Raw genomic sequence first — 72,089 nt, 5'->3', positions numbered from 1 at the left:
ATTTATACATTGCAAAATAACTACAGGAACTGCAAAATAACTACAAGAAAATATTTCAAATGCTTGCAATGAAAGAAATGATAATATAATATCTGAGGAGGTGGAAATCTTAATTAACCTCATTTGGTCATTATACACTAAATATATGTATTGAGTTAGAATACTACATCCCATGAATAAGTACAAATTATATATATATATATATAAAATGCATATAACACAATCTTTTTATCCATTCAAATTTCAGTAGACATTTAAGTTGCATCCACTTTTTTATTATTGTGAATATTGCTGCAATTGACATGGCTGTGAAAAATATCATTTTGAGATCCCAGCTTCAATCTTTTTTGGATAGATTCCTACAACTTGGATTTGTGAATACTATGCATTAGTAATTCTGTTTTTAAATAGATGGTAGGTTTTGGGATACAGATTTCTCACTGTAGGAATGGAAGTTTTAGACAAGCAGGGGGAAGAGGCTATAAAAATCCATTGGATAATGGATTAGAATTGGGGATACCACTATGAATCCAAGTTTATCTTAATATATACACAGATATATAAATATTTATACACATATGTATACACATGAGGTAGTATACACATATATATTTTCTTGTTTTGTCAGATGAGAAGTCTGGAAGCAAGGATACTTCAGTAGCAATGGGTATACCTAGTGCCCAGATTGTGTCTTTTTTTTTTTTTTTTTTTTTTTGACAGGCAGAGTGGACAGTGAGAGAGAGAGACAGAGAGAAAGGTCTTCCTTTGCCGTTGGTTCACCCTCCAATGGACGCCGCGGCCGGCGCGCTTTAGCCAGTGTACCATGCTGATCCGAAGCCAGGAGCCAGGTGCTTCCTCCTGGTCTCCCATGCGGGTGCAGGGCCCAAGCACTTGGGCCATCCTCCACTGCCTTCCTGGGCCACAGCAGAGAGCTGGACTGGAAGAGGGGCAACTGGGACAGAATCCGGAGCCCCGACCGGGACTAGAACCTGGTGTGCCTGCACCGCAGGCGGAGGATTAGCCTAGTGAGCTGTGGTGTCGGCCCAGAATGTGGTTTCTAATACTCCATTCTCCAGTGAAAAGAACCAGGGCTCTTTGGAGAAATGACTACACATTGGTGACTCTGAATCATCTTGTAGTTCCAGAAAGTAAATAAGTGCTTCAGAAAAATAAAAACATACATGTTGATAAATATGTCAGAGAGTCAGAGGAGCCAACTATAAGAACTCCAAGTGGCTTGAACAGTTTGAACAAAAGAATAAATAAAGTTATATTGGATTGGTGGTCAAGGATAGTATCATCAGTGAGAATTCAGGAGAAAGGTATTGTGGCATACTGGGTAAAGTTGCCATCTGTGACACTGGCATCTCATATGGGCCCTGGTTCATGTCCCAGCTGTTCCGCTTCCAATTCAGAAGAGAGCCCAAGTGCTTGAGTCCCTGCCACACATGTGGGAGACCTCAATGAGGCTCCTGGTTCCTGGCCTAGCCCTGGCCGTTGTGACCATCTAGGGAGTGAACCAATGGATGGAAGTGCTCTCTCTCTCTCTCTCTTTCTTTCTCTCTCTCTCTTTCTGTCTCTCCCTCCCTCTCTGTAACTTTGTCTTTCAAATAAATAAATAAATCTTAAAAAGAATGACTAGAAGTGGAGTCTAGACACCTCAAGCCAAGTGTCAATGATGTCACAGCAAAGCTAAGTGCTGGTGATGCATATCATCAAATGTTTACTATTTTATAAAAGAGACAAATCATATTGATATCATGCACCCTGGATATGATGTAATGAAATGTCACACTATCTCTGTGATAACTCATCCAAAACTCATGAAAAAAAAATCTTATCCTAACTGAGGAATATTCTGCAAAATACCTGACTGATACTCCTCAAAACTGCCAAGATAATAAAAAGCAAGTAAAAGCAATGAAAGTGACAAAGAATATAGTGACATGGCAACTAATAATTTAGTGTCTTGAATGGGATTCCACAACAGAAAAAGTCATTAGTTAAAAGCCATGGAGATCTTACTAAAGGGTGAACTTTAGTTAATAATATTGTATCTATATTGGTTCACTAATTGAAAAAACTGCATTAACTAATGTTAAATACTAACAATAGAGAAAATTTGGTTTGGGATGGGACAAATATTATGTGTGTTATTTTTTTGGAAGTTTAAAACTTCTCAGAAAAAGTATTTAAAGCAGTGAATTGGAGTTAGAGTTCATTTTAGGCACTGTGGCATAAAATAGTAGAATTCAAGAACCATAGAGTAATGGTGGGTCCTAGGGTACATGTGCAGGAATGGTGGGATGTGAAACTGAGGAAGAGCTACAACATGGAGTCCTTACTAAGGAGTCTTTAGTTTTAACTGCAGATAAGGAAAGCAAGACAGCACCTGTAATATAATAGTTCAGGGTTAACTTTTAGAATCAGACTATTTGACTTTAAACCTTTGCTCTAATTTGAATTATATGAATGTGGGCAAATTAATCTCTTTGTGCTCAAATTTCTTTCTTTCTTTCTTTCTTTCTTTTTTTTTTTTTTTTGACAGGCAGTGTGTATAGTGAGAGAGAGAGAGAGAGAGAGAGAGAGAGAAAGGTCTTCCTTTTTGCCGCTGGTTCACCCTCCAATGTTCACGCTGATCCGAAGCCAGGAGCCAGGTGTTTCTCCTGTTCTCCCATGCGGGTGCAGGGCCCAAGTACTTGGGCCATCCTCCACTGCACTCCCGGGCCACAGCAGAGAGCTGGCCTGGAAGAGGGGCAACCAGGACAGAATCCGGAGCCCCGACCGGGACTAGAACCTGGTGTGCCTGCGCCGCAGGCGGAGGATTAGCCTAGTGAGCCACAGCGCCGGCCCTCAAATTTCTTTGTTAAATGAGAATGATAGTGATACTTCACAGTCCTATGAGGAAAAATCACTTAGAAGAGTGGTTGATATATGAAGAGTTAAAAGATAGCTTTAAGTTATAAAGCAACTAGGAAAGGCTTCATATGCATATGAGTTTGTAGATGTGAAGGAAGAAAGCTGAGGAGTTGATAGCTAATAATCTCTTTTGAAAGTTAAAGATAACTTAGTTGTCTTCAGAGAAAGTGAAGAAACATTATGCTAAAGTGTTTTGAGAAAAGTGGTCAAGATTCAATTAATGAGGAAAAGGGAATTTGAAAAGGAGACATCATTATATACTGAGCACCTTGCAGAGTGTCCAGGTACCCAGTGAATCTTTTTTGAATGAATCCGTGAAAAGTAATAAACCACAATGTCAGTTTCTTCATTGACAGTGAGAAATGTAACTGCTAAGCTGGTCATAATTCAGGTGAGCGGGTAGAACATTTTCTCCTGGGGTCATAACAAATAGGAAACATGGACAGAAGTTTCCTCACTCATATTCTAACAGCCAAACTTAATCAAACTATGACACCTGATGCGTCTGTCTCTACTGTAGAAAGAGTATGGGCTGATCAGGACCAGGACACTCTTCCCAGGACAATGCTAGATTAACCCTGGTCAGCTTTGTTTCTCTGGTGTCATTTTATTAAATTTGCATGATCTATTTATCATTCATTCATTTACTTATTCATTTTTTCACCATTTCATTTTTTAAAAACATGTTTATTGGATGCCTCCTTTTTTAATGTAATTTTTATTTTTTTATTTGAAAGGCAGAAAGACATAGGCAGAGAGAGAGAGAGAGAGAGAGAGAGAGATCTCCCATATGCTGTTTCAATATCCAAATGCTCACAACTGTCGAGATGCCCAGGCCAAATCCCAGAGCTGAGAACTCCATCTGGATATCCCACGTGGATGGCAGTGACCAACCATTTCCTGTTTCTTCCTAGAGTGTGAGTTAGATGGAAACTGGAATGGAAGAGTGACTCAAACCCAGACACTCTGATATAGGATGCAGTCCTCCCAAGCACTCTTAACCAATATGCCAAATGCCTTCCCAGAATACCAGATATTAAAAAAAATGGAATTTAAGACACTGTGCTTAGCACTGTTGATACAGCAATGAACAAAACACAAAGAGTAGTATAAGAATTGTTTTTCTTTTCTCAATATTTATTCGTTTAGCTCTGCATATTTGTTGTCAAGAGCTAGTACTATCAATGAGGCCTCAAAAAATTCCATTCTGAGATTTGGCCTGGGTGAGAAATATTTAAGTGAATATCTATTCCAATCTAATAGGATTCTTTTTTGCTGAATTTAGCAGCTGTGGTAGTGTTTATGTAGTAAAGAATTCACTTTGTCCAAAGAGAAGTCTAGTTGTTGCCCTCAGCTACTGAGAGATGAACTCTAGGCCTTGGAATGTCCTGTCTGTGTGTCTTTGCCTGGGGGCTTTCACCATCAGACAATTTATCAATGGGATTTATGACATATGGGGTAAATGGAATAAGTTGGGACACACTGTATAAATTCTAACTTCTGAAGGAACTAATTAGTCAAACCTTTGGAAGGGCTGTGGACAAAATGTTAGTCTCATGGACAGTAGGGCCTCACTATCCAATGAAAATCTCAACACCAAAGACTCAGGTAAACTTCTCTGGTTGGCAATATTCTGTGTATGTTGTTATACATTGGTAAAGGAGGCAATAATACTGTCTATTACTCCACAGAGAGAAGATGACCAGAAGTTCATTTGACCCTTTCTGGACTCTGCTTTATGCATCTCTACCCTTGGTTGATTTTATTTTGTAACATTTCTCTGTTAATACACCATAGTAATGAGTACAACAGCTTTCAGTGCATTATTTTAGTGAGTTATCAAATATGAGAATGGTTTTGAGAACTCTGAATTAGCATTTGGTGTCACATGTAGAATAGTTTTACGTGGGAAGATTCCCCTCTAACTTTATAGTTGGCTGACTCTTATCAATGGCCTATAAGCTATTAAATGCCATACTTTCCCCCTACATATCACATACTTGGCACATGCATATTTGGATTCATTTCATAATATGAGATCAAATGTGAGTGTTAAGAATAAGAAGTTAAGAATGTGCCTAAATATTCTCAAGAAATATGCAGCTAAACTTAATCTAGTCCATTAACCCCTTGAAATTACACCTAAAACTGTGTGAATGAAAATTTGTCTTCTTAGTCATTCAATAACTTTCATCAGTCTCTCAAAGAGATTTGAGAATCAGGAAAAGTTAAGAAACACTGCTTTAATGGACTTTACACTCCTCTGAATTTGGTGTATCATTTATATTATTAAATATTACTAAATTTGTTTGCTATATACATTTCTGAGGCCTTGGGGTATTGAGTAGTTGGTAGTATAGATATAATATTTTTTAAGACAAGGGACTACATTTTTTCCTCTTTCCTGCTTTCATTCAATTTGTAAGTAACTGCCTGTAGAATATTTCCTTTTCATAAAAAGTATTTTATCCATCCCATGAGTTGTTATAAATTGCTTTCTAGTTTATTAAGGACTACAGTCTTTGTTTCCAAATTGAAAATCATAAAAAGATTATTCAGCATTAGCATTTGAAATTAATATTCTGAGGCATGGAAGTTTTCGTTTCTCACTACTGAAAAGAAAGCAACTGCTACTTCAGTTTCTGTGTAGAGGTATAGCATAATTTAGCTGCTCTAAGTTATAATGAAAGCAAAATGAGGACATTAATATGTGGTAGCAGTCACTCTGCTATGTGAAGGGCATCATTATGAAGTATTCAGGAAATTTAATTACTTAACACAATTTTAAATATAGTTGAAAAAGTTGTCCAAAATATTATATATTGCATCAAGACTTTGAAAAGATATTAGATGTTAATAATGGAAGGTTAATTCTAATCCAGCTGGCCTATGTAGTAATTACAGACTAAGACTTCAATCAAGCAACCTCTACTAGAGTGCATTAAAGAAAATTTCAGGAAAGACATTAATCTTTTAGCAAAGAATTTGATAGGACTGAAAAAAGGTACTGTTGTCTATTAGATTCCATTATCTTATGTTTGTTCTTACAGCAGACATCATGGTAGAAGAAAGAAGCAAAAAATTTTTTTTTTACTCTGAATTCTGCTACCACTGTTCTTTCTTTCTGGAGTTATACTTCAGGAGAAGTTGTTTCAAAGTATAACTTGACTTGTTTGCAGAGGCATTCATTATGTATAATTTTATTGAAGTTTGAGGGGATATAGGTCTTTTTTCTCCTAACACAATGTAACAAAAAGAAAAACTATCATCCTCCACACACAAGGATATGGATACAATATCCATACAATACAATGAATTCATCATCATTTTATGTTGGTAGTCACCATTAATATACATACATTAAGTATTGATGGTCAGGGGAACCTGAACATGGCTGTCCAACCACCAAAAGTACATGAGTATTAGCATAACAGAACGAAATGACTGAATTCTTAGGTCTCTCACAAAATTGAAACCTTAGGTTTCTCTTCTCGTATACTCATAAGCCACCAAAATGTGAAAGGAAAATGGTGTCAAGCTTTGGTGGTTATTACCTCTGATATTTTTACCATTAACATCAAAGCATATCTGTTAAACTCTTAGTCCCAAGCAGTTAGGGAAGGAATAAGGTCAACTGTATTATGATTCATTATTCTTGCGACATTAGGATTAAGCTACCAGTAGCAAAGAGATTGTAATCTTAGTTACTCATGTTCAAAGCAAAAAGGAAGTAAACAGAAGAATTCATGTCAGTAAGCCAAGGTTAAAACATAAAATTTGATGAAAAGGTTAAGAAAGCACGATTTTTCATTCTTACTGCTTAAGTGAGAGGGAGGCCTAAGGGGTAGGTTCTCAGCAAATGCAGACTTATGAGGACTAGGTATACATAACTGGTGACTTAGTATTTTCACAGATACTGATTTTCTTTAATGTATGCTGGACTAGTTTACCTGATTTTATGGAAAGATCTTATTTTACAGGGATTTTTTCATATCTAGATTAAACTATAATTCCCCTAGCTATGAATAATTGAAGTTATGTATACACTTTTTCCTCTGAATAACTATATCTTAACTTTCTGAACATATGAACCAATTTTCCTTCTTCCTTGTGATCACTTAAGATTTCATCAATTAAGTCTATGGATAAAGCATTTTGTACATTTTCATTAAATCAATCCCTTAGGAAAAATATTTTTTGTGGTGCATTTCAGTCAAGCTAAAAATACACAATAAATTATCTTTGTAAAAACTTCAATATATAGTCAATATTCAGAAAAGTATCTGCATACTAAGTCATAGCACTTCTGAAAAGAATAACTCAGAGGAGGTGGACACTAGTGGGATGCCTGCATCCCCTATCGAAGTGCTGGTTTGAGTCCCAGCTATTCTGCTTCCAACCCAGGTTCCTGTTAATGTATTCTGGGAGGGAATCCACTTATTGCTCAAGTGCTTGGGCTCCTGCCACCCACGTGGGAGACCCGAATGGAGTTCTGGTTTCCTGTTTTTAGCATGGCCCAGCCCTGTTGTGGGCATTTGGGGAGTAAATCACTGGATGAGATCTCTGTGTGTGTGTGTGTGTGTGTGTGTATACATCCCTCTTTCATTCTATCTATCCATATTTCAAATAAAATAAATATTTTTAAAAAATGTCTTTTACTGATACCTCTGAGACAAAATATTTTGGAAAATATTTTTCACTTGTGAAAAGTAATTCATTAATTCACATATGGTTGCCAGTAAACACGTTTCATTGTTTTAACTTGTTTTCATTATCATAAAAAATTAGCACTTTCAAGACTTATGTTAAAACAGCAATTACCAATGTGTGTTCTGAGGAACACTAATTTCATGGGCTATTAGTAGATATTACACCATGAACCGAGGAGGGTTTGTGATCAAGTATAAAGTTTATGAAATTGTGTGTTGAACAAAGTTAGAGATTATTTTATTGTGTGAATTCTCAAAGTTTTAATATGCAAATGTTCACTATGAATTTCTAAAATGGGAATATATGAGGCTAACTCTTTAGGATTATAGAAAACTGTAACAAAAAGATAAAACTATAAAATACAAAATTATTCAAAATAAACTTCATTCAATGCAAAGTCCTTTTCTAAGTGATGACACCAACCAGTTAGTTCTTCCCTAAAGAAGTGAGGTTTCTTGGGATGTAACTATGTCAATGCAGGCTTTACTTTAACATTTTTAAAAGGTTTATTTGTTTATTTGAAAGGCAGAGTTATGAACAGAGAGGGAGAGACAGAAAGGTCTTCCATGCACTGGTTCATCTACCAAATGGCTGCAATGGCCAGGGCTATGTCAAGTCAAAGCCAGGAGCTTCATCCAGTCTCTTGCGTGAATGCACAGGCCCAAATACTTGAGCCATTTTCTGCTACTTCCCAGGTGCATTAGCACAGAACTGCATTGGAAGTGGAGCAACCAAGACTCGAACTGGAGTGCTTATGGGATGCCAGTTGCATAGGTGGTGGCTTAACACACTGTGCCATAACACCAGCTCCCCCAGCACATTTTTTTATATTATTAACTGAAGAAAAATGAGTGTTGTTTACAGAATTTTAAGATTTGGAGACCAAAAATAAATCAGATGTCAAATAATGACTGTGAAGTATATCCTTAATGGTTTTCCATTGAATCTCTTGCAAAATTGTTTTTGTCTGATGAGAAAAGAGGGCAGGTGTATTGTCATGGTGAAGAGGGACTTTGGTACTGCTTTTCTGGGTGTTTTCCTGCTAATGCTTTTTGCTGTAGATTCTAACCATCATGCAAGATGCTGCCTCTCTGGTCCATTCTTGGGGGTCTGGAATTCATTTCTTGGAAAGACTCACAAGCTACAGAGAAGGCACTGAGGGGATGCACTCACATAGTCTTGCTTTGGGATGGAGATCATTAGTCGCGCAGTCATGCAGGGAAATGTGCTACAGTGCTTCCGAATTATCAAGTCAATCTATTAAGAATACTTTTTAAAGAGATTTATTTACTTATTTGAAAGGCAGAGTAACAGAGAGAGAAACAGACACAGAGAGAAAGGGGAGTGAGGGGGCCACATGCGCCCGCACGAGAGAGAAAGAGACAGACAGACAGAGAGAGAGAGAGAAAGAGATTGATTTTCACCTGCTGGTTTATACCCCAAATGACCACAAAGCCTGGCGTAGCCAGGCTGAAGCAGGAGCCTCAACTCCATCTAATTGACAGGGGCCCAAGCACTCAGGCCATCTTCAGCTGCTTTCCCAGGTTCCATTATTAGGAAGCTGGATTGAACCAGTGCCCATATGGAATGCTGGCATCACAGGCAGCGGCTTTGCCCTCTATGGCACAATATTGTGCACCGTTCCTCCCTGCCCCAAACACTTTTAAAGTATATATTTTTAAGGCACTGCTCTATATCTGAAATATACAAATCTGTACACTCATCCTTTTCAGGGAGCATGCAATGATGTTCTCATAAGGACAAAAGGAGTTTATATACTGGAGACGTATTAGTTCTTGGCCACAAATGAACTGATTATACAAGCGTACATTATATGGAAATAATCAGACATCCAAATAGATTTACTTAACCTGTAATTTTTTAAAAAATACCCTTAACATTCACAATTTACATCTATTATTTATTACATTAATAGCCCTTCACATTCTTTATCAAATATTCACATTTTTTATTTAATTATTGATAATACTGAAGAATTATAAGGATATAAAATATGTTCACTGACAGTATATAATTTAAATATTTCTGTTGTAGATAAAATGTCCCTGAGAAAAAAACAATTTTTCCCTTATGAGATGTTTCCATACTTTTGTTCATTTTTTGCCACATTATTTGATGGAAGGAGATAATTGGATTTCTGTAATTCATTATCCAGCATTTTGTACTTAATTTCAACAAAGAACTATTAAGTATTTAAAACATACCTAAATGGAGGCATATAAAAGTAACAGGAAACAAAAGATTTGCTTAGAGACTACAGTTTAATTAAAACAACTTACTTGGGAGGACAAGACATATATATGAGACTGAGAAAAAATGCATTTTGTGATACAATTAAGTGTAAAATTTTAGAGATAAATATAGCAGATCATGATAGTTAAAATAATTTTGTGACTTTAGAAAATCAGTGATTTTCTAAAAGGAGGTGATGATTTCTAAGCTAGGATTTTAGGGATGATCAGATTGTACATATCTAGTATAGATGCAATTTTTCTCCAATTTTTGCAAATAAATTATTTTCTTCCATTTTATTTGAATGGCAGAGAGGCAGGGAGAGTGACAGATACAGAGAGATCTTCTATCAGGTGATTCATTCCTTTAATGCCAAAAATAGCTAGGGTTGGGCTAGTCTAAAGCCAGGAGTATGTAATACAATCTGAGACTGCTGTGTGGGTAGCAAGGATTCAAGTATTTGAGCTATCATCTGCTGCCTCCTAGGTTGTATATTAACAGGAAACTAGATCTGAAGTGGAGTAGCTGGAACTTGAACCAGGTACTAAGATATGGGATGTGTGTGTTGTCAGTGATGACTTAAGATGCTGCACCAAATGCCTGCCTCAATGATTAGGATTCTAAATTTGAGAGTAGAGGAAGACCATGGTAGGTAGAAAAACTGATACAAAGGAAGATGTGAATAAATGTTTTATGTTTGAAGGATTATGGAGATCTTGACTTAACTGAAGTGAAATCTCATGCAAAAAAATAGATTTCACAAGCTTAGTACTAGCTGACAATGGTTAAAAATTTTAACAAACCTGATTTTACAAAAATGTAAACGTTTTCCTGAGAAAACGCAATCTTAATATAGATGAAACTCTCCTTTTAAATGTCATTGTAACTATTAGACATTTAGTCCCCCTCCCTTTTTTGTTTTCTGTGCCATGAAGAGATGAAACTTTACAAAATGCATTAGTATTCACAATGTGCCTTTCAATAGCAGGAATAAAACGGCTTTTCCATCAAGCAGATGTGGATTTGATTCCTAGTTAGACTATCTATTAGTTTTGGTTATTCAAGTAGAAGCAACATTTCCAGACTTCACATTCATTATTATAATAAATGAAACCAATAAACCTTAATCTATATAGTGATTGCATTAAATGCAGTGTTTTCAAGATACTTTTATACAGTAGTTAATCCTTTGACACTCAATTTATGTTAAGATAGCTTCTCTTCCTCTCATCAGTCATCATCTGAATGGCTACTACCTTTGTCATATCTCTTTAACTGAGATAACAATGCCCCTTCTCTCAGTTGTAAACATCAGCTCATCTCAACTATTTACCCCAGGATTTCTGAGTAGAAGCTCTTGAAAATGCAAAATCATATTTATAATGTAAGGTACTCCAAAGGTAGAGGTGAAACTTGCAATAGAAACCATATGGCCCAGAAAACCTACAACACCTACTATCTTACCCTTTTTAGAAAGTTTGCTAGCACCTGACCTACCATATAGGAAACAGCTTATGTGGGTTAAAATGTATGGTCATCAATTACAATTTAAAACTTTTTCTGACAAAGGCTTTGTCTTAGTATAGTGAGAAAGTACCACTTCAACAACTTCTCAGATTCTTTTAATGGAATGTCAGATATGGGAAACAATCATATTAAAATATTTCTATTGTGTTACTGCTTCAACTTAATTAATGCATTGTGTATAAGAATGTTAATGATTAGCTTAAGACAGATTTCAGAGTTCTCAATAAGTCTCATGAATTTTTTTTTTTTTTTTTGGACAGGCAGAGTGGACAGTGAGAGAGAGAGACAAAGAGAAAGGTCTTCATTTTTTTTCCGATGGTTCACCCCTCAATGGCCGCTGTGGCCGGCACGCTGCAGCCAGCGCACCATGCTGATCCAAAGCCAGGAGCCAGGTGCAGGGCCCAAGCACTTGGGCCATCCTCCACTGCACTCCCGGGCCACAGCAGAGAGCTAGACTGGAAGAGGGGCAACTGGGACAGAAGTAAATGAGAATGGTAAATTATTCCCTTTTATAGGCATAGAAATATTGCACCAGGAGGCAATGATTAAATATTAGGGAGAAAGAGAAGGAAGGCCTGTGTTTTATACAGTTGCATTTACCCTTTTGAGCTCCCCACAGCACAGGGTACACAACAGCTAACTACAGTTTATATATGTATATATAGGTTTTATAATTACTGAATAGAAATCTTCTGGGGCTGGCATTGTGTCACAGTGAGTTAAGCCATACCACCTGCAATGCCTACATCCCATATGTGGGCTGGTTCGAGTTCTGGCTGCTCCACATCAAATCTAGCTCACTGCTAATGTGCCCGGGAAAGCAACAGAAGATGGCCCAAGTACTTGGGGTATTGTCAACCACATGGGAGATCCAAATAGAGTTGAAGTCACTGGCTTCAGCCTTGCCCAGCCAGGCCATTGTGGCCATTTGGGAGTGAACCAGTGACTGGATATCTCTGTCTCTTCTCCTCTTTCTCTGTAACTCTGCCTTTCAAATAGGTAAGTGGTTTTTAAAAGAAATCTTCTAACAAAAATGTTACAGAGCAATTATTAAAAATCAAAGATAGGCCGGCGCCGCGGCTCACTAGGCTAATCCTCCGCCTAGCGGAGCCGGCACACCGGGTTCTAGTCCCGGTCAGGGCACCGGATTCTGTCCTGGTTGCCCCTCTTCCAGGCCAGCTCTCTGCTGTGGCCAGGGAGTACAGTGGAGGATGGCCCAGGAGCTTGGGCCCTGCACCCCATGGGAGACCAGGAAAAGCACCTGGCTCCTGGCTCCTGGCTCCTGCCTTCGGATCAGCGTGGTGTGCTGGCCGCGGCGGCCATTGGAGGGTGAACCAACGGCAAAAGGAAGACCTTTCTCTCTGTCTCTCTCTCTCTCACTGTCCACTCTGCCTGTCAAAAAAAAAAAATCAAAGATATTTATGGAGGTTAGAATAGTATTTTCTCTCAATACAGCTGAGAAACATCAACGGACTGTGCCTATCATCATAAAGAAATAACCTAAAATAAAAATAATCCCATCTGAACATTATACTTCTATTTTTTATGTCTTTTATAGGCTCATTTTCTAATTATCTAAACTATGTGTCTTGCTTTTGTATAATATTTGATTTTTATTAGCAGTAAGAAATGTTTTGTAATCTAGAATCACAAAACAGACTCAACCACAACAGGTATGTTCTCTGTGGATTTGTAAAGGAGGAAGTTTTCCTTTACAAAGAGGGATATTTAGGAAGCTATAAATCATTCCTATCACTCAAGAATAAAATTAGGAATTTAAAATTTAATTTTCAAAAAGCTCTATCACTTTATAAAATAAGAAAAATCAACTTAGTAGTAATATAAATTCTTACTTCAAAAGTGCTGGTGTTCACTTTTAGAAAGGACTTTTGGAAAGTTCGATATAGTAAGTCTTAATAGAAAATGTAATGCCATGGAAAAACAGATTACAATTCATGAAGTAAAGTTTTAAACATCAGTCTGGGAAAGCAGTAGGATGGCCAAAGTCCTTGTGACCCTGCACCCACCCGGGAGACCTGGAAGAAGCTACTGGCTCCTGGCTTCGGGTTGACACAGCTCCAGCTATTGCAACTATTTGGGGAGTGAACCCATGGATAAGACCTCGCTCTCTTTCTCTGCCTCTGCCTCTCTGTAACTCTGCCTTTCAAATAAATAAATAATTAAAAATATTTTAAACATCAGGTAAATTGAAGTCATTTCCATAAAATTGAAAACCAACACCTTTCTGATATCCCAATTCTGATTCATTGGTCTATATGTTTTTTTTTTTATTCCAATACTATGCTGTTTTGGATACAATAGCTCTGTAGCAAGTCTTGAAACCTGGTAGTGTGCTGCCTCCAGGTTTGTATGTTTTGTTCATGATTAGTTTTGTTGTTCTTCAATATCTTTCATTAACATTTTATAATTTTCATTGTACAGGTCTTTCATGTCCTTGATTAAATATATCCTAGGGTATTTTTGTAGCTATTTTGAATGGAATTACTCCTAAAATTTACTTTCTCATCAAGCTTATCTCTGGCATATAATAACTGGCTTTTGTGTGATCTTCTTTTCTATAATGTTAATACATTAATTTATCACTTTTGATAGCCTCTTGCTGGAGCCTTCACATTTAACAATATATAGAATCATGCCATCTGTAAACAAGAATAGTTTCATGTCCTCATTTCTTATTTGTATGCTTTACTTTTGTCTAATTGCTAGAACTTTCAGCACCATATTGAATTAATGTTGGCAAATCCACACATCTACAGCCACTTGAGTTTTGATAAATATGCCAAAAACCTGAACTGAAGAAAGGAAAGTCACTTCAATAAATGGTGCTGGGAAAACTGGGTATCTATATGCAGAGGATTTAAACTTGGCCCCTACTTCTCACCCTGTACAAAAATGAACTCAAAATGAATCAAACATCTAAATGTGAGCTCTCAAATTATGAAACTATCAGAAGGGGACATTTCAAAACATTGGTGTAGTTAACAATATTCTGGATAAGATCCCAAAAGTACAGATAATAAAAGCAAAAATAAACAATGAGATCGTATCAAACTAGAAGCTTTTGCACAGTGGAGGAAACAATCAAGATTGAAGAGTCAATCAACAGAATGGGATCAAATATTTTCAAACTATTAATCTGTCAAAGGATCAATATCCCGAATATATAAGGAATTCAAAAAACTCAACCACAAAACACTTCACTGAAGAAATTGGCAAAGGGTCTGAGTAGAGATCGTTCAAAGGAAGAAATACACATGGCCTGTAAATATATGGAAACATGCTGAATGTCTCTAGCTATTAGGGAAATACAAATCAAAACCACAATAAGATAGCACCTCTCTCCTATTAGGATGCCTTTTATCAAACAGGAGGTAACAAATGCTGGTGAGGATGTGGAGAAAGGGGAACTCTAATACAATGTTGGTGGGAATGCAAATGAGTGCAAGCATTAAGGAGAATAATATGAAAGTTCCTCAACAAACTAAAAATAGACCTACCATAAGATACAGATATCCTACTACTAGATACATATCCAAAGGAAATTAAATAAGCATTTGAAAGAGATACTTCCACTCCCATGCTTGTTGCAACACTATTTACAATAGCCAAGATAATAAATAAACCTAGATATTTGTGGATGGATGAATGGATGAAGGAAAGAGCATTCATATACAAAAAGTATATTATTTAGCCATAAAAAAGCATGAACTTCTGATATTCACAGCTAAAAGAATGGAACTGGAGATCATTATGTTAAATGAAATAAGTCAGACACAGAAAGGCAAATACTGGGTGTCCCCTCTCAAGTGTGGAATTTAAAAACTAGTATATCTGAATTGAGAAAACTGATTACTCAAAGCTGGGAAGGGTTGGACAATGGGTATTAACACACAGTCAGATAGCAGTCACTAGTTTTAATATTTCACAGCACAGTGGAGTGACTGTATCCACAATAATGTATTATATACTGTATACAGAGCTGGAAGGGAGTAGCTGGCAAACTCCAAACAGAAAGACAGGATAAGGAAATGAAGGACTAGTGGCTTTGCTTGATCAATTTTTGCCAAGTATATATTGTAATATTGCACTGTACCCCATAAAAATGTGTAAGAATTACATGCTAATCAAAAACTTAAGACAAAACTCGAAACTAAACAGTTTCTCAACAGCAACACTATCAACATTTAAAGGTGGATTTTTTTCTAATTGAGGGAGGAGGACTATCCTGTCCTTTGGTATATTTAGCAGCACCCTGGCCTCTACTCACCAGATGCCAGCTGCATCATTCTATCCCAGTTCCGACAAATAAAAATGCCTCCAAACTTTACCGGATGTTCCTTAGCAGGAAAGTCATTTCCATTAAGAACTACTGCTAAGCTAATTTTTACAAACTCTATAAACAATTTCATACTTTACATTCAATTGTATACTATCTATATTTGTTCAAACCTTCATTCTTTTACTTATTTCACTGTTCTTTTTCTCTATTTAGTAGTTGTACAGAACAAAGTCTGTTATCTACAAGATCAAATTTTGAGGAGGTATGATTTGGATTGACTAGACAGTACTAGTACACCTTAGTTCAAAAGAAGACAAAAAACGAAAGACATAAAAACAGTATGTAAGAATCTGGGGAGGGACCAGCATTGTGGCACAGTGAGTTAAGTCACCACTTGGGATGCCAGCATCCCATATCACAGTGCCAGTTCGACTCCTAGCTCTTCAGTTTCTGATCCAGCTTCCTGCTAGTGCAAATCCTGGGAGGCAACAGATTGTGGCTCAAGTACCTGGGTCCCTGCCACCACCGTGGGGGACTTGAATGGAGTTCCTGGCCCCTGGCTTCAGCCTGGCCCAGTCTTAGCTGTTGCAGTCATTTGGGGAGTGAACAATCAGATGAATCTCCCTCCCTCCCTCCCTCTCTCTCTCTCTCTCTCTCTCTCTGCCTTTCAAATAAATAAGAAATAAACTTTTATAAAAGAATTTAGAGAATATATGTATTGGTGGTAGCAGCAGAATTTCCACACCATCCTCATACTTTGTAGATACCTAAGTAGTAAACAATTCCTAAGGTAAACAGGAATTTGCATAATAATTTAGAACCATTTTAAATGCCTTATGGTCCACAAAATTAAACCATTTACATTCCATAAAGATGTTAAAAATTAAGACTTAATTAAATTTATTCTCAACCTTCAACCTTAGAACTCTCAATCTAACAATGTCAGATGTATGTTCAAAATGTTGCCTAACAGAATCTTTATTATTCCTTGTTTTAATGTCTTCAGAGGGATATAAAAAATGCCTTAAACTAGATAGCTTATAAATGATAGAAATTTGCTTTTCACATCTTTGGAAGCTAGAAAATTCAAAACCAAGTGAGTGGAAGATTTGATGTCTGAAGGCCTGCTTTCTGGCTTATAAATAGTACCTTCTAGCTGTGTCCACACATAGTAGAATGGGTATAATTGCTTACCTGAGAATTAATTGGATACTTGGGAACTCTAGTGACCTAATCATCCCCCAGAGGCCCGCACCTCCCAATACCGTCATGTTGGTGACTAGCCTTTTAACATATGAATTTTGGTGGAACACATTCACATCATAGCCTTCCCAGATCAACCATGTGCTGAGAAATAAGAAAGCAGTCATTTTGTCAGCTTATACATACATTTCAGTTATACAAATTTAAGAACATTATGTATAAGGTCAAATTTTCGGTGGGACAGTGAGGTGAGAGACATAACATTTTATGAGATTGCCATTTCAAATTTAGTGACAACCCAGTTGATGTAAAAAGAAACTCCATTTTTTTTGATAGGCAGAGTTAGAGAGAGAGAGACAAAGGTCTTCCTTTACGTTTGTTCACCCCCCAAAATGGCCGCTATGGCTGGCACACTGCGGCCAGCACGCTGCACCGATCCGAAGCCAGGAGCCAGGTGCTTCTCCTGGTTTCCCATGCGGGTGCAGGGCCCAAGCACTTGGGCCATCTGCCACTGCCTTCCCAGGCCACAGCAGAGAGCTGGACTGGAAGAGGAGCAACCGGGACAGAATCCGGTGCCCCGACCGGGACTAGAACCTGGTGTTCTGGCACCACAGGCGGAGGTTTAGAAAAGAGAAAATAGAGCCATATTTTTTCACATAAACCATATGAATATCATTTTGGGGTTGTTCAGAAATACTGATCTCATATTTAAGAAACATGTATTAAGTTTATCTATGAAATAAGGAAAATCGTACTGATTGGTGGTATAGTGCCATTAAGCTGTAATGTTATTTATATTAATTATCAGAATGTTAAAAGATTCATTAGGGAATACCTTTCTCAATAATCTCTTTCAATTAGATGTTAAAAATGAAAGAACCAGATTGACCAATACCACTTTGTTGTTTTTATTATCTAAATAGTTGCATATTATTGATCTTTCAACAGTTCAATCAATTCTTTGTTTTCTTTGCTGCCAGCTGAGCCTGTAATTGATCTGAATAACAGACAAAAAAAAAAACTTTCCTTCTTCTCTGTCTTGCAAGTTAAAATTCATTCTAGTGTGAAGCTAAGATGCCTTTTATTTTGATAAAAATATTGTATACTCTTAGAGGGAAAATATTAACTACTTACAACACTAGGAAGATCTGAATTTGATTAATTTATGGGATTTCATTGGCAGTTAAGGGAGAGTAGCCCTGAGGCAGTAAACAAATCTAGTAAATTGTAATTAAAATGGAGAAAACAACTAGAGATAGGAAGGGATCCAATGAACATTTCAAATGAGAAGTTCTGAAGGAGTTCAGAGCACTCTCAAATGGATGGGTAGAATACTGTAGATGAAGTTTATTTATAGTGTGATTTTCTGAAGTCAGCTCAATAACCTGACTAGAGGGCCTCATAGTTGTGCAACTGAGCAGGTGTTGAAATTTTTATTATATTTATACATATGAAACAAAGAGTGTTCTGTTGGGGCTCTTCAGTGTAGCACACACTCCCCTTTAAATAGTACAAATATTTATATGTGTGTGAACAGACAAGGATTTACTATTTATGTATTTATATATTAATTTGTCCACTGTTCATTTGTTGATCCATCTATCTATTCAACTAATTTATCCAACCCAATGAATATGCTTGTAGAAATTAAAGTCATTTGGCTCAGTGGAAGGAAGAGTTCACATGCCTGTGTGGGATATGCTGATAATAATGAATGTACCCACATAAAGGAATTTATTTCCTAAGGTCATGCTATGGATTGAATTTTGTTTCCTTAAAATTAGTATGTTGAAGTTCTAATCCTCAATGTGACTGTATTGGGAGATAAGGATTTTATGAGGCAATTAAGGTTAAATGAGGACATGAATATGGGGTCCTAATCTGATAGGATTAGTGGATTTATACAATCTCTTTCTTATTATCTCTCTCCAGTGCAAGCCAGGAAGAATGACCACATCAGATGCCAGTCATGCTGCTTTCAGGATCTCTGACTTCCAGCCTGAAGAACCGTGAGCAAATTAAGTTCTATTGTTTAAGCCACCTAGTCTGTCCAAAGTGACTAATACAGATCAGGACTCGAGTGATCATTCTTCTAGAGCTAGTTTCCTCAACCTGAGCTTTTCTCTGCTTGAAGTTGCAATGTATGGGGCCACATAACCCATTTCTCTTTACACTCCACTGGTTTCCCCTATGCAGTAGTGGAGATGAAGTTATCCAGTCTTTTCTTTTGCATAACATATTTTTTCAAGCATTCCCCTCTGCTTTACATTAAAAGACTGATGCTGAGGAAGGGTAACTAATCCGAATTTTGACTGCTCCCTGAATTAAATTATGCATGACAAGTTGCGCAACTCCCACTTTTTGTGTATTTATGAATGAGAGAAAATAAGATTTATAGTAGAGATTCTGACAGATATTTAACTATGTAACCATGAATTCTGATGCTCTAATTATAGGTAAGAATGTACTAAAGTAAACAACTCATTTATGAAGTGTCAAGCAACAAGCTGCCTGAATCAGATTTTGTTTATACCCTTTCCTGGCAATCAGTTCTACTGACAAGAAAGCTGAATGACATTAAGCTTCTTAGTCTGAGGTCAAACATGACAACAGGCTTTTCTTTAGGAAATGAGATATATGCTATCTCTCTTTTATCCCTTGTATCCGCTGTCCGAGAGATTAAAAGGACAGTGTGCAATAAGACTTGTCTGATTAGTCAGTTAACTCTTGGTTTTGATTTGATGAGAAAGAGAAATTAATGTATGCAGATGTCTATCTCTGTAGAATTGTTTATAGTGTACATTAAAACAGTAATAATGTAAAATAGGCATTTCTCTAGATGAATAAGCCCAGACTACAAAAACCTGGATTCAAATCCAAGCTCTCTCATTTAGGAGCAGTATGAAAATAGACAAGTGAAAAACTTCTTCGTACCTCAGCTTTTTTATTGTGAAATAAGGATATTATCTACCTCATAGAGATGTAAGAATTAAATATGAGAAAAACATGATAGACATACAGCAATGCCTCAATGTTGATCTTGTTTTCAGTCTATGCCTGATCATCTTATGTATTTATATCCTGATGTGAAGTCAGTCCTATGTCAACTGTGCTATGAGATATTTGAAGCCTATTCTTCAAGACCTACCATTCAGGGGCTGGTGTTGTGGTGTAGTGGGTAAAGCCCCTGCTTATAGTGTCAGCATCCCTTTTGGGTGCCAGCTCAAGTCTGCTATGGCCTGGGAAAGCAGTAGAAGATGGTTCAAGTCCTTGGGCCCCTGCACCCGCATGGGAAACCTAGAAGAAGCTCCTGGATCCTGGCTCAGATCAGCACAGGCCCAGCTGCTGTGGCCAATTGGGGAATGAACCAGCAGATGGAAGACCTCTCTCTCTCTCTCTCTCTCTCTCTCTCTCTCTCTCCCCCCTCTCTGCCTTTCTGTAACTTTGCCTTTCAAACAAATAAAAATAAATCTTTAAAAGGAAAAAAAGACCCACCATTCAAACTGAATGAGACAGTGCCTTGCTGAATGGGATAGTGCCTTGGGACGGAGCCCCAGATATTACCATGTCTGAGAAGCACTGGCAGGATGGTCATAGTGCTATAAGCACGGCCTATGCTCCATGAGAAATCTGAATGTCTTAGCCCCCACATAAGTCTTGGCAAAGAACAATGAGTGGGTAGATTGGTAAAGGAAATAGGTGCAAAGGTGACTTTTACACACACATACACACACACACATGTGAAAAGCAGTGAGACAGAGACAAACAGAGTTCCCATCTGCTGGTTCATTCCACAAATGATCATACAATGAGAGCATAAACTACTGGCTTATTACAACCTGAATAAAGTACCTCATAAGAATGTAATGGAATGGCTTCCTAGTGATAGTTATTATCTTTAAACCATTAAATAATAATTTCTGCTTGCCTTTAACTTCATACAATCTCTTGAAAGAATAGAAATTCCCCTTAAGTGACACAGTTAGAAGGAGGAAACTTTTAACTGGATGTTATCACTGTCAACCACTTTGGTATAAAACCACTCACTTCAACAGAGAGAAGTAATAGTATATTTGGTCTCATCCACTGTAATTAACTGTGGACCACACTCTTTTTCACTGCTCTTCCTGAAACTAGTAATGTTGTCTTGAATCTCTGTTTGGAACTTCAAAACAACTTGTGATTATTAATTTATGGCTCAGTGTGGTTAAACCCTGGCACACAGATATTTGATCTAACACCAGTATAAATATTGCTGCGAAAGCATTTTAGCTTTAGATAAGAGTAACATTTAAATTAGTAGATTTTGAATAAAGTAAATAATGTGCATGATGTGTTAGACCTCATCCAATAAGTTCTAGGCCTTAATAGAACAATCCAGAGGTCCTCCAAGGAAAAAAAGAATTTGGCCTCCAGACTGCCTTCGACTCCTGCAATGTCAACACGGCTCTGCATCACCAGTCTGTTCATCTACCCTGCATAATTTTGACCTTCTAGACCTGAACAAATGTAGAAAAATGACATAATTCCTTAAAATCAATCTTTCTGTCTCTATCTTGACATACACACACTCACATCCAGTGTTTCTTTGGAATACACTGACTAATATAAGGTTCAACAGTTAAATGGATAAACTTTACAATTTAAGGGTCAAGAAATCCATCCAGATAGTATAAGTTTGCTTCAAAAAGCTTTTGAGAAAATGGAATTAAAGATAATTTTCAGTGCAAATATTTTCTTCATTTTTTGAACTTAATTTATTTACTTATTTGAGAGAGAGAGAGAGAGAGAGAGAGAGACTAAGACAGAAATAAGATAAGAGACAGACAGGCAGAGCTTCCATCTGCTGGTTCACTCCTCAAATGCCCACAAAGACCACGATTTAGCCAGGCCACAGCTGGGAGAAACTGAATACAGGTCTTGTGAGTGGCAGGGATCCAACTATTTCACCATTGTTTACTACCTTATGGGGCTCACATTATCAGGAAGCTGAAATTGGAAGCAGAGTGCGGACTTGGACCCAGGCTCTCCGATATGAGATGTGGGCATCTTAGCAAACATCATATCCTCTAAGCCAAACAACTGCTTCCGTTAACAGAGTTTTCATAAGAGGCATTTCTCACAAATCCTTTGAAGATACCTTGTATGTGATTGTTTCTTCACTGATATGATTTGAATATGTTTTGTCCTCCAAAGGTGGTACCTAGTAGAAGGTCTTTAGGTCATTGGGAGTGCTGCCCTCAGATCGCATGAATGTTGGTCTTGCAGAGTACGGTTATTCCTATGAAGGTGGTTGTTATAAAAAAGCTAGACTACTCTATCCCCAGTGCCTGGCTTCCCTTCCTGCCATGTGATCTCTCACTCTTGCATGCACTTCTGCCATGCAAGATGCCATGACACCATCCGCTAGATATTGCAGGCAAGGGCTTCTTCACCATATGTCAAACCAATGAGGCTGCCCAACCTTGCACTTTTAGCTTCCAAAACTGTGAGATAATTAACTTATTTTCTTTGCAAGTACCCAGCTTGAGCTTTTTTAAATTTATTTTTTAACTTTTATTTAATGAATATAAATTTCCAAAGTACAGCTTATGGATTACAATGGCTTCCCCCACCCCCCATAACGTCCCTCCCACCTGCAACAATCCCCTTTCCCACTCCCTCTCCCCTTCCATTCATATCAAGATTCATTTTCGATTCTCTTTATATACAGAAGATCAGTTTAGCATACATTAAGTAAAGATTTCAACAGTTTGCTCCCACACAGAAACATAAAGTGAAAACTACTGTGTGAGTACTAGTTATAGCATTAAATCTCAATGTACAGCACACTAAGGACAGAGATCCTACATGAGGAGTAAGTGCACAGTGACTCCTGTTGTTGACTTAACAAATTGACACTCTTGTTTATGGCATCAGTAATCACCCTAGGCTCTTGTCATGAGCTGCCAAGGCTATGGAAGCCCCCTGAGTTCACTGACTCTGATCATATTTAGACAACGCCATGGTCAAAGTGGAAGTTCTCTCCTCCCTTCAGAGAAAGGTACCTCCTTCTTTGATGACCCGTTCTTTCCACTGGGATCTCACTCGTGGAGATCTTTCATTTAGGTTTTTTTTTTCCCCAGAGTGTCTTGGCTTTCCATGCCTGAAATACTCTCATGGGCTTTTCAGCCAGATCCACATGCCTTAAGGGCTGATTCTGAAGCCAGAGTGCTGTTTAGGACATCTGCCATTCTATGGGTCTGCTGTGTATCTCACTTCCCATGTTGGATCGTTCTCTCCCTTTTTGATTCTATCAGCTAGTATTTGCAGACACTAGTCTTGTTTATGTGATCCCTTTGGTTCTTAGTCCTATCATTATGATCAATTGTGAACAGAAATTGATCACTGGGACTAGTGAGATGGCATTGGTACATGCCACCTTGATGGGATTGAATTCGAATTCCCTGGTATGTTTCTAACTCCACCGTTTGGGGCAAGTCAGCTTGAGCATGTCCCGAATTGCACATCTCTTCCCTCTCTTATTCCCACTCTTATATTTAACAGCGATCACTTTTCAGTTAAGTTTCAGCACTTAAGAAGAATTGTGTATTGATTACAGTATTCAACCAAAAGTATTAAGTAGAACAAATAAAAAAAATACTAAGAGGGATAACATATTAAGTTGTTCATCAACATTCAGGGCAAGGAACAACTTAATATGTTATCCCTCTTAGTATTTTTTTTTGTTTGTTCTACTTAATTTAAATTTATTTTTTAAAAAAATTTATTTGAGAGGTAGAATTACAGACAGAGGGAGAGACAGAGTGAAAGGTCTTCCATACGTTGGTTTACTCCCCCAGTGGCCACAATTGCTGGAGTTATGCCAATCCAAAGCCAGGAACCAGAAGCTTCCCTTTGGTCTCCCATGTGGGTGCAGAGGCCCAAGTGCTTGGACCATCTTCTACTGCTTTCCCAGTCCATAGTAAAGAGCTGGATCAGAAAAGAAGCAACCGGGACACGAACTGGCACCCCGACGGCGGCACCCATATGGTGGAGGTTTAGCCTACTGTGCCACAGTGCCAGTCCTTACTTGGGCTTCTTTGTAAGAGAAAGAAAAAATAAACCAATGCATTCATTTTACCTTCTGTAGAAAGTGGAGGGACTTTACTGAAATGTTTTCCAGACTGATATGTGCCTTGGTTGTGAACACTTCACTCACTGACTCCAGAATTGGGGAATCTCCTAATTTTGTCCCAAAATTAGAATTAGAAATTGTCATATGACAGCTATTAATGTTAGTATCTCAACTTGTTCTATCAAATAACCTTCATCTGAAAAACAGTATTATTTCTAAAGTAACATAAAAGGTGTCACCATTTAGCTATAATAAGCTTGACAATATGTCAGCATTCTCATTCATTCTAACAATTTCATTACAGTAGACACAAAGAGGATACGAGATTATCTCTGCAAGCCAGAGAAGAAGAAAATTATGCTTCTGGTATCCAACCCAGTTGACCTGACTACTTCTCAGGAAAAATCTTATCTAATTCAGTGGTGCTCTATCATAATCTGAATTTGAAGCAGATCTTTATATCCCTAAAAATGCTGTATTTGATTCTATAGCTTTAGACAAAAATGTGGAATGAAAACGTACAAATGAATCTTAGCAATCTTTTTTAAATTAAGTATTAACCGGTGCTTCTTTATATGAAGATTTGAGTTTGTATTCAATCATTTTCTCCACTTTGGAACTTAACAAGCATTAGGACTGGGAAGTGATTCATTTCAATCCTTTTATAGTGATTTATTTGCATTATATACAATTTAGTGGCAAAAGCACAGAGCAGTCCAGGAAGAAATTATAAAAACTAAAAAAAAATAATACAAAAAAGAGGTATTTCCCATCAGACTTTGTTTTAAATTTGGCATATTAAAAATGTATAGGTTGGCCGGCGCCGCGGCTCACTAGGCTAATCCTCCGCCTTGTGGCGCCGGCACACCGGATTCTAGTCCCGGTCGGGGTGCCGGATTCTGTCCCAGTTGCCCCTCTTCCAGGCCAGCTCTCTGCTGTGGCCAGGGAGTGCAGTGGAGGATGGCCCAAATGCTTGGGCCCTGCACCCCATGGGAGACCAGGATAAGTACCTGGCTCCTGCCATCGGATCAGCGCGGTGCGCCGGCCGCAGCACGCTGGCCACGGCGGCCACTGGAGGGTGAACCAACGGCAAAGGAAGACCTTTCTCTCTCTATGTCTCTCTTTCTCACTGTCTACTCTGGCTGTCAAAAAATTTTAAAAAAATGTATAGGTCAAAAAGCTTGATATCATTAATACTATTTTCCAAGTTTGTTTTAGAAAAGAGAAGGAAGAACTAAAGCAAGTATATATAAATTTCAACTATTATAAAAACAATTTTATCAACCTGAAATTATGGTCTTGCCCTTTTGACTTTAAAGGTCCACTGTAGTTTTCTAGAAAGAATGTCCTGAAGACATTCCATCTTTGTAAGCCAAGATGAATGTGTTTCGATTAAAAGCAGCTTAAAGAAGAGAAGCTGTTAATGTGTTTTATACAGTCACTGATCGGTTACTGACATGTCATATTTCATTTTCTTTAGGACATTAAGAGATGTTGTATACCTAAAAACAATAGCTTGTGTTATAGTAGATCTATCATTACATGCACCATAAAAGCGAGAAGGACATAAATTCGTTTCTGCCAGTTAAAATCTAATTATTTGTAAAATTATTACTTGGCACTTTAACAAATTGACACAATGAAATTAATGATCCTCAACGTATTAAAGTTTTTGCTTCCTGGATTCCTAAACTTCAGTCAAGGCTTAGTGATATGGATGATATCATATGGAAGACACTAGCTTACATTTCTCTGTGAAATGTCAGTAGTGCCACTGCTATTATTCATAGCATAAACTCATACAACTCAACAAAAATTGAAGCACTACTGCTAGGCCAATGTTCATTTTTCATAACATTGCTAAACCTGATGATAATAGAGCTTCATGGACAATGACAATATAAACTCTAAATTAGGATGTTCTGTTGTTACAGAAAGTGATAAAGTATGGGAGTTCATTGCGGAATGTTATAAAAGTGATACTGGTGTTTTTTTTTTTTTTTAAAGATTTATTTTATTTATTTGAAAGACAGAGTTACAGATAGAGGCAGAGACAGAGAAAGAGGTCTTCCATCCGCTGGTTCACTCCCCAAATGGCCGCAACCGCGGGAGTTGTGCCGATCTGAAGCCAGGAGCCAGGAGCTTCCTCTGTGTCTCCCACATGGATGCAGGGGCCCAAGGACTTGGGCCATCTTCTACTGCTTTTCCAGGCCACAGCAAAGAGCTGGATAGGAAGAGGAGCAGCCAGGTCTCAAACCGGCGCCCATATGGGATGCTGGCACTTCAGGCCAGGGCTTTGACCTGTTGCACCACAGCCCCGGCCGGATAACAGTGTTGTGGTGCAACAGTTTAACCCTTCATTTGCAACACCAGCATCCCATATCAGAGCATGAACGTGGGCTGCTCCAGTTCTGATCCAGATCCCTACTAATGTGCCTGGAAAAACAGCAGAAGATGACCCATTCCTGCCACCCATGTGGGAGACTGGGATAGAGTTCCTGGATCATGGCTTCAGCCTTGCCCAGTCCTGGATCTTGTGGTCATTTGGGGAGTAATACAGGGGATCAAATATCTTTCTCTCTCTCTCCCCACCCCCCATCCCTGTCCTCTCCTTCGGTCACTCTGACTTTCAAATAAATTAAATAAATCAATAAAATGTAAAGTGACTGTACATATTTGGTTTAAATGCGTAAGATACAGGATCTTGGCATAAGGATTTAATGATTGGGAGTTTTGAAAACTCTTTCAAAGCTTAACAGCTATATAATCAATCAGTCAAAAGCCATCTGATCAGAACAAATGTCCTAGTTCGAAAGTGTGAATGAGATATATTTCAAGGTAATTCCCAAGTTTTAGACAGTCCCAAGTACATTAGTTGTGTTCATGAACAATAGATCATCACAAAACTTTATATTTCATTTGATATCTGAAATGGTATGGTATCTAGGTTGAATTGGAATTATCTATAATTATAGAGAAAAATGCAAAACATTTCCTTATTTTAGGAAGACAATGTGGAATATTAACAAAGTATAAGTGCTACAGCCAAACTGCCTGGGTTCACTTGCTAGTGCTGTGCAATCCTGGTCAACTTATTCACCATTCTTGTATAGCAATTTTTTTATAAGTAAAATGACAGTGAAAATATTTACTTAATAAAGTTATTGTATTGCATCCCCATGGGAAGTCCTGGCTACTTCACTTCTGATCCAGCTCCCTGCTAATGATCTGGGAAAGCAGTGGAAGACGATCCAAGTGTTTGGGCCCCTGTGCCCACGTGGGAGACCCAGGAGTTCCTGGCTCCTGGCTTCAGATTGGCCCAGCTCTGGCCATTGCAATCATTTGGAGAGTGAACCAGCAGATGGAAGACCTCTCTCTGTCTCTCCCCATTTCCCTCTCTCTGTAACTCTGCTTCTCAAATAAATAAATCTTTAAAAAAAAGTACATCTACAAATTTCCATCAGTCAGTTCTAGAAATATCAGCAATAAGGTATTGCTTCAGTTTGTTTTAAAGGTGGTATTTTCTTACTGATATTTCAATTCTCAAAAATTTTATTATCTCCCAAAGTTATTCAACCTCAGACTTGTGAAAAGCCCCGAGGTTTAAGCTGCTGGCATTTATTTGAAAGTAAAATTTTAATACAAAAGATAAGCAGTGGCATACCTCAAAAATTTTGACACTTCTTAAGAAATAGTGAACTCTGTTCCATTTGATTATAGTTGAACACACTGACTTTAAATTAATAATAATAAAAAGGGACTAAAACATAAGCTTCTCTAAGCTGTTAGAGCAATGATTCCATACATCTGGAGTTGTGATTTTTGTTTTGTTTTGTTCTTTATTATTAGCTCTTCATCTCCCTGCCAATCTTCCCAAACAAGGCTTAATGAGAAAAACAGGAGCACTGGGGAGAAGAGGACGGGAAAGAGGAAGGACAAGAGAAAGGGACTAGGGAATGGGGAATGAGGGAGGGCGTTATGGCAGGGGAACACGGAGAGAAAAGGAAAAAATAAGGTAAGTCATGAAAGGAAAAGACCATCCAAGACTTGCATTTCATGCCTCCAAGCAGCCTAAGGCACCTAAGGCAGCCAAACCACAGGACTTCTTGCTGTAGCAGCAGGAAGAGGTGCACCATCAAAGGCTACCCGCATGCCTCCCTCCCGTGGGTGCCATGTACCTACAAACCAGGACATGAAACAATAAATTATGTCACTATCTGCTGAACTGGGATTCAGCAGGGCAATGTTCATGAATCTTGGCACTCCCCAGGGCAACAGTCTCAGCTTTGGCTGCTCTCTGGCTGTGCTACCTCTGTGACACTATTCACAGCCTGGCAATGCACTCCTGACATCCATTACCCATTGACTACCTCTTTCCCTCAGTGAGAGAGATTCAGTCCTGATGCCTGATTGTTATCTCATGCTGGAGCTTGATTAAGACCTAGTTTAACATGAATGTTTTGTTTCTTTGAAATTTCCTCAGTTTACATGGGGGATCTGTACCTCAAAGTGAACAAGGCAATGCTATATGAGAAATTCAGTATTCCTAGGTCTGTTCTGCCCTCTTGGGTCAGATGTGACTGATAATTTGTCTCTCTCTTGTGTATGCCTGTGCAAACTTATTGCTTCAGGCTGAGTGTGAATTTTGGACACTACCCTCTTTGGTACTAATGGCAGGCCACTGTGTATTAGGCGTTCTTAGAATACACAAACCGTCAATCTATTAGAGTGGGGTGGGGCAATCACCAAAAATCTTGCAAATTCTATTGATAGCAAGTCCTTTGATCATACATTTTCTGTCTTTGAAACATTCTTTCTTGCAAAAATAGTATGACTCAATGGCTTTCAGGTTTTGGCATTTTGAGGAATTAGAAGCCACTAGAAGAGTCACTGCAAAGATGATTGAGATTCTATTGAAAGATAGTTTTTTCTTGAGAATTTTAAATTTTCCAAAGATACAAAAACATACCTCCAAACAAAAGCAAAGATGTTTAAAAATATTTACCTCAAGAATTCTGGAGATGATGTGCTGATGAATGTATTAGAGAGCTGTTTTTCTGAGTTAGGTCTGTCTTAAGTGTGAGAGATGTGGCTGACAAAAGTAGAAGATTCAGACATTTTGAATTTCAAAGTTTTAAGAATGCTGAAGATGCCCAAAAAGCCATAGAAGGGCTAAATGGAAAATTTTTTAATGAAAATCAACTTCATGTTGGTGGAAAAAGAGGCAGAGTCTGAATGAAAGCACATATTTGAGCAAATGAAACCGTAAACACACAAGGTATAAGCAAACTTATCTCTATGTAAAAAATCTTAAAGATGTTGATGGTAAATGACTGAGAAGTGAATTCTCACTCTGGCACAATCACTAGTGCCTTGGTCATGATGGAGCCTGGGTTTAGTGAAGGCTTTGGCTTCACAGGTTTTACATTTCCCAAGGAAGGTAGTGAAGTCATCAAAGCAATGAATGGAAGAAGTGTGATGACCAAATCATTGTATGTATTGATTTCACTAAGCAAGTAGTGTCAGGCTTGCCCCACCAAGAACTATGTGCAGAGGACAGCAGCTACAGAGCTAGAGGTATTCCTAGACTCAGTATCATTAAGGAAGCATCATCATCAAGTAACTGCTTGCCAGATCTTCCTCAATCTCAACGTGGCAGTATGCAGTTGCTAGTCAGAGCCAAGCCTCCTCTGTTTCTGAATATAGCTTTTACTATGCATCCAGCTTCAGTCCCCGAGCCATTATTTAGCAATTCAAACTATCACAGCTTCCACCGGTCCAGTCCGCCTGTTGAATTGTTAAACAACACAGACCACAGCTATTCACATTAACATGCTTGAAGATCATGTCCAAATTAATGATATAGAAAAGTTTCAGGTTCTGAAGGTTTCTGCAGCACTCAAAAATTTGAAGTATGACAATCAGCATTCTTTCAGAAGCCTACTGGTATCAGCTACTCCACAGAAGAACATCCAGGGTAAAAATATGGTCCCTATGGTTCAATACATTCACCCAACTTTGGCTGGAAAATCTCTAGCATATTGAAAATTGGTAACAGGCCGGCGCTGTGGCTCACTTGGCTAATCCTCCGCCTGCGGCGCCGGCACCCCGAGTTCTAGTCCCGGTTGGGGTGCTGGATTCTGTCCCGGTTGCTCCTCTTCCAGTCTAGCTCTCTGCTGTGGCCTGGGAAGGCAGTGGAGGATGGCCCAAGTGCTTGGGCCCTGCATCCGCATGGGAGACCAGGAGGAAGCATCTGGCTCCTGATCGCGCAGCGCACCGGCCGAAGCAACCATTTGGGGGGTGAACCAATGGAAAAGGAAAACCTTTCTCTCTGTCTCTCTCGCTCTTTCTAACTCTGCATGTCAAAAAAAAAATTTATAACAAAGATATTCTCTATATGCTCAAATATTCTGAGTCTTTCCATGTCAAAGCTAATGCAGCCATTCTTATTCTGCAAGCCAAACAAGCTCAAGACACCACTCTGAAAGCTGCTAACAGCATTCTTCCATTCTGTTTACAGAAATGAAAGTTTCAAAACAATGAGGATAAGAATTTTTTAAAAGAAAAGGAAATTTTTACTTTATAAGTATGTCAAGTTCCACTGCTGATATTTGATTATTGTTTAAAAATAATGAATATAACAATAGAAAATAATTTGACAAAAACCAAAAGCAAAATGTAGTATTTTTGAAGGATGGGAGTAATGCAAATTTATATACAGAAAATGATTTAAATCATTTTTATCTTTGATATTTTTCTTCACTGTAAATGGTATAAACTTTCACCAGTGTTTTACATTCCCAAACTGAAAATTTACCAAGGAAAAGTAATTTGGATTTTAAAATTCTTATTTAGAAAAAATTAACAGAAGGCAAACATATGAATAATCCCAATAGCTACAAATATAAAATTATTTTAAGAACAGTTTCACAAACTATTATAATGAAAAACACAAAGTGCCAAAGTGAAATTAAGAAAATATAGATATTTTGCATTAAACTAAAATGAAGCAGTTTTTCCTTTTATTTTAGGAAAGCGACAAGATAAATAATGAGATTAAAAACAGAGACTATATGTGCAAATTTTTTTAAAAGAGAAAAACTTCCACCTTTTCTGTTATTGTCTTCTTATACTAAACCCAAACTGCTGATCAAAGAAAAAAAACCAAGATAATGTCCTTGGTAAAGATGTATCTTTTTATTTTTAAAGTATTCAATGAATGATTTTCAGGGATGGAGAACAGTTTCAATTTTCATACTGACAGATGGTAGTGAAAATTCTCTGTTCCATATAAAAAGATATTTTAGAATTTTCATAAGGAATATATATGGAAAAACTTAAGAAATAACAAAATATTTAATAGCTTAGATGTGTAAGTAACTTGTAACTTTGACTCCCTGCTAAAGTGCCTGGGAAGGCAGTGGAAGATGGCCCAAGTACTTGGGCTCCAGCCACCCATATCAGAGACCTTGATGAAGTTCCCTGCTCCTGAATTCAGCCTGGACAGCCTGGGCCATTGCAACCATTTGGGGAGTAAACCAGTGGATGGAAGATCTCTCTATCCCTCACTCCGTTTCTCTTTGTAGCTCTGCCTTTGAAATAAAAAAAAGTAAAGCTTTATAGTTAAAATAAAATGAAATAGTTCTACCAAAAATTGTGTGACTACCAAGGCTATTAAAATAGTTTTCTAATTCATAGGAAACAAGATGGTGTAATAGAAAAGGAAGGTTCTTTTTATAATTAGTAATTAGTTTGATTTCTGTCTCTACCACTCAGCTCTCTAGCTCTCAGGCAATATAATTAAACTTCCTCTTTGATTCGTTGTTTTCCTATCTTTGAAATAATATTTAAGAGAATTGTGAGCATTGAACAATGTGTGATTAAATATAAAATTTTACTGTTATTGGCACTCAATAAATTCCAGCCTTCTCATACCTCATGTACTTCCCCACTACTAATAACCAGATTCTCCTTGTATAAATCATTTGTTTTTCCCTAGACTAATATTTATGTGAAGGTTTTACTTCCCATAAATTGGAGAGACAGGTACAAATCAGCAGGAGTATAGGCAACAAAACAGTAAATTCATTGTGAAGCCATATCTTTTAATTCCTTTAAAATAAGACAATACAGACATACCAGTAGCACCCCTGAAACCCTCGTATGTGTATATACTACTCTTCCTCAACTTACTACCAAACATATGGTGATGGAACAAACATTTTGTATACAATTCTGTGCTAGATAATATTCTCAAAAAACTTCCAAACTGGGACAAAACAGAAATACACATCGAATAATTAAAGAATAAGTTGTGATGCTTGTTAAGTTTCATTGGAAGACAGAGAATTAAGCTCAACATGTAATAGTTGGAAAATACTTCTGGAGGTTTTAGTACTTGGCTGGGATTGGAAAGAAAGGGCATAATTTAGGGAGACAGTGAGGAGGGGTAAAGCATTAAGGGTTGGAAAAAAAACCATGAGCAAAGGCAAACATCTAGAATGCATACATGGCATATAGAATATTGGCATAATGTGGCAGACTGCCTATAAAATGTCCCCCAACAATGCTTGCCACATGATATTCTCTAGTGGGCTGGACCTATTGACTTGCTTCTAACAAATACAATATGGGTGAAAAAATGATGGGATGTTATTTCAGAGATTAGGTTACATAAACATTACAGTTTCTGTTTTGCCCTCTCTCTGGCTCTTCTTGCTTTCTAATGAAGCAAGTTGCCATTTTATTTTATTTTATTTTTTATTTTATTTATTTGAAAGACAGAGTTACAGAGAGAGGCAGAGACAGAGAGAGGTCTGCCACCTGCTGGTTCACTCCCCAGATAGTGCAACCACTGGGGCTGCACGGATCCAAACTCAGGAGCCAGGAGCTTCTTCCAGGTCTTCCCACGTGGGTGCAGGGGCCCAAGTACTTGGACCATCCTCCACTGCTATCCCAAGCCATAGCAAAGAGCTGGATTGGAAGAGGAGCAGCTGGGACTAGAACCGGCACCCATATGGGATGCTGGCACTTCAGGTCAGGGCTTTAACTGGCTGCGCCACAGCACTGGCACTGCAAGTAGCCATTTTATAACCTGCCTTGTGGAAAGGCCCCTATGACAAGCAAGTGAGGGAAAATTCTGGCCAATGTATAGAAAAGAACTTATGTTCTATGTCTAAGAACCCAAGGGAGCAAATCCTTGTATCAACCAAATGAGTGGGCTTGGAAGTTGATCTTTCCTCAGCTAAGCCTTTAGATGATTCTGTAGCTCCAACCAACAATCTCATTTCAACCTTGTAAGATATCTTAAGTTAGCAACATATAGCTATATTTAATCCAGGGATTTTTGATTCACATAAACTGAGAGACAATAAATGTTTGTTATCTCAAGCCAACTAGATTTGAGGTAATTTGTTACACAGTAGTAATCTACTAACATGAGTATGGTATAGAAACATACCCATCTGAAACAAAGGGTATGTGTTTTTCAATGACTAGATATAAAGATAAGCTTTTCTTAGGAGACCATAATTAAGTTATACCCAACAAAAGTAAAGTTCAGTTGATTTTAAGACAAACACTGTTACTATAGTTAGTTTCTTCAAGGTAAGAGGTGACAAGATCAGAGCCAATGGGTTTGAACCACTTATATATAATCACAGGTGAGCAAAATCAGGACATCTTATGGACAATGGAAGGTTGTCAAGACCTTTAATTAATTTCTGAAAATTAATCAGAAGGAATTTACAGAATGTTAATTAAAACATAAGCTATTTTGGTAGATTAGTGATTTAAAAAGCAGAGGACAGGCGGAGCCAAGATGGCGGAATAGTGAGGATGCGCACCAATAGTCTGGGAAAATTTAGTTTAATAAAAGTGGAGTTACGGTAGCCTCAGAAAAAGGATCAGGAAAAAATTGCAGAGGAAACTCTTCTGGATCTAGTGGCTGTGACTCGGAGGACCTACTGGGAGAACAAGGTCGCCCACTGCGCAGAAGCCGAGCCGCGGGAGCCGCAGGGTCTGCGCGCCAGTGCAGGAAGGGGAGTGGATGTCACACAGACACCAGCGGGGAGAGTTGGGACGCCCAAGGCTCCGACTCCACACATCGGCGCTGGAAGGGGAGGTGAGCTCAGTAACCCAAGACATTGGCGGGGAAATGGCGGTCACAATCTAGAGGGGAGCAGGAAAGTTCAACAGACTGACTAGAGGAGAGAAGGAAAAAAGGTGGGGGGTTTCTCTCTCTGCCAACCTTGCAAAGGTTGCAAGGTTGCAAGGTTTGCAAGAGTTTGCAAGAGTTTGCAAGCTTTGCAAGAGACAAAGAGCAGGCCCCCACTCTGGATTTACATAACAACAGGGGAGAGCTAAGGAACTGAGTCACTACAATTCAGTAGCCTAGTCAACCCAGTGGGAGTCCAGAGGAGAAACGGAGCCTGCACAGACTCTTTGGGTAGAAGCCAGAGATCGGAAGCTAAATACCATCAATTCTGCACAGCCGTGTGGTGCGGTATTACTTACCTCCTGAATAAATAAATAAAATAAAATAAAATAAAAAAATAAATAAAAAGAGAGAGATTTACCACGCATAACCTGAGGGTGTCACCTTTGCACACCCGTAACCTGGAAGAACCAAGCAGAGCTCTCAGGCCACACCCATCTCAAGCCTCCAAGGCTCCTCCAACAGCAGGCAGTCCACTTAACACAGACATAGTATAAAATAAAAACAAAACAAAACAAAAAAAAATGCACAGTGACGAAAGAAGAATTAACTATGCCAAGCAACAACAAACACAGAAATCGAGGGAACAAGATCAACGATGACACTATGATGCCTCCAAATAAACAAAACATCCCAAGCCAAGATTATGAAGATGATGAGACAGAAGAAATGCAAGATACGGATTTCAAAAAATTTATGATAAGAACATTTAGCAGTTTTCAAAAGCAAATCCTTGAACTACAGAAATCCTTATTGGACAGGATTGAAAATCTCTCTCATGCAAATGAAATTTTAAGGAAGAATCAAAATGAAACACAGAAACTAGTAGAACAGGAAAGTGTGATAGTGAAGAGAAATCAAAATGAAATGAAGAGCTCAATAGATCAAATGACAAACACATTAGAAAGCCTTAAAAACAGAATGGGTGGAGCAGAAGAGAGAATATCGGACTTAGAAGACAGAGCACAGGAAAACATACAGTCAAACCAAAGAAAAGAAGAGGAAATTAGAAATCTAAAAAATATTGTTGGGAATCTACAGGATACTATTAAAAAACCAACATTCAAGTTCTAGGAGTTCCTGAAGGCATGGAGAGAGAGAAAGGATTAGAAGGCCTTTTTAGTGAGATACTAGCAGAGAACTTTCCAGGTTTGGAGAAGGACAGAGACATCCTAGTACAGGAAGCTCATAGAACCCCCAATAAACATGACCAAAAGAGATCCTCACCACGACACGTGGTAATTAAACTTACCACAGTGAAACATAAAGAAAAGATCCTAAGATGTGCAAGAGAGAAACGTCAGATTACTCTCAGAGGATCTCCAATTAGACTCACAGCAGACTTCTCATCAGAAACACTACAGGCTAGGAGGGAATGGCGAGACATAGTACAGGTGCTAAGAGAGAAAAATTGCCAGCCCAGAATATTATATCCTGCCAAGCTCTCATTTGTGAATGAAGGTGAAATAAAGACCTTTCATAGCAAACAGAAATTGAAAGACTTTGTGGCCCCTCGTCCGGCCCTGCAAAAGATACTTAAAGATGTGCTACACTCAGAAACACAGAAACACGGCCATCAATATGAAAGAAGGGAAAGGAAGAAAAACCACCAGTAAAAGAGCATGGGAAGCTCAAAGCATATACTAGAAAATATCTCCGGGAAAATGGCAGGGCAAAGTCACTACGTATCAATAGTCACATTAAACATTAATGGTCTTAACTCTTCAGTTAAAAGACACCGATTGGCTGATTGGCTCAAGGAACACAACCCAACTATTTGTTGCCTACAAGAAAAACATCGCTCTAACAAAGATGCATGCAGACTGAAAGTGAAAGGTTGGAAAAAGAAATTCCATGCCAACAGAAACCAAAAAAAAGCAGGTGTAGCCATATTAATATCAGACAAAATAAACTTTAATACAAAAGCTGTTAAGAGAGACAAAGAGGGACACTATATAATGATTAAGGGTTCAATTCAACAGGAAGATGTAACTATTATAAATGTATATGCACCTAATTATAGGGCACCGGTCTATTTAAAAGATATGTTAAGGGACTTAAAGGGAGATTTGGATTCCAATACAATAGTACTGGGGGACTTCAATACTCCGCTCTAAGAAATAGATCATCCGGACAGAAGATCAACAAAGAAACAGCAGATTTAATTGGCACTATTGCCCAAATGGATCTAACAGATATCTACAGAACTTTCAATCCTACATCTACAGACTTCACATTCTTCTCAGCAGTGTGTGGAACCTTCTCTAGGATTGATCACATACTAGGCCATAAAGCAAGTCTCAGCAAATTCAAAAGAATTAGAATCATACCATGCAGCTTCTCAGACCACAGCGGAATGAAGCTGGAAATTAGCAACTCAGGAAACCCTAGGAAGTATGCAAACACATGGAGACTGAACAACATGCTCCTGAATGAACACTGGGTCATTCAAGAAATCAAAAGACAAATAAAAAACTTTCTGGAAATAAATGAGGATAACAACACAACATATCAAAACTTATGGGATACAGCAAAAGCAGTATTGAGAGGCAAGTTTATAGCAATAGTTGCCTATATCAAGACATTGGAAAGGTACCAAATAAATGAGCTTTCAGCGCATCTCAAGGACCTAGAAAAACTGCAGCAAACCAAACCCAAATCTAGTAGGAGAAGAGAAATAATTAAAATCAGAGAAGAAATCAACAGGATTGAATCCAAAAGAAAAAATTACAAAAAATCAGCCAAGTGAGAAGCTGGTTTTTTGAAAAAATAAACAAAATTGACACCCCATTGGCCCAACTAACTAAAAAAAGAAGAGAAAAGACCCAAATCAACAAAATCAGAGATGAAAAAGGAAACATAACAGCAGACACCACCGAAATAAAAAGAATCATCAGAAATTACTACAAGGACTTGTATGCCAGCAAACAGGAAAATCTATCAGAAATGGATAGATTCCTGGACACATACAATGTACCTAAATTGAACTATGAAGACATAGAAAACCTAAATAGACCCATAACTGAAACAGAAATTGAAACAGTAATAAAGGCCCTCCCAACAAAGAAAAGCCCAGGACCAGATGGATTCACTGCTGAATTCTACCAGACATTTAAAGAAGAACTAATCCCATTTCTTCTCAAACTATTCAGAACAATCAAAAAAGAGGGAATCCTCCCAAATTCTTTCTATGAAGCCGACATCACCTTAATCCCTAAGCCAGAGAAAGATGCAGCACTGAAAGAAAATTATAGACCAATATCCCTGAAGAACATAGACACAAAAATCCTCAATAAAATTTTCGCCAATAGAATACAACAACACATCAGAAAAATCATCCACCCAGACCAAGTGGGATTTATCCCTGGTATGCAGGGATGGTTCAACATTTGCAAATCAATCAATGTGATTCACCACATTAACAGACTGCAAAAGAAAAACCATATGATTATCTCAATTGATGCAGAGAAAGCATTTGATAAAATTCAACACACTTTCATGATGAAAACTCTAAGCAAATTGGGTATAGAAAGAACATTCCTCAATATAATCAAAGCAATTTATCAAAAACCCACGGCAGGCATCCTATTGAATGGGGAAAAATTGGAAGCATTTCCACTGAGATCTGGCACCAGACAGGGATGCCCACTCTCACCACTGCTATTTAACATAGTTCTGGAAGTTTTAGCCAGAGCCATCAGACAAGAAAAAGAAATTAAAGGAATACAAATTGAGAAGGAAGAAGTCAGACTATCCCTCTTTGCAGATGATATGATTCTTTACTTAGAGGATCCAAAGAACTCTACTAAGAGACTATTGGAACTCATAGAGGAGTTTGGCAAAGTGGCAGGATATAAAATCAATGCACAAAAAATCAATAGCCTTTGTATACACAGGTAATGCCACGGCTGAGAAAGAACTGCTAAGATCAATTCCATTCACAATAGCTACAAAAACAATCAAATACCTTGGAATAAACTTAACCAAGGACGTTAAAGACCTCTACCATGAGAATTACAAAATCTTAAAGAAATAGAAGAGGATGCCAAAAAATGGAAAAATCTTCCATGCTCATGGATCGGAAGAATCAACCTCATCAAAATGTCCATTCTCCCAAAAGCAATTTATAGATTTAATGCAATTCCAATCAGGATACCAAAGACATTCTTCTCAGATCTAGAAAAAATGATGCTGAAATTCATATGGAGGCAAAAGAGACCTCGAATAGCTAAAGCAATCTTGTACAACAAAAACAAAGCCGGAGGCATCACAATACCAGATTTCAGGACATACTACAGGGCAGTTGTAATCAAAACAGCATGGTACTGGTACAGAAACAGATGGATAAACCAATGGAACAGAATTGAAATACCAGAAATCAACCCAAACATCTACAGCCAACTTATATTTGATCAAGGATCTGAAACCAATTCCTGGAGCAAGGACAGCCTATTCAATAAATGGTGCTGGGAAAACTGGATTTCCACGTGCAGAAGCATGAAGCAAGACCCCTACCTTACACCTTACACAAAAATCCACTCAACATGGATTAAAGACCTAAATCTATGACCTGACACCATCAAGTTATTAGAGAACATTGGAGAAACCCTTCAAGATATTGGCACAGGCAAAGAGTTTCTCGAAAAGACCCGGGAGGCACAGGCAGTCAAAGCCAAAATCAACTATTGGGATTGCATCAAACTGAGAAGTTTCTGTACTGCAAAAGAAACAGTCAGGAGACTGAAGAGGCAACTGAAAGAATGGGAAAAAATATTTGCAAACTATGCAACAGATAAAGGGTTAATAACCAGAATGTACAAAGAGATCAAGAAACTCCACAACAACAAAACAAACAACCCACTTAAGAGATGGGCCAAGGACCTCAATAGACATTTTTCAAAAGAGGAAATCCAAATGGCCAACAGGCACATGAAAAAATGTTCAAGATCACTAGCAATCAGGGAAATGCAAATCAAAACCACAATGAGGTTTCACCTCACCCCGGTTAGAATGGCTCACATGCAGAAATCTACCAACAACAGATGCTGGCGAGGATGTGGGGAAAAAGGGACACTAACCCACTGTTGGTGGGAATGCAAACTGGTCAAGCCACTATGGAAGTCAGTCTGGAGATTCCTCAGAAACCTGAAGATAACCCTACCGTTCGACCCAGCCACCCCACTCCTTGGAATTTACCCAAAGGAATTTAAATTGGGAAACAAAAAAGCGGTCTGCACCCTAATATTTATTGCAGCACAATTCACAATAGCCAAGACCTGGAACTAACCTAAATGCCCATCAACGGTAGACTGGATAAAGAAATTATGGGATATGTACTCTTTAGAATACTATACCACAGTAAGAAACAACGAAATCCAGTCATTTGCAACAAAATGGAGGAATCTGGAACACATCATGCTGAGTGAAATAAGCCAGTCCCAAAGGGACAAATACCATATGTTCGCCCTGATCGGTGACAACTGACTGAACACCAAAAAGGAAACCTGTTGAAGTGAAATGGACACTATGAGAAACGGTGACTTGATCAGCATAGCCCTGACTGTTAATGAAAAACTTAATACATTATCCCTCTTAGTAGTTTCTTTGTCTGTTCTACTTAATATGACTGGTTTAATTCTGTAATTAATTCACAGTTATTCTAAAGTGTTGAAATTTAACTGAAATGTGATCCCTGTTAAACATAAGAGTGGGAATAAGAGAGGAAAGAGATGTACAATTTGGGACATGTTCAAGTTGACTTGCCCCAAATGGTAGAGTTAGATACATACCAGGGGACTCCAACTCAATCCCATCAAGGTGGCATGTACCAATGCCATCTCACTAGTCCAAGTGATCAATTTCAGTTCACAATTGATCATAATGAAAGGACTAAGAGTCAAAGGGAGCACATAAAGAAGTCTAGTGCCCGCTAATGCTAACCAATAGAATAAATAAAGGGGAGAGTGATCCAACATGGGAAGCGAGATACTCAGCAGACTCATAGAATGGCAGATGTCCTAAACAGCACTCTGCCTCAGAATCAGCCCTTAAGGCATGTGGATCTGGCTGAAAAGCCCATGAGAGTATTTCAGGCATGGAAAGCCAAGACACCCTGGCAAAAAAAAAAAAAAAAAAAAAAAAAAAAAAAAAAAAAAAAAAAAAAAAACCTAAATGAAAGATCTCTGTGAGTGAGATCCCAGTGGAAATAACAGGTCTTCAAAGAAGGAGGTACCTTTCTCTGAAGGGAGGAGAGAGTCTTCACTTTGACTATGACCTTGTCTAAACAAGATAAGATTAGGAGAACTCAAAAGGCTTCCATGGCCTTGGAAACTCATGACTGGACCATAGGGAGATTACTGATGCCATAAACAGGAGTGTCAATTGGTAAAGTCAACAACAGGAGTCACTGTGCACTTACTCCTCATGTAGGATCTCTATACTTAATGTGCTGTACATTGAGATTTGATGCTATGACGAGTACTCAAAGTGTATTTCACTTTGTGTTTCTATGGGGGTGCAAACTGTTGAAATCTTTACTTAATGTATACTAAACTGATCTTCTGTTAAAATAAAAAAAGAAGAAATTATCAATTCCCAACTTGACTCTCACTGGGATTAAACATGACAATAGGTCTGATCTGATTTCATCATCATTTAAAAAATCATCTATTATTTTTCACTTTATGTTTCTTTGTGGTAGCAAACTGTTGAAATCTTTACTTAATGTATGCTAAACTGATCTTCTGTATATAAAGAGAATCGAAAATGAATCTTGATGTGAATGGAAGGAGAGAGGGAGTGGGAAAGGGGAGGGTTGCGGGTGGGAGGAATGTTGTGGGGGGGAAACCATTGTAATCCATAGGCCGTACTTTGGAAATTTATATTCATTAAATAAAAGTTAAAAAAAATTAGAATAGAAAAAAAAAACAGAGGAAAAATTTCACTTGTGAATTCAGCATATACCGTTCAACAATCTATGGAGATGGAGTTACGTTAGTCCTATATATTCTCCTTGTGATGGCTCGAAAGATATTCTACTAAAGGACAAGGCCTACTTTTAGAAAATGGATTGACCTATCACATCCAGCTACCATAGGCAAAGATATATGAGGTCAATGCTAGCATTATCTCTGGCTTCTTAAACTAAAACTAGATGACCAGAGATTGAATGAAATTAATTATTAGGCTGAGAAAGCTTAAATTCACTTTCTTTGATTTTATCATCTGTTCTGGTAGTTCTTGCTCTGTGACGAAATGTAACACCCTGCTAGTGAGAATTGTGAGTAATTTCAAGGAGGAAGAAAATATGCATTCATCTTCAGCATCCTCATTACCAAATTATCCATGGTAACTCAGAGTTAAATATACTTCAAAAATCTTATTCACATATTACAAATAAAAATCTATATATCTAGTTTTTCCTTTTTTATAGAGATATAATTCACCATTTTAAAATGTACAATTCAACCAATGGTACTAGAACAAAAAAAAATACTAAAATGGATAAAGTATTACATTGTATATCAACCGTCAGGACAAGAGCTGATCAAGTCACTGTTTCTCACAGTGTCCATTTCACTTCAACAAGTTTCCCCTTTGGTGCTCAGTTATTGGTTGAACTCTGTAATTAACACACAATTGTTCTTAGGTGTTTAAATTTTAACTGAAAAGTGATCCCTGTTAGGAATTTGGAAAACATTATGTTGAGTGAAATAAGCCAATCCCAAAGGGACAAATACCACTTGTTCTCCTAACTGAGCACCAAAAAGGAAACCTGTTAAAGTGAAATGAACACTATGAGAAACGGTGACTTGATCATCCCTCACCCTGATTGTTGATGAGCAGCTTAATATGTTATCCCTCTTAGTATTTTTTTTGTTTGTTCTAGTTAATACTTTTGGTTGAATACTGTAATCAATACACAATTCTTCTTAAGTGCTGAAACTTAACTGAAAAGTGATCACTGTTAAATATAAGAGTGGGAATAAGAGAGGGAAGAGATGTGCAATTCGGGACATGCTCAAGCTGAGTTGCCCCAAACGGTGGAGTTAGAAACATACCAGGGGATTCGAATTCAATCCCATCAAGGTGGCATGTACCAATGCCATCTCACTAGTCCCAGTGATCAATTTCTGTTCACAATTGATCATAATGATAGGACTAAGAACCAAAGGGATCACATAAACAAGAATAGTGTCTGCAAATACTAGCTGATAGAATCAAAAAGGGAGAGAATAATCCAACATGGGAAGTGAGATACACAGCAGACCCATAGAATGGCAGATGTCCTAAACAGCACTCTGGCCTCAATCAGTCCTTAAGGCATGCAGATCTGGCTGAAATGCCCATGAGAGTATTTCAGGCATGGAAAGCCAAGACACTCTGGGGGAAAAAAAAAAAAACCTAAATGAAAGATCTCACGAGTGAGATCCCAGTGGAAAGAATGGGTCATCAAAGAAGGAGGTACCTTTCTCTGAAGGGAGAAGAGAACTTCCACTTTGACCATGGCCTTGTCTAAATATGATCAGAGTCGGTGAACTCAGGGGGCTTCCATAGCCTTGGCAGCTCATGACAAGAGCCTAGGGTGATTACTGATGCCTTAAACAAGAGTGTCAATTTGTTAAGTCAACAACAGGAGTCACTGTGCACTTACTCCTCATGTAGGATCTTTGTCCTTAGTGTGCTGTATATTGAGATTTAATGCTATAACTAGTACTCAGATAGTATTTTTCATTTTGTGTTTCTATGTGGGAGCAAACTGTTTAAATCTTTACTTAATGTATGCTAAACTGATCTTCTGTATATAAAGAGAATCGAAAATGAATCTTGATGTGAATGGAAGGGGAGAGGGAGTGGGAAATGGGAGGGTTGCATGTGGGAGGGACGTTATGGGGGGGGAAGCCATTGTAATCCATAAGCTGTACTTTGGAAATTTATATTCATTAAATAAATTTTTAAAGAAAGTGAAAAAAATGTACAATTCAGTGGTATTTAGTTTATTCACAGAGTTGTGCAACCATCACCACTATCTAATTCCAGAACCTTTCATCACCCCACAAAGAAACTCAGCACCGGTTAGCAGCCACTCCCTATTCTGTTTCCCTCCCCAGTCTTCTTTTCTCATCACTTTTTCAGTTTGCATTTTAGTCTTTTCAAAATTGTGACTTTTTAAATCTTGTGTTACAAATTTAGAAGGACATTGCATCAAGAACAAAATGCTTAACACAAGGCGTTTACAGCATTTTATAATATTTCAAGCAAGAGCCACTGCCTAGTATCAAGAGACCCTGAGCTCTGAGTAACTTAGCGACATCTGCCTAGTAAAGATGCATTAGCAAAAAGATGAATGAGAGCATCTGCTACCTTCAAAGTAGCTAACACTTACAACTGAGACAAAAAATGCAGCATTTGAGGTTTGTATTAAAGCACATTGCTTCTCTTGATATTCATGCTAATATGTAACTGCTTCATAAATATCAAGAAGAAAAGCACAACGTTGGTAAATCAACAAAACTTTCTCCGTCTCAGCACTCTTCTTATTTATGCCATGACTATTATTTTTTTTTCATCTATTTCAAGGCTAAATACAGAGCCATCTATAGGTTTCTTATAAGCCTTAAAAATTCTTCATTATCTAAGGTGCATAATACCTTAGAATAGATATTGGATAATAATTATCATCCTCTCTCAGTACTATAGATGCCTTTTATTGTCCTCACTAAAAATTAATGCATACATTCTGTAGTATCTACTTTATGGCTAATGACTAAACCAAATCAATAACAGCCAAAGTTATTGATTAATGTCCAAAATATATTTCTTAATTTAATAATCTCATGTTTATTATATAGTTGTCAACAATTCATGCTTCACTTATAATGAAATGCCCAAAATTATTTTCTTTATTATCACATTTCTTGTTTAGTTTGGGTCATATGACCATTTATAACTCCTGATTTATATAGACGTATAGATATTAGTAAAAAATCATTTCTCACATGCTAAACCTGCTACAATCATCAGAATATCATCTTGTACTAGTTTTCTTCAGCTGTATAACAAATTACTACATACTTAATGGCTTGAAACAACAGCCATTTGTTATCTAGAGTTCTCTAAGTCAGAAATTCAGGAAGGTTGGGATTAGGTTCTCTCTGTAGGATCTCATAAGAGAAAATTAGAGTGTCAGCCAGGCTGGGCTCTTACTTGAAGACCCAGAGGAATACTGTACTTCCAAGGTCATTTAGGTTGTTGGCAGAATTCAATTCTTTTCAGTTGTAGAACTGAATTCTCTGTTTCCTTGCCTGTTGTCAACCTGGGAACTGCTGTCAACTCCATAAGGTCACTCACATGTTTTTTTCTGCTGTGGTGGCCTCCACCTTAAAAACTAGCAATGATATATCAATTTTATCTCACATTTTAGATATCTCTTGACTTCCTCTTCTGATCAGTTAGAGAAAACTCTGATTTTAGAAAGATCATATAATGAAGACTAAGTCTACCTGAATAATCAATCTGCTTTTTGCCACATAAATAACACAATTATGAAAGTGATAAGATTTTCACAGTTTTCATCCACACTCAAAGAGAAAGGAATGATACAAGGATGAGGAACACTATGACTCATTCATAGAATCTGGCCTTACATAATATCTTTTCTAAAACTTAGAGGCCTTTAACATAACATTATATTTTATTTTCTATACATAAATTTAAATATATTTTGAACAATATATTGTAAATATATTGTTATATAAATATATTGTAATATACTTTTAAAAATATAATAAACAACATACCTGGCTTATTTCACACCTTCTCCTTGATTTATGTTACTATTTAAAAAAGAAAAATAAAAGGAAGAAAGAAAAAGAAAAAAAAGGCAATCCAGTAGGGCAAATGTGAACTATGTAAGTACCTGAAAAAATAATGAATTATCCATTATTTCTTATTTCAGAATTCACTATAAGAGAAATTGTATGAGGGGCCAGTGTTGTGGTGTAGCAGGTAAAGCCCCTGCCTTCGACTGCATCCTATATGGGTGCCAGTTTGTGTCCTTGCTGCTCTACTTCCTGTCCATTTCTCTGCTAGTGGCCTGGGAAAAATGATGGAGAATGAATGGCTCAAGTACTTGGGCCCCTGCCACCAACAGGAGAGACTCGGATGAATCTCATGGATCCTGGCTCCTGGCTCCTGGCTTCTGGCTTTGGGATGGCCCAGTCCTGGCAATTGTGGCCACCTGGGGAGTGAACCAGTGGATGGAAGATTCTCTCTCTGTCTCTCTTATTCCTCTTTCTCTCTCTCCTTCTCTGGAATTCTGAATTTCAAAAAAATAAATAAACAGATATTTATAAAAAGAGAAACCATATGAATTATTGAGAGATGTTTGTGATTTTATATAGAGTTTAGAGTTAAGGGAGAGCATTATGGCACAGCAAGTTAAGTCTGCATCACACATCTGAGTGTCTGAGACCGAGTTTCACCTCTGCTTCTGACCCAGGTTCCTACTAAAGCACCTTGAAGGTAGCAGGTGATGACCCAAGTACTTGGGTCCTGTCACACACAAGGGATACTGGAATTGACTTCCTGGCTCCCAGCTTTGGCTTGATGCTCTTGCTGGCATTTGGGGAGTGAACCAACAGATGGAAGATCTCCTTCTCACTCTGTCTCTCTGCCTATCAAATAAGCAAATCTTTCAAAAAAATAAAAAGAAGAGGAAGAAGAAGAGGAAGAGGAAGAAGAAGAAGAAGAAGAAGAAGAAGAAGAAGAAGTCGTCCTTGCAAGCATCAGAACAACTATTTGTTCCATATTTTCTAAAACCAACATTGCCTAAACCACTGGACCCAAAGTTAAAAAATAAGACAGTCAGAATGTAAAATCCCATTTAGTCATAAAATAGATATTAAAATATTTTTCTGTATCAGGCGCCGCTGTGTGATTGAGATATGATACTGAAAAATACATACATGATCCCTGCTTGCATATAACTCTGTCTGGTGGGAGAGATGACAAAAAGTAAGGAAGAAAAAAAACAGAAACTGTGACAAGTGTTGAAATAAAAAAGGATGCTGAAACAGAGAATGACAGAGGAGGTTTACTTTACTGTGGTTGAGGGAAAACTTTCTGAGGATGTGACAGTACAATTGAGACCGAAAGGATAAGAACTGAAAGGAAACCTGACTGAGAATCCAGAAATGTTGACATTACCCAGCCAAACTCTGCCACTTTGTGTGAAATCCAATTTCAGTTCTGTCATCTTTACTATTTTATGATTTCACTGTATATTTTGAAGTATTCAACATGATGAGATATACATGGATAGTAAATGGTTACTATAGTGAGGAAAATGAACATTTATTATCTTACATAATTATTCTTTCTTGTGGTAAGAGCAGGTGAAATCTACTCATTTACAAAATGGGAATAATAGCATGAAATATATTCTTGCAGATAAAATGCCCAAGGAAATTCTAGATATTATAAAGAATGACACTGTAAATCAAATGAAATTATTGCCATTATTTTGTTTATAATTTATTAATCAACAAAAAGTATATAAATATTCTATTGTCTCTACATCAGAAATTTATATTGATAAGTTGGAATAATAAGCTAATGGTGCTTAAAACTGTATATACATTGTGGAATGGCTAATTTGAGCTAATTAACATATGAATTATATCACATATAACTCTTAGTCATATTTTGTAGCCAGAATATTTAAAATCTACTCTCAAAGCAATTTTTGCTAATACATTGATATGTATCATAATCACCATGTTGTACAATAGATCTCTTATTCCTTCTAACCAAAATTTTACATGCTTTGATCAACTTTTTCCCCAGTCTCCTATTCCTGTCCTTGGTAGTAGTCAGGTAATTTAGATAACATACCTTAGTTTGAGATTATCCTTGGTAGTGGTTCCTGAATATCATACAAAACCATCTGTAAAACATGCCCAAGTTTTCTCTTTTACAGTCAAATTATCACAGGAATTTCCCCATTAAGCCATAAGTGCAAGCTGAGAGAGAGAAGGCAGTGCATCAAGAGTAGGAATCCTGGCATTTGGGTGATTTAATGGAACTGGCATGTGCCTTCAGTCCTGCTCCAGCCTAATATCATCTATATCACATTCTTTTAATGATACAGAGCTGCTATAGACACTCAACTTTATATACTGTTGGATCAGAGAATACTCAGTTCCAATGAGCATCTCAGGCTATGTGGTAGTTAATACCTCATGGGTAAGCTTTCAGTCCCTTCTAAAGTCAACAAGTCCAAAGCTCTTGTTCAAAAGGAGAGGATGGCAGGGTTTTGCTCCAAAACCCTGAGGTCCTACACTGTGTTCATATAAAATGGACTACCAAAGGTCAACAAATCCTCCTTATCTGCAATTGACACTTCAAACACTATTGAATGTGTTGGATCACATGCTTCAAGTAACAGAACAATTTGCAATTAGTCTGGACCTATTGAAGAGCTGTAACTTATTCTGGGCCTTACTAAAATTCATTAGGTTTTGGAGTCATGTTATAAATGGCCCAAAGTCGTAGACACAAATGGAGACTGCTTCCTTCAATATTCAAAGAGGCCTACTCGTTATTTTACTTCTGAGGCTAGTAGTTGGGTCTAGGTATGATAGCATCCTTCACCTTAGAAAAGTCCCTTGACATGCCCCACATCAATAGATTACTAATAATTTCACTGAGGTAGTAAACCACTGACTTTTTGTTGGATTCATATCCTATCATTTAACAAACAAGCATCTTATAAATAAGTCTAGAGTAGTTGTTACTTCTTTCTCCCTAGGTTCAATTACTATAATGTCATCAAGGTACTTGGTCAATGTAATGTCTAAAGGATGGGAAAGTAAAAAAAAATCCTGTAAAGTAAATTGTGATATAGCACTGTAGAGTTGATATTCCTCTGAGGTAGATCAGAGAAGGTGTATTTCCAGTGTTTCCAAATGAAAGCAATTGCTTCTAGTAGTCTTTACTAATAGTCATAAAGCAAAAAGTATTTTCCACCTCAATAGCTGTGTACCATGCTTTATGCTAATTTGTTCAAGTAATGAAACCACATCTGGTACAGTAGCTGTAATTTGAGTCAACACCTGGTTAAGCTTATGATAATCCACTGTAATTTTGTAAATCCATCTGTTTTCAGCAGGTCCTAATAGATGAGTTAAATGGCAATGTGGTATGACTCATCATCCCTGCAACCTTCAAGTTTTTGATGATGACACTAATCTCTGCAATCTCTCCAGAAAATGTTACTGTTTTTGATCTACTATTTTCTAGTTAGAGACGATTATATTGTTTCCCACTTGGCTATTCTCAACGTAACAGCCCTCATTTCACAGGCCAGGGAACCAATGTGGGGACTCTTGGTTGCTTGATACACCTATTCAAATTGTACATTTTGTGATAAAGGTTCTGGGAAAATAATCAGAAGTTGAATTTGGGAACACATTGGACCTACGGTAAGATGGAACTGAGCTAAAATTCTACGGATCACCGGATGTCTGTAAGCCCCTATGTTGACTGGTTGACCATAGTGATGTTTTGGGTCTTCTGGAATTAGTATCAGTTCAGAACCCAGGTTCAATAATTCCTGAAAGGTTTAATCATTTCCTTTTCCCATAGACTGAATAGTATTTCCCAAAATTTTTATGTTGAAGTGCTAATTCCTCTGTACATCAGAATGTGACTGCATATGGAGACAGAGTATTTAAAAAGACAATTAAGGTTAAGTGATGTCATTAGGTTGAGCCATAATCTAATATGACTGATGTTTGTATAAGAGGAGATTAGAACACAGACACAGAGACGACAGCAATGTCATGTAAAACAGAGGGCAAAGAAAGCCATCTCCAAGGAAGCACCTGGCTCCTAGCTTCGGATCGGCGTAGCTCCGGCCGTGGCGGCCATTTGGGGAGGGGGGAGTGAGCCAACGGAAGGAAGACCTTTCTCTCTGTCTCTCCCTCTCACTGTCTAACTCTTCCTGTCAAATAAATAAATAATCTTAAAAAAAAGAGAAAGCCATCTCCAAATAAAGGAGGAAGACTACAGATGAAACCAACCCTGTTAACATCTTGATCTTGGATTTCTAGCTTCCAAAACTGTAAGGAAATAAATTTATGTTACTCAAATTAGCTTGTCTGTGGCACTTTGCTTTTGTAACCCTAGTGAAATAATATATACTGTGTGATGTTTAATTTTGTATGTCAATTTGGTTAGGCCACAGTAACCAGATATGTGGTCAATACCAGCACAGATATTGCTGTAATAATATTTTTATATGAAATTAACATTCAAATCAGTGAACTTTGTGTAAATAGATTACCTTGCATAATCTTGTTGGGTCTTCTCCTACCAGTGGAAGACCTTAAGACAAAAAACAGTGGCTTTCCCCAAAGGGGTGTGAATTCTGCTCCATTTGAACTCCTGTTGCCAACTCTTCCCTCATTCTCCACCTGGCCAGCTTACATTGCAGTTCTGAACTTGCTAGCCTTCAAAATTACATGAGCCAATTCCTTAAAAATGAATGCATTTCTTTCTGTTTCTCTCTCTCTCTCTCTCACACACACACCCACACATACATACACACACACACACACACACACACACACACCATTTTGCTTCCATTTCTCTGGAGCACCCTGAAAAATACAGAATTTTATACATGGAGTGGTTCTAAGTAACATAATCTTAAGGATGAGTATTCTGTAATTGTTCTGGGAGTTTTGGAATTGGTAGTATGATCAATGATTTATTGTAAAATATCACAATTGGATACTCCTAATCAAATACTTAAGGAGGAAAGATTCTACATAACCAAGTATATTGTTCTTTTGAGCTCAAGGATTTGAATTCTCAGTTCAAGTACAGTATAAAACCTGACATCCTCTACATCTGCCCTCAAAGAGATCTTAATCTTCTGTAACCACAACACTAGTATTGCTGAAAAACATAGCACCATTTCATGTTTCTATGTGCTAAATTACAATGCAAATTGAATTTCCTACTCACAGGTTTCTAATATTAAAGAGAAGGCATTGATTTACAAGAGATAAAATTCAGAATGTTGAAATCCGGATGTGTGGGAAGATTTTGCTGAAACTGAGAACACTGAGCTCCTAAATTCTGATGAGTCTTCTTTATTGGAGAAGCAGCCTCTCCATCCCTAAGCAAGGAGAATAACCTTGCTTTGCTCAAGGAAACTGTAATGCTCTTCCCTGAGGTAGTTGGTTGCAAGTCTCTGCTGATACTCTTTAAGATCCATCCAGTCACCCCTCTTTGCAACTAAACCTTTAACTAGACTCAGATTCCATCAGGACCTGAAAAGTAAGGCGTTACATTATACTGCAAAAGAATTGCATAGTTTTCCAATTTATACAAATGGAAATCAGAGTAATATGTGTAGGAACGGAAATTAAAGCCATAAGATAATGGTGGAAGGAATATATAGTTGGACCAAGGTGAATTTAGTGATATAGGCCTGTTAGGAGTTCAACTGAGCTGGGTAAGAAAGAAAATTGAGTAGCTAGGGGTAGAAATACTGAGTGAGTGTGGAGTCACAGTGGGGAAAAGTATCATCAAGGTTTCCTCCTCCCCTTTCTATAAAGAGGTTTCTTCAGAAGCACCATAAGAGAGGCCCAGGCTTCACATGAAGAGACACAGGCAGAAATGTACCAGGGCTAGGAATATAAATACATCAAGAGGATGACCAGCCAGAGAGCCTAAAACCTTTACTGCCACTGCCTTTGGAGACTGATGCACTGACTGTGCCCTAAGTCTGGTGTGAGGCAAGCAGCATTCCCTATGAGGTCTGGCCAGGTAAAACCTTTCAAATTGCTATGATTGGGCCTAAAAATTACCAAATAGAATTTTCACCAGGAACCAGACTCCTCAATTTCACCCCATGATTTTTCAGAACCTCAGAAACAAACATGGGCTTCTGCATCATGGACCTGAATATGTTACACTTTGAGGGCCTGCAGCAATTAGCAATTGTAATTAAGCAATCAACCTGAGGCAAGAAAGTAACAAAGGCCACTCCAAGACCACTCCAAGACCACTCCAAGACCACTCCAAGACCACTCCAAGCAGGCCTTCCAGGAGGACTGAAATTAACCGAGTTTCAATAATTACTAAACTATAAAAACATGTCCCATCACACTTCAGAGTCTATTTTAAACAATATAAGGCTTTTTTAAAAAGTTTTTGTATGAATCATCATTTTACCTGGCCTGGGGTATCAATTTAGTCCCAGCACAAGTTTAGCCAGTAAGCTGAAGCTAACTTGAAGGTCTCCCAGTGCCAAGGCAATATCATGGTATACAGGGCACAAACATAAAAAGTACAATTCTAAAGGACATGTGCAGCCTGCTTGGAAATAAAGAGTTTATAGTGTTAGGTAACTCTAAATTGGACACGAATTAGTCAGGCAGTAATTTTAAGATGGGTATGATTTCCCAACATGGCATCTACTTCCCTGGGGTTTCCAAGTCCAGCCTGAATAGCTGAGATATTGGTTTAAGACAGACTGCCCGCGACAGTTTTAAAGACTATTATTTATATATGACATAAGTCTATTGGCCTCACAAGTGTGAACAACATGCGAAGGAGACCTGCATGGGAAGTATCGAAGCTGCTGTGTCACTAGTTAGCCTGGACAGGTGTGGTTGCAGGCTAAGCAGTCATAACCCAAAGTACTCAGAGTAGCTTAGAGAGGCAGAGTGGGAAGTCTGGTTTGGTTTGGTTTGATTTAGAAATAAGGGAAGCTGTCACAAGCAGTTATGAAATATGAAGGTTTCTGATGTCTTCTCATTTTCCCGACACCTCCCCAAATGTCAGAATTATAATTTGTTGTTGTTAACAGTGCATCTAATATAGTAATTAAAATTTTACATTTTAAAATCTCCTTAATTTTATCTAGACATTTTGTTTAGAAGGACTGCATATAAGACGATATTTTTACAGAAAAAAATTTTCTTTTTCTTTACCAACCTAACCAGAAGGACGCATCAGGTTTAAGAATTAGGACAAAATCCTAGATTTTCAATTATGTCACCTCTATTCTCTTCCTGTTTAATGTCCATCTTAATTTCTTCTTTACTTTCGTCTGTGGAAAGGGACTGAAGGGGATAGAAGGCCCTTGCAGGATCGATCTTTCATGAAGATCAATGTGTTGATAACCATAAAAGAAAGGTATATCACTGAATGAAGGTAGCAGGTAGTGTGGTCAAATATGTGGCAGAAGTGAAAAGTGCCCTTTCGAGAACGGTTGCGCTGAAACCGCAGTCTGCTTGCTTAAGCTGTATAGTCCAGACCAGGGTAAATTTTTCCTCTTCCATAAATCACTTAAGTCTGCACTTTAATTGTCCATTAAAACGCTCAACCACCTGTTTTGCTGTTTGGAGGTAATATGGAGATGGGAAGTGTGTCATGTGCCTGGTGACAGAGTCCATTGATGTGTAGCATGAGTCACAAATCCAGGGCTGTCATCAGAAGGAATGTGCTCAAATTAACTCAAACAGGAAATGGATGTGGACTTGAGGGTCTGGAATACATGCCCTGGATGAGTGGAAAGCATGGGAATGGCAAAGCCAAACTCAGAAACACTATCAGCTGCAGTCAGGATGTAAATAACCCTAAAGGTGGGATGAGAGGCCCAGTGTAATCTACCTTCCAGGAACATTTTGGCTCAGGAATTTATTTTTGAGCAATATTTTAAGCCTTGGCCAAGGTCTTGCAGCCAGAAAAAGTTTTTCTTCCTGTTTTGGTGACTTGTAAAGGTATTGGCAGTCCATACCTCAGGCCCAGTTTAATATGGTGTCTGATTTTCTGTGAACCAGTCTCTCATGAATCCAGGAAGTGGTCTGTTCCCTGTGGGGTGGAGGACAGTTTAGTTTCCAAGGTTAGGTGTCAAGCTCAGTTTGCTTGTTAATTATGGTCCATTTGTGAACATGGTGGCTTCTTTAGTGAGCATCCATAATGGATGAATATAGTAATGAATATAATGAAAAGTTTATTAGAAGAAGAACTGATTTTTATCCTAATGACTCATATCCACAGGAGGAAGATTTATGTCAGTCCAAGGCTGTCAAGGGGCCCTGACAAATATCTATATTTTTGACTATAGCCCATGACTCAGGTAAGTTTACATCCTGTTGTATGTCACTTTATAATGGCCCTAAATGCAACAATTCCCATCAGAGTTTGGAGGCAAAGGCTAACAAAGATGCAATATAGACAATATATTGATATCAATAATAGATTTTGTAATTGAGCTCATACTAGCGGAGATCTGTAGGGACTTGAAGGGGCCTACTCACAGTTGGACTTGGGCAAAGAACCTGGTGGTGGTGACTTCTGACACAAAAGCAGAGAGAGCAGTTTTAGTTTATTCTTTATTTTTGTGCCAGGTATATCAGGAATTACAATCACCTGCATGCCAGTGTGATAGTATTTGACTTTTTATTGCACTCTAATTTTGGCATAGGACCTACAGCTCCTCTTGGTGACTCAAGAACACCATCCTAACTCCCAGTCTTGCTTATTTTTGGAAGATGAGAGGTTTGCATAGAAGGAAGTGGGGCTCATTGACCCATCTCCAGGCCCACAGAGAGAAGCAAAAAGGAAAAGAGCCCTTGTCAGTCACAAGGGCTAACCATCAGGACTTGCTCACATTTTTTCTGGGGCTGGGGAGAGGGTGAAGAGGCTGGTAGAGTAGTCAGCCAGAAGGAACATTTTCGACTGAGATGCCCCAGAGGGCTGTATAGAGCAGGCCAGTTTCAGTGGAGCTGGGGCTCCTCGAAGAAGGGTCGCGCCCAGAAGGCTGTGGCTGCTACTACTGCTGCTGCTGCTTGCACTCAATTATCCTGGCAGAAGCTCCTGGCAGGGAACTCTCAAGAGGAGTTGTAGTAATATGTTTCACCTTGCACCAATCTTCCATTCTATTTTTAGCAAGATTACCTTCAGAAGGGATCTAAATAAAAGCCCTAAGGCATTCTCTGGGCCTCTGGACAAAGCAATCCCAAAGATCTCTACTTTTTTTTTTTTTTTAAGTTCCCAGAACTTGCTGCACCAAGTTGTTTATCAGTGCCACTGCATATTGTGTCCAGTCCCACTGTTGAAGAGTCACAAGTACTGGCTTGGGACAACTGCTTTTGAAACTCTTTTTCTGAGTCTCTCCAATCTGACATACTGAACAAATGCAGACAGGGAGGCAGGAGTTTAAAAGGACCAAAGCATCCTTCAGATCTGAAAAGATGATATAAGCAATCAACCAGCGTCCTCCAATAATGACCCATGGCTTCTGTTAGCACTCCTCCAGACCTATTAGCAGGGTTAAAGAACGCCACAGGATCTGCTAGCACTTTCCAGGACTCAGTGGCAGGGTGCTGCAGAGAACTCTCGCACTCTTGCGATCTGTTAGCACTGCTTTCAAATGTTTTATGGACTATGCTAGTATCTCGCAAGGTGTCCCATGAGCTCTTCGACTTTTAGGTCTTCCAAAATGACATCCGGCTTAATTAACTATCCTGTGCATGGTATCAAAGCAAGAACTCAGCTGAAATGGTACACGGAAAGTGAGGGAGGGAGGGAGGTTAGGTTGGGAAGTATCATTATGCTCTTAAATCTGTGTGTATGAAATACATGAAATTTGTTCTCCTTATATACATTTTAAAAATTAATATAAATCAGTGAGTGAATACATAAATACACAGACAAGGAAGAAACAGAGATGAGGTTGCATGCATCTAACTAGCTGATTAAAGCAGCAAGCCAAAAATGAAACTTGAAGATTTTAATCAATTACTCCCATAGTAAAGAAAAGTCAAAAACCTCAGAAAGAACTCCCTAGATTTTTCTCCATGAAATAGCATACACATTAAGGGTCAGGTGGATCCGTGCAGACGTGTCATCTCACTGCTAAGGGAGTCCTGAAAAAATGACAGAGGAGAGGGAAAAGGGAAAGAACTAAGAGTGAAAAAGTACTGGACACTGATTCAAAATGAGGTAAAATATGTTCAAGGTTTCTCCTCTTCGTGACAAAGAAGTCTTCAGAGTGATACCTGAAGAGAACCTCTGCGCAAAGGTATTTCATGGAGAAACACTGAAGAATAGTTGCAGGACTCGGAATGCAAATATATGAAGAGTACGACTCACCAGGAGGTTTGAGACCTTGACTGCAACTCTTTACAGAGACTAACTCACTGGCTGTGTACCAAGTCTGGTGTCGGGGGAGTAACTTTTCCCTGTGAGGCCTGTCAGATAATGCTTTTGTAATTGCCTATGGTCATGACCTTAAAAAAAAAAAAGCCCACTAATAGGTTTTCTGACCAGAAGCCAGACTCCTCAGAGACTCTGGGTTTAATGTAGCAGTTTAGAGGTTAGAAAAGACTCTTCAAGTTTGTTCGGTTGATTGGTTGCAACATGGACAAAAAGGTGGCCTCAATTAAACAAAGTTGAATTGCAGACTTGCTTTGGTATATTGTAGAGGAAGGGACTCAAAGGCTTAGGGAATAAGTAATGTCAGAATCAGTTTGTCATTTAAGATCTGCTTGCACAGCCAGGCAGGATCCAGAGGATATGCCTTTCACTACTACAACGAGAAATAGCTTTCTGAGGGGAACCCAAGCTCCCCTGAAGACGTCTATGACTGCTCTTCTATGTCAGTCCAAAATTACAGTGGGAACTGCTGCCACTAGGTTGGGAAAGGTAAGTGCATGTGGGATAACTGGATCCCTGGTTGCCAGGGTCAAGGAGAAGCACCCAGTCTCCAAAGGTCATTTGGGTGTGTACACTGTGTAAGACAATAAAGTCAAAGTAGCAACCAGAATGGAAAGCCTACTACTTTGTTTCTGAATCCGTATAAGCAGAAAAGTTCTAGGTCAAGTGAACAAAAATTTCAGTGTAAACTGAAAGTCATGATCCCTCAGAATAATCACAGACTGGAGTCAGCTTACAGATCCAAGAACTCTTGAATGAATGGGAATCTGGGTATCCTTTAGGAAAGATCCTTCTTTTTTGTCAAAAATTTTTACAGTGAATCATTCCCCCAATCTTACCCAAGTGGAACTATAGCCTTTCACAAAGGCAAAAGTGCACTCTGTAGGATGAGGGTGAAATGGAAATAATAATCTTTTCAGATATTACTGGATATTGACTCTGAAGTGACAATGAGAGAAGTCTCAAAAAACATCATTGTGGTCTACCAGTAATAACAGGCGCTTATGGAGGCCAGGTGATCAATGAGGTTTTATTTTTATTTTTATTTTTTTTTACTTTTATTTAATGAATATAAATTTCCAAAGTACAGCTTATGGGTTACAATGGCTTTTCCCCCCATAACTTCCCTCCCACCCACAATCCTCCCATCTCCCACTCCCTCTCCCCTTCCATTCACATCAAGATTCATTTTCGATTCTCTTTATATACAGAAGATCAGTTTAGAATATATTAAGTAAAAATTTCAACAGTTTGCACCCACACAGAAACACAAAGTGAAAAATACTATTTGAGTACTAGTTATAGCATTAAATCACAATGTACAGCAAATTAAGGACAGAGATCCTACATGAGGAGTAAGTGCACAGTGACTCCTGTTGTTGACTTAACAAATTGACACTCTTGTTTATGGCATCAGTAATCACCCTAGGCTCTTGTCATGAGTTGCCAAGGCTATGGAAGCCTTTTGAGTTCACCAACTCTGATCATATTTAGACAAGGTCATAGTCAAAGTGGAAGTTCTCTCCTCCCTTCAGAGAAAGGTACCTCCTTTTTTAATGACCTGTTCTTTCCACTGGGATCTAACTCGTGGAAATCTTTCATTTAGGTCATTTTTTTTGACAGAGTGTCTTGGTTTTCCATGCCTGAAATACTCTCATGGGCTTTTCAGCCATATCCGAATGCCTTTAGGGCTGATTCTGAGGCCAGAGTGCTGTTCAGGACATCTGCCATTCTATGAGTCAGCTGTGTATCCCGCTTCCCACATTGGATGGTTCTCTCCCTTTTTTATTCTATCAGCTAGTATTTTCAGACACTAGTCTTGTTTATATGATCCCTTTGACTCTTAGTCTTATCATTATGATCAATTGTGAATAGAAATTGATCACTTGGACTAGTGAGATGGCATTGGTGCATGCCACCTTGATGGGATTGAATTGGAATCCCCTGGTATGTTTCTAACACTACCATTTGGGGCAAGTCAAATTGAGCATGTCCCAAATTGTACATCTCTTCCTTCTCTTATTCCCACTCTCATATTTAACAGGGATCACTTTTCAGTTAAGTTTCAACACTTAAGAATAATTGTGTATTAATTACAGAATTCAATCAATAGTATTAAGTAGAACAAACAAAAAAATACTAAAAGGGATAAAGTATTAAGTTGTTCATCAACAGTCAGGGCAAGGGCTGATCCAGTCACTGTTTCTCATAGTGTCCATTTCACTTTAACAAGTTTCCTTTTTGGTGCTCAGTTAGTTGTCACTGATCAGGGAGAACATAGGATATTTGTCCCTTTGGGACTGGCTTTTTTCACTCAGTATGATGTTTTCCAGATTCCTCCATTTTGTTGCAAATGACTGGATTTCATTGTTTTTTTTACTGCTGTATAGTATTCTATAGAGTACATGTCCCATAATTTCTTTATCCAGTCTTCTGTTGATGGGCATTTGGGTTAGTTCCATGTCTTAGCTATTGTGAATTGAGCTGCAATAAACATTAATGTGCAGACAACTTTTTTGTTTGCCAATTTAATTTCCTTTGGGTAAATTCCAAGGAGTGGGATGGCTGGGTCGAACGGTAGGGTTATCTTCAGGTTTCTGAGGAATCTCCAGACTGACTTCCATAGTGGCTTGACCAGTTTGCATTCCCACCAACAGTGGGTTAGTGTCCCTTTTTCCCCACATCCTCACCAGCATCTGTTGTTAGTAGATTTCTGTATGTGAGCCATTCTCACTGGGGTGAGGGGAAACCTCATTGTGGTTTTGATCAATGAGGTCTTAGCTCAGACACATCTTAAGGTGGATCCAGGCAATTCCCAAAGGTGCCCTATGGTTATTATGTTAGTTCTGGAAGCCATAATTGTAAGAGAGATCCTCAGCAATTGCAGAATCCTGGCATGGGTGCCATAATTGTGGAATATTGGCTATTTTGGTGAGAAAAATCAATTAGAAGCTGATAGAACTACCTCAACCTAAGATATTCTTAAGTCAAAAGCAAAACATTCCTGGTGGGATTGAAGATGATAATGCAATCATAAGAGACTTGAAAGATGCAGGGATGTTGATACCCCCTATATTCTCGTCCACCTTGCCTGCTTAGCCTAAGCATAAGAGAAATGGATCTTAGAGAATGACAATGGATTATCATAAGCATAATCATATGGTGACTCTATTTGCAGTTATTTTATGAGTTGGGGCTGCATTGCTTGAACAAATTAACACATCCCCTGGGCACCTGGTATACAGCTATTGACATTGCTTGTTTCTTTATACCTATTAAAGAAAACTAAAAGTAACAGTTTGATTTCAGTTGAGAAAACCAAAATTATATCTCCATTGATCTTCACTGTTTTATCTCAGGTATATATCTACTTTCCAGCCCTATGTCACAATTTATTGAATAGAGATAATGTTTGCCTTTCCCTCCAAAAGACATTACATGGGTCCATTACATTAATAATATTATGCTGATTGGACTTAGCAAGAAATAACAATTACTCAAGTTATTATTAAGATATTTGCATATCAGAAGATGACAAATCTGACAAAAATTATGTGACCTAGTTTAGTGAAATGTCTAAGGAATCATTGCTGCTAGTTATGTCAAAGTTTTCCACATTTAAGGATTAGTTGTTGCATCTTTCCCCTAACATGATAAAACAAAGTATAATGCCTAATGGGCTTCTTTGGGTTTTGTAGGCAACATACTACTCATTTTCATGTATTACTTTGGCCCCCTTACCATGTGATCCCCAAAAGGTGGGGTCCAGGGTAAAAGAAGTCTCTTCAATAGGTCCAGGGTATTGTTCAAGCAAGCGTATTAAGTAGAATATTTTACAAGATTTATTTGAAAGAGAGAATGTCAAAGAGACAGACAAAGAAAGATAGACATCTTCCATCTGCTGGTTCATTCTCCATATGGCCGCAACAACAAGGGCTGGTCCAGGCCAAAGCTAGGAGCCAAGAATTTCATCTGGGCCTCCACATAGCGGGCAGAGGCCCAAGCATTTGGGCCATCCTCCATCGCCTTTAAAAGATCATTAGCAAGGAGCCAGTTCGGTAGCAGAAAAGCTAGGGCATGTAGAGGCACTCCAATATGGGATGTCGGCATTGCAAGGGGTGACTTAACCCACTGTGCCACAACATCAACCCAAAGAGGTAGGATTCATGATAACTCGGCCCCACAGACAAATTGATGAGGTCATAAAAGGGCAAGTTTGGCCCCCTTCTTTATCTTGTCTTTTCACCTTCAGCCATTAAATGAAGCAGCAAGAAGGCCCTCACCAGATGCTGGCCTATAGATCATGGACTTCCCAGCCTCCATAATTATGAGCTAATAAATTTCCGTCCATTATAAAGTTACGCATTCTGTGATATTCTATTACAGCAGCACATAATAGGCTAAAATATTCACCAAGCAATAAATTTGGGCATGCATAACATCAAATGGAAATAGTATATCTGAGGCTTAGCCTGAGAGACCAGAAGGCAGATGTAAATTATATGAAATAGTATCCCAAGTGCTCTGTTCCCCACTTCAGCATTAATATCCTTTCTTTCTCAGTCTTCACCTATCCTCTCACAGAGAAATTCCCTACAGTCTGTTGACCTAGGAACAAATAATTCTGTACAATATGCAGATTCTACCCAACAGTTGATAGCTGTAGCAGTATAACTCCATTCTAGGACATTCATGCAGGCCAATTTTGAACGAAAATCTTAGTGGGGAGAACTTTGATCAGTGCACTTAATTGTTCATTTTGATTAAGAGGGGAAATACACAAATATAAGACTGTATCAATTCAAGGCTGTGGTCAATGGGTTGACTGTGTGTTCAGGGACATGAAATGATTGGAAAACTGATGATTAGGAGGTATGCATAAGAGGTAAGTGGATACACTTTTGTGAACAGGTGAAAAACATGAAGATACTTGCATCTCATGTGAATGCTCACCAAGGAATCCTCAGAGGAAAACTTTAATAATCAAAGATAGAGTGGCTCACTCAATGGAATTCAATGAAGTTTTTTTTCCCCATTCACCCAAGTCATTTATCACTGGGTACATTAACAAAATGCACTTGATATCACTTAATAAGTGTATGTATGGACTTTGTAATATAGACTTTCACTTACCAAGCCAACTTGGCCACAGTCGCTATTAGTGCCAAATATACCAACCATAGAAATCATTACTGAGTTCTTGATATGAAATCCATTTCCTATGGTGGTCAAGTTACTATATTGGACTGCATCTTCCATGGTAGGGACAGCATTTTGTTCTTACGGAATAGACATTCTGGATATAAAGTTGCTTTTCTGGCACACAATACTTTAGCCAAACCGTCATCTATGGATTTCAGAATGTATTATCCACTATATTGGAATTGAAAACAGCATTGCTTCTAAACAAAGAATATGCTTTATTGAAAATCAAGTGTCACAAAAATTCTGTGTTAATGAAATTGAATGATCTTACCATGTTCTAATTCCTGAAGCAGTTGGCTTGTTTGGATGGTGAAAGGTCTTTTATATAAAGACTGAGTTACAATGCCTGCTGGATGGCAGTACCTTGAAGGATTGGGACAAAGTTCCCCATGAGAACTTACTAAGGTAATTGATTCTGATTACCATAGGGAAATTGAACTATTGTTCCTCAATTAAGGAAAGTAAATGTATGTCTGTAGTTCAGATGAACCCTTTGAGTGTCTGAATATTATCCTCCTCTGTCATTAGAGTTAACAGAAAACTACAATATCTCAATCCAGGTAAGACTATTAATGACTCAATTCCTTTAAGCACAAAGTTTTGGGTCAATCATCCAAGTAAACATAAGCACCTAAGTTTCTTAATGAGGGAAAAGGGAATATACAATGGGTAGTGGAAGAAGGTAGTTGTATACCTGCTGATTGCATTGCACATACAGAAATTATGACTCTAATTGCTTTATTTCTTCCCAATTGTGTTATGAATGTGAATATATATTTTCTTCTTTGCCTTGTCCTCCTGTCATGTAATATTATGTATGCTATCTCTATGTTACATTTTGTATTTAAGTATTATTGAATTTACATCATATTTTAGTTAGAGGATATCAAGAAGAGTGATTATCTCCCAAGGACTATGCATCATCTTCTTGAAAAAGAGAGTGTTTATGGAGCCAGCACTGTGGTGTAGCGGGTAAAGCCACCGCCTGCAGTGCCGCCATCCCATATGGATGCGGGTTGAAGACCCGACTGCTCCACTTCCCATCCAGCTCTCTTCCATGGCCTGGGAATGCAGCAGAAGATGGCCCAAGTCCTTGGGCCCCTGCACCCACGTGGGAGACCTGGAAGAAGCTCCTGGCTCCTGGCCTTGGATTGGCACAGCTCCAGCCATTGCAGCCATTTGGGGGAGAGAACCAGCAGATGGAAGACCTCTCTCTCTCTCTCTTCTGCTCTCTCTCCCTCTCTCTCTCTGCCTCTCCTTCTCTCTCTGTGTAACTATGACTTTGAAGTAAAAAATAGATAAATCTTTTTAAAAAAAGAAAAACGAGAGTGTTTGTGGTTTTGGTTGTACACAAAGTAGTTTTTTCATGCTAGATGGATTTATGACTTATTTGGAAAAATAAGTATGATTTTAATACATATGTGTATGTGCCAAGTTGATCTCTGGTGGGTTTATGATGGTTAATTTTATGTATATATTTGGCTAGGCTATGGACTCAGGTCATTTGATCAACACTAATCTTGATGTTTCTATATTTTTCAATGGACATTAACATTTAAATCTAATGAATTTCAGTAAAGAATATCATCCCCCACAATATCAGTGGGCCTAATTCAACCACTTAAAAGCCTTAAGTGGTAAGTCTTTTGTAAGACAAACTTCTTCCTGGGAAGTGGGAAATTTGTCTTCAAATTGCCTTTGGACTTGAGCTACAAGATCACCTTCTATACTCCCGGCCTCCCCTGCAGATTTTTCTCTCCACAATCATATGAGCCAATTGCTAAATCTCTCTCTCTCTGACCCCACTACTCTCCTCTCTCCATTCTGCATCTCAATTTCTATTTGTCAATATATCAAGATATCAAGAGTGGGATATATTAGATTCTGTTTCTCTGGAAGACTTGTGGGGAGCAGCCCGGACTGGACTGAGTTACTGGAATTAAGACTTATTCTATGCATCTGCTCTCCCACAATATGGCGCTGGGAGAGAAGTAAACAGCTTCTGCACAGCTGCCTCCAGTTCAGCCAATAAACTGTAGGACTTGCTCCTGATTGGAGGAGAGCAGCGTACTCGGCGTGTGGGCAGCCGAGTTGGGATTGGCAGAGGAGGACTATAAAGGAGGAGAGAGACGGCATGCACCAGGAACATCTAAGGGGAACATCCGGATAACATCTGAGCAGCCTCCGAGAGAACTGGCCGGCGGTGTGCCGCTCCCCTGTGGAAGTGGGGAATGTGGCTAGGGGGAACTGCCCTTCCACGGAGGTGGAAGGGACAGTAGCCAACCCGGGAAGAACCAGCAGCAAACCCGGGGAGGGCCGAGCAGACGAAAGAACAGCGCAGGGTCTTGTGTCGTTCCTCCACGAAGAGGGGGAGCGACAAGACTCAGATATACACAGCCACTTTCATAAAAGACTGCACCATAGATCCCTTTTGGGGGATGTCTGGGGCAAAGATAAATAGTATAAAATTTTGATAGTTTACTGACATCCTTTATCCAGGAGATACAACTTTCTCTTCATTCAAGTTGTTTTGGTCTGTACTCTGATTCAAGTTGTGGTGGTGTGATCCTTCTATTATTCAAATTGCCATTCTGTTACTTGATCTAGAATTACTCTGCTTAAGCAGATACAGAAAGAATTTATTAGACTTCATATCTATTATATTTCTAGAAACTCCTTGATCAGCTATCCAATACCATATGCCTCTGAGAGTCATCTTATTCTGATTCCTACTTTGTATTTGCTGTCCATTACAGTAGTCATACTCACCTTGCCTTTGGAAATTATGTGCTGCAACCTGCTCATGCAAACTGGAGATCCAAAAACCCAATTGCATTTAGGCTTTCCAAATCAGTGGCAGCAGTTAAACCCTGTGTTTTCTTTTTAAAAATGTATTTATTTACTTATTTATTTATGAGAGAGAGAGAGAGAGAGAGAGAGAGAGAGAGAGACTAACTGCATTCATTGTTTCACTGCCCAAATGCCTGTAACAGCCAGGAACCAGGCCAGGCCACAGCCAGGAGCTGGAAACTAGTTCTAGGTCTGCCATATGGATGCCAGGAATTCAATTACTTGAATCATCAGTGCTGCCTCTCAGGGTCTGCATTAACAGGAAGACAGGATCAAAAGTCAAAGCTAGACATCAAACCCAGGTAATCCTATATGAGACATGGGCATCTGCACTGTCATCTTCACTGTTAGGCCAAATGCCTACTCCCAATCCTGTGCTTTCTGACTTACAGAGAGTGATTACTGAACTCTTCAAGGATGCTGGGACTGTACTCACAAACTTATTTCTCAATGTCATCATGAAGGTTATGTCCTCTGGAGCTTCTTGAGGTGGAAAGCCAGGTATTAAATAATCCACTCTAACACTTTTTGCCCTAAGTCTCTGGATTCCTTCCTGCACAGTATACCAGCCAAGACACGTCTATAATTTGACTATTACTAGTGTAGCCTACTTTTTGTCTATGTCTTAAACAAACTGTCAGAGCCCTTTCTAACCCCCAGAGCTTCAACATTAAACCCAGAGGTTCTGCTTAGTGAGCCCATATCAATAAATTTGGCTTATCAAGCCATATGTTACTTACATCATTATCCTACATCCTTAATACCCACTCTCACAAATGTTCCCTAAATCAATGCTCATATAAATCAGAAAAATCATGTAGTTCACATGTAGCACACCTCCTCATGAATCACAATTTGCACCTCATATTTAAGGCTGGGCTGTGACTTGATTCTCATCTTAGGTTTAATAAACAAAAAGGGAGTGATAAGTGTGGATCTGGAGGACAATCATCAATCTCTGCAAAGTAATTACTTCTGAGAAGTCCACTTGGATTCCTTCAGCAAAACTGGTTTAATTTCAGACAGAGATGGAACATCTGCTTCTACTGGCAACGAAGACTCATCAGAATTTAGGAATTCACTGTCCCCAGTTTCATCAGTGTCTTCCCATTTGTTTCCACTATAATTTTCAGTACCCTGCTCTTTCCCAACCAGTGCCTACATTTGAAAAATATAGACCATGCTAGGTTATGAATTCAATTTGAGTTGGAATTCATATGCTCACAGTGTGAAATACTGGGTTTGAATTTTTAGCAACCTCAGCTCTGAAGTTACAGAAGATCATTTTTTTTTTCAGAGAAGATTAAGAAACTTTCAAATTATTTATGCACTACATGAGCTGGAAACTTTTTTTTTTTTTGACAGGCAGAGTGGACAGTGAGAGAGACAGAGAGAAAGGTCTTCCTTTGCCGTTGGATCACCCCACAATGGTCGCTGCGGCCGGTGCACTACGCTGATCCGAAGCCGGGAGCCAGGAGCCAGGTGCTTCCTCCTGGTCTCCCACTTGGGCCATCCTCCACTGCACTCCCGGGCCACAGCAGAGAGCTGGCCTGGAAGAGGAGCAACCGGGATAGAATCTGGTGCCCCAACCGGGACTAGAACCCGGTGTGCTGGCACCACAGGAAGAGGATTAGCCTATTGAGCCACAGCACCAGCCTGAGCTGGGAACTGAATTCCTTGAGCTCATACCTTTCTTTATGCACTTTGTGCAGCTCAATTAAGAACAATTAGCCAATCTCATTATAATTGTTAGTTGGACAAAATATTTTAAGGTTATCATACATACATCTTTACTCAGGACCTTGTTTATTATATATTTGTTTAGGACTAACCAATGGTACAATATATGTCTCTATTGCCATATCACATCTTGGACCATCGATGTTCTCTATACTACTGGAAATACAGTAATTAATGCACTTAAAGCAAATTAAATTAGGGAATCAATACCAGAATCCCCAGAACCAAACACAAAAACTCATCCTATGACTCTGTACCTCTAAAACTACTATTGGTACTAGAATCAGTGTGTTCCAGAGAAGGAGAACTAACAAGACACACACACACATACACATTGAGTGGGTATTTTAAAAAATTCATAGTAAATAGAATTAAAATATAACTTAATTTTAGAGTAAAAACTTGAAATACATGTGGACAAGGAGGTTAAAAATTTCTTAAAAATGCATATTATGAAACAACTATGCATGGATTTCAAAAAATGGTTTGCATCAAAATAAATTTATCTTTTAATTTCCTTTTTCCATGAGCTTTACCTGAGGGGCTTTCAAAAAGTTCATGGGAAAATTGAATCAAAAAATAGGTTAATTTTGGTACAGAAAGTTTTTTGCAATCAATACAGTTTTACTTCATAATGCATATTTTTCCAGGGGTATTCAAAAAGTTCAATGGGAAATGGGAGGGTACATGTATCCTTGTATATTCATTTATATTAACTCATTGACCATGCAAGTGTGGGATTAGTCTATTAAAAATCTGATCTGCCTGCCAGGCCAACAGTCTGGAGTCCCAGCGAAGAAATGTATTTTAGCTGAAGTCTGCAGTCAGTGTGGATGCAGAATTCCCTCTTTCGTAGGGTTACTGCAGTCATTTCCTGTTTAGTCCTTCAACTGATTAGATGAAGTCCATCCCCATTGTACAGGATAATCTGCTTTCCTTAGAGTCTCCTCATTCAAGTGTTTATCTCATTTAAAAATACCTTCATAGAGTCATTTAGACTGCTGTTTGATCAACTGAGTATATCAGCTTAACCCAATTGACAAATGAAATTAATCATACTGTACACTGTTCTAGCAGCCCATATTTTGCTTCAGAAAATTTGTCAAATATTCCAGTCGAATTCTTATTACCAGTTGTATCTACCCAGGCAAAGATGCATTAATCTCTCCTTCTCTGCAACAATGATTTCCCTTCTTTGATTTTGCAAGTAAGTAAGCCTCAACTTACTGATTGGTTTGAAAAAGTCATGGATATGAATTAAGGCAGTCCATACTGGGGGCAGTGTTTCTATTAACTGTATACATACTGAGGTGCAACCCATATATCAGCATTACATTAAAAAAAACTTACCCATGTTGCCATGTATACATCTGTGCATTGGTTCTACCTGCTGCATAAGAGTCCATGCTGTATTCATATACCCACTGCATTTTTGTTAACCACCATGAAATACACTGCGATCAGTATTTTTTTGTGTGTGTACTTATAGATGAGTTTCAGAATTTCTTTGAGTATAAATCATAGAGGTTTTCCAAACTGAAAAGTATCTATATAGAGACATTTTATTCAACATGGTATTTAAAGTCCTTGCCAGAATAATTAGGCCAGGCGAAGAAATAAAGGCATCTAAATTGGAAAGGAAGTAGTAAAGTTGTTACTGCTTGCAAATGACACCATCTTATATATAGAAAACTCCAAAGATTCCATCAAAAACTATTAGAAATAATAAAAAATTCAGTAAATTGGAAGGATATAAATCAACATACAGAAATCAGAAATGTTATTATACACCAATAGTGAATTTTTAAAAAAGAAACCAAAAAGGTGACCTCATTTCCAATAGCTAAAAAAAAAGCTAGAAATAAATATAACCAAAGAAGTGAAAGACCTCTACAATGAAACTACAAAACATTGATGAAACAAATTGTGAAGGACATAAAGAAATGGAAAGGCATCTCTTATTCATGGATTGAAAGATTCAATATCACTGAAATGTTAATACTACTCAAAGTAATTTACAGATTCAATACAATACCTATCAAAAATATTCATGAGTTTTTCACAGAACTAGGAAAAAAACTACTAAAATGTGTGTAAAACCACAAAAGACATTGAATAGCCACAGTTTTCTGAAGCAAAAAGAACTAAGCAAGAAGCATTATATTACCTAACTTTAAAAGATATTATAAAGTTATGGTAATTAAAACAGCAGGATATTGGCATGAAAACAGACACACAGACCAATGGGACATAATAGAAATCTGAAGAGTTGATCTATCCATATGTAGCCAACTGATCTGTGACAAAGGTGATATGAACATGCATTGGGAAAAAGATGTTCTTTTCAATAAATGGTGCTCAGAAAAACTGAATCTCCACATGTGGAAGAATGTAACTAGGTCCCTCTCACCATGAACAGAAAATTTACTCAAAATGGATTAAAGACCTAAATATAAGACCTGAAATTTGAAAACTACTAGAAGAAAACAGAATAGATGCTACAGGACATTGGAAATCAGATCCAAAAAACAGAGAAGAAAAGCAAATTATATTTCATCAAACTAAAGAGCTTCTTCATAGCAAAGGAAATAATTAGCAGAGTGAAGAGACAACCTACAGAATGAGAAAAAAATATTTATACAAGTTATATACCTGGTAAAGAATTAAACATGATACATATGAGGAAATCAAACAATTCAACAGCAAAAAATAAAATAATCGAATTGAAAAATGGACAGATTCAAATTTCTATTTTGTTTCATTTATTTGAGAGAGAGAGGGAAAAAGACAGAAAGACTGAGAAAAAGAGAGACAGAGAGACTCCGATCTGCTAGTTCACTCCCCAGATGCCTGCAACATCCAGAGATGGACCAGACTGAAGTCAGGAGTCAGGAATTCATCTAAAGTTTCCCACATGGGTGGCAGGAATGCAGGTACTTGAGCCATTACTCAGTGCCTACCAGAGTACATATTAACAATGAAGCTGGAATCAGGAGTAGATTCAGGACTTGAACCTAGGCACTCCAATATTGGATGTGGGCATACCAACTGGCATCTTAACTACTTTGTCAAATGCCTAACCCAGGACAGTAGATCTAAACAGACATTTCTCACAGGGAGGTATACAAAGGTCCAAAAAGTACATGTAAAGATGCTCAATACCACTATTCCTCAGAGAAACATAATCAAACTGCAATGAGGTATTACCTCACTCCAGTTAGATTGGTCATTACGTTGTATATCAACCATCAGGACAAGAGCTGATCAAGTCGCTGTTTCTCATAGTGTCAATTTCACTTCAATGAGTTTCCCCTTTGGTGCTCAGTTAATTGTCGCCGATCAGGGAGAACATATGATATTTGTCCCTTTGGGACTGGCTTAATTCACTCAGCATGATGTTTTGCAAATTCCTCCATCTTGTTGCAAATGACCGGGTTTCGTTGTTTTTGACTGCTGTATAGTATTCTATAGAGTACATGTCCCATAATTTCTTTATCCAGTCAATGTAATACTTTATCCATTTTAGTATTTTTTTGGACTAGGACCATTGGTTGAACTCTGTAATTAACACACAATTATTCTTAGGTGTTTAAATTTTAACTGAAAAGTGATCTCTGTTAGGAATTTGGAAAACATTATGTTGAGTGAAATAAGCCAATCCCAAAGGGACAAATACCATATGTTCTCCCTGATCGGTGACAACTAACTGAGCACCAAAAAGGAAACCTGTTAAAGTGAAATGAACACTATGAAAAATGGTGACTTGATCAGCCCTCACCCTGATTGTTGATGAGCAACTTAATATGTTATCCCTCTTAGTATTTTTTTTGTTTGTTCTACTTAATACTTTTGGTTGAATACTGTAATCAATACACAATTCTTCTTAAGTGCTGAAACTTAACTGAAAAGTGATTGCTGTTAAATATAAGAGTGGGAATAAGAGAGGGAAGAGATGTGCAATTCGGGACATGTTCAAGCTGACTCACCTCAAATGGTAGAGTTAGAAACATGCCAGGGGATTCCAATTCAATCCCATCAAAGTGGCATGTACCAATGCCATCTCACTAGTCCCAGTGATCAATTTCTGTTCACAATTGATCATAATGATAGGACTAAGAACCAACGGGATCATATAAACAAGAATAGTGTCTGCAAATACTAGCTGATAGAATAAAAAAGGGAGAGAACGATCCAACATGGGAAGTGAGATACACAGCAGACCCATAGAATGGCAGATGTCCTAAACAGCACTCTGGCCTCAGAATCAGCCTTTAAGGCATGCAGATCCAGCTGAAAAGCCCATGAGAGTATTTCAGGCATAGAAAGCCAAGACACTCTGGGGGAAAAAAAAAAACCTAAATGAAAGATCTCCATGAGTGAGATCCCAGTGGAAAGAATGGGTCATCAAAGAAGGAGGTACCTTTCTCTGAAGGGAGGAGAGAACTTCCGCTTTGACCATGGCCTTGTCTAAATATGATCAGAGTCAGTGAACTCAGGGGCTTCCATAGCCTTGGCAGCTCATGACAAGAGCCTAGGGTGATTACTGATGCCATAAACAAGAGTGTCAAATTGTTAAGTCAACAACAGGAGTCACTGTGCACTTACTCCTCATGTAGGATCTCTGTCCTTAGTGTGCTGTACATTGAGATTTAATGCTATAACTAGTACTCAAACAGTATTTTTCACTTTATGTTTCTGTGTGGGAGCAAACTGTTGAAATCTTTACTTAATGTATGCTAAACTGATCTTCTGTATATAAAGAGAATCGAAAATGAATCTTGATGTGAATGGAAGGGGAGAGGGAGTGGGAAAGGGGAGGGTTGCAGGTGGGAGTGACATTATGGGGGGGAAGCCATTGTAATCCATAAGCTGTACTTTGGAAATTTATATTCATTAAATAAAAGTCAAAAAAAATTTCAAATGCCAAAATTTCAAAATATTTGCACCTCAATAAAATTAACTTATAATTTCAAAAAAAAAAATTGGTCATTAGCAAAAGAGAAAAAAGAAACTGCTGGCAAGGATGTTGACAAAAGGGAATCCTTGCAAATTGTTAGTGGGAATGTAAATTAGTACAGTTGCTATGTAAAACAATATGGAGCCTCCTCAAAAAAGTAAAAATAGATTTTCCATATGATTCAGCAAGTCTGCTCCTGGGTATATATGCAAGAAAGACGAAATAACTCCTCTAAAGAGACATCTTTACGTACATGTTTATTGTAACACTATTCACCCTATCTTAGAAATGGACAAAGCATAAGGGTCTATCAATTGATGAATGGACAAAGAAAATCTAGCACATCTACACAATGGAATACTATTTAATGGTAAAAAAAAAAGCAGGAACTCTTCTCATATGCAACAATATGGATAAAACTGGAGGTCATTACGTTAAGTAAAATAAACCAAGCAGAGAAGACAATTACCACATGATCTTACTTATATCTGTAAACTAAAGTAGATCCCATATAAGTTAAGAGTATATTGGTGGTTACCAGAGACCAAGGATTGTAGACGAGAGGGAGAGTGGGGAAAGAGTTATTAATGGTTACTAAGAGATAGTTAGATAGGAGTAAGATGTTCTGGTGTTCTGTTGCATGGTAGAGGGACGGCAGATAATTAAGTTGCACAGTATATTTTTCTTAAAATACCTAGATGAAATCATTGTGAATATTTTCATCATTAAGAAATGTCAGGTAGATATGTTTACCCTGATTGAGCACTAACAGTGTATACATGTACAGAAACAACACATGGTATCCCAGAAAAATGTATAATTTTCCATGTGTCAGCTAAAAAATCAAGTTTTAAAATTTAAAAATCATATCAAGCATTTACTTTTAGACTGTTTCTGCTTAGTATTTCCAGGCTACAGTTGGTTACAGGTAACTGAAACAGAAGAATATGAAATTATGAACATGGGAGAATCTACTGTAAGGAAAATCTGCCCTCAGACACGTAGTTAGAAAAGAGAAGATCATTCAGATTATCTGAGTGGCTTCACGGTACCATGATCTTGGGGCCTCACTTTCTGAACCTCTGTTTTAGACAGCTATCTTTTATGGCACTTTTTACCCTACCATGAAATCAATATCCAAATCTTGTCAATTCTATATATGAAAATTTTTTCATGCTCCATCCTATCTTCTGCATTGTTAACATTGCCTTCATTCAGATCCTGAATTCAGATCATCTGGATTCTCAAAATATCTGCTACCTCTTCTATGTTATTTATTGAAAATGGATTAAAGACCTAAATATAAGACCTGAAATTTCAAAACCACTAGAAGAAAACAGGATAGATGCTACAGGACATTGGAAATCAGATCCAAAAACAGAGAAGAAAAGCAAATTATATTTCATCAAAACAAATTATATTTCATCAAAACAAGGTTTTATATGGTCTTCAGAAACATTTTTCTGTCATGCAAACCTGACCATATTCCTCCTACTCAAAATATTGAATGGCTTTATCACATAGAATCAAGTCTATATTTCTACTTAACTTGGCCTATAAGATTATCTATAACTAGGCCTTTGTCTGCTTCTCCAATAATTACCATGCAGGCATGTTGAAGGAAAACATGGCTCCTATTCATAATATTATTTTCCATAATGTTGTACCTTTGTGTTATGTTCCTTGTACCCACAGTGCCCTTTTGGTTTCTTATTAACTTAATGAAATCCTACTTATTCCCTAATGCTCTATTCAGGTATAATTACCCAATACCACATCTCTTTTCCATCTCCATGCTAGAACTGGGTGGCTCTTGGTATTACTAACAAGGAGTGAAGAAGACATGTATTGA

This window comes from Oryctolagus cuniculus, chromosome X, assembly GCF_964237555.1.
Source record: "Oryctolagus cuniculus chromosome X, mOryCun1.1, whole genome shotgun sequence".
NCBI lineage: Eukaryota > Metazoa > Chordata > Mammalia > Lagomorpha > Leporidae > Oryctolagus > Oryctolagus cuniculus.
Note: the sequence above shows the minus strand (reverse complement) of the source record.